Source organism: Phlebotomus papatasi, chromosome 3 (genome assembly GCF_024763615.1).
Source record: "Phlebotomus papatasi isolate M1 chromosome 3, Ppap_2.1, whole genome shotgun sequence".
Classification (NCBI taxonomy): Eukaryota; Metazoa; Arthropoda; class Insecta; order Diptera; family Psychodidae; genus Phlebotomus; species Phlebotomus papatasi.
This window is the reverse complement of record NC_077224.1, coordinates 31,854,869-31,926,957: the sequence shown is the minus strand read 5'-3', so window position 1 is coordinate 31,926,957 and position 72,089 is coordinate 31,854,869. Positions and strand designations below refer to the sequence as shown.

At 33.0% G+C, this 72,089-nt stretch overlaps 3 protein-coding genes across 3 annotated transcripts; 1 reads left to right on the top strand and 2 right to left on the bottom strand.

Moving 5' to 3' along the window:
• Positions 1-29,201: 29,201 nt before the first annotated feature.
• LOC129805293 (DNA-directed RNA polymerase II subunit RPB9) lies at positions 29,202-38,372 on the bottom strand. Its single transcript, XM_055853115.1, has 3 exons — positions 38,190-38,372; positions 37,996-38,124; positions 29,202-29,605 (listed from the first exon to the last, which is right to left on the bottom strand). Exons 1-3 carry the CDS (start codon positions 38,252-38,254, stop codon positions 29,416-29,418), a joined length of 384 nt encoding a protein of 127 aa, XP_055709090.1. The 5' UTR covers positions 38,255-38,372; the 3' UTR covers positions 29,202-29,415.
• Positions 38,373-38,510: 138 nt separating this feature from the next.
• On the top strand, positions 38,511-47,126 carry LOC129805273 (ran GTPase-activating protein). The gene is made up of 3 exons (XM_055853075.1): positions 38,511-38,904; positions 38,968-39,608; positions 45,923-47,126. Exons 1-3 carry the CDS (start codon positions 38,799-38,801, stop codon positions 46,871-46,873), a joined length of 1,698 nt encoding a protein of 565 aa, XP_055709050.1. The 5' UTR covers positions 38,511-38,798; the 3' UTR covers positions 46,874-47,126.
• Positions 47,127-49,594: 2,468 nt separating this feature from the next.
• LOC129805272 (E3 SUMO-protein ligase ZBED1-like) lies at positions 49,595-56,554 on the bottom strand. Its single transcript, XM_055853074.1, has 6 exons — positions 56,335-56,554; positions 53,597-54,462; positions 53,036-53,173; positions 50,916-51,102; positions 50,022-50,265; positions 49,595-49,966 (listed from the first exon to the last, which is right to left on the bottom strand). The coding sequence occupies exons 1-6, from the start codon at positions 56,493-56,495 to the stop codon at positions 49,601-49,603; spliced, it is 1,962 nt and encodes a 653-aa protein (XP_055709049.1). The 5' UTR covers positions 56,496-56,554; the 3' UTR covers positions 49,595-49,600.
• Positions 56,555-72,089: the final 15,535 nt, after the last annotated feature.

Here is a 72,089-nt window from a genome sequence, read left to right as displayed (position 1 = left end):
ATGTCAAAAATTTGGATTTATAAGTTTTAATAAGAATTGTTATAATGGCCAAGTGCCTCAATCGCGATGATTTTTCATTATTATGTTATTTTGTATATTAAAAAATGTTTTTCGGTACACAAAAACACTTTTTTCAAAAAAAAAAGTTAAATTATTTGTTAAAAAAAATGTAATAAAACCTCTAAAATTAATTGTATTAATCCTGTTTATATCATTGACTTAGACTCTATAACTTTATAAACCACGCAATATTGTTTATTTAAGTTTTAACTGATCAAGCATAAGCGATAAGAACAGTAAAACTAATGACAGTTTCAATTAACAGACAACCTCGGGGTCCTAATTTTTTGTAGAATTTTAGGAAGCTAAAGTTTCGAACTTTTAGGCGTCACGCTGTTTGTCCATCTGTCCGGCCGTTATCACGCCTAGAAGCGAATCGGTTAGAGGTAGAGACTACGGAACTTTCGTAGGACCCCCATAAGTCGACCCTTGGACCATTAACATGCCCCACACTTCTCTCCACCCCGTGTTTTTTTTTTGGATTGCTCGAAAACAACGTCGTACGATGTTTTCATTTTTGGATATGTTTTAGAGATTATCCAGGCGAATATTTCGTAAACAAATACCGTTGAAACATTCCTAATACAGTAGACTCTCGCTAATTCGGCTCTTTTAAGATCGGGAGGCTACTTTTTAATTCGGGTAGCGGTTACATTTGAAAAAAGTTTGCTGTCATTTTTCAAGTTTGATTATGATTATCAAATGAATCAAATATATGCTTAAATTTAGTTTTGATGTGATTTTGCATTATTGAGAGATTTTCATGCAATTTACGTTATATATGAGTGTGTAAACTCAATATCTATATGCACATGAATAAAAAATCGTTGCATTTCAAAAAGTTTGTCGCCCGAATTTTTGTCTAATTTTTGTTTTTGTTTCGGTCCCATATCCCCGAATTTGAGAGAGTCTACTGTAACTGCTTTTCAAGGCCAAAGGTTATAAAGGCTCTAAAGAGCGTGTTTCTGACCCGTATGGTATCATATTTGATGTTGTTAGAAAGGTCTTGGAATTCCTGACAAGCTTGAGCTAATTTCAATCGGTAACTAACCGATAACTAACTTTAATACGATATTGAATTATATTACGACTAAAGTATTTAGGGCAATGTTCTGAGTAGTTTATAAATCGATTAAAATCGTTGCATTTCAAAAAGTTTGTCGCCCGAATTTTTGTCTAATTTTTGTTTTTGTTTCGGTCCCATATCCCCGAATTTGAGAGAGTCTACTGTAACTGCTTTTCAAGGCCAAAGGTTATAAAGGCTCTAAAGAGCGTGTTTCTGACCCGTATGGTATCATATTTGATGTTGTTAGAAAGGTCTTGGAATTCCTGACAAGCTTGAGCTAATTTCAATCGGTAACTAACCGATAACTAACTTTAATACGATATTGAATTATATTACGACTAAAGTATTTAGGGCAATGTTCTGAGTAGTTTATAAATCGATTAAAATCGGTTATGAACTGGTTATGAAACGATAAGTAATTTTTGTCTGAAAATTAAAATCTTTTACTTTTAAAACTATTTTCGGGGATATTTTGAGTGATTTATGAATCGATTTAAAACAGTTGTGAACCGGTAAACAGTAAACGATTCGTAAATACTTATGAGATACAGCTAACCTAAATCACGAATTCGAGCACTTCGCAGTCTGGGATATTTTTCCACCTCTTTTCTACTGACCAAGCGTGTATTTTTCCTGTCAAAAAAAATTAATTTTTTACTAAACATAAATTAACCATTCACTGTTAATTTTTAACTGAAAAATTTAATTTTTTACAGAATATTTTGTAATTTAAAGCTTCTGGCACGCCTTTTGAATCAGGAGAATTTCGAGAAAACAAAATTTACATTACCTTCTTCCTTAAATATTTCACATCAGCCTATCCTACTCTTTCACACTCTTCTTCTTCTTTTAAACATCACATCAAATTCAATTTAGTACAATCTAACTTACGGTATGAAAGAATAGAATAAATATGCAAAATATTTGAGCAGGAGCGTGATATGAATTTCGACTAGGGGAAACCGGGGCACCACCAAGCACGGGGTAGCACCAAACACTGCATTTTTTTTTAATCAGATATTCGACTTCCGAGGACAAGACCTATAGTCCTATAGACCTGTAGACCTATAGTAATGGTTGAGATAGTCCAAGTAGTTTAGAAGTAAAAATTAGTGTTTGGTGCTACCCCGTGTTTGGTGGTGCCCCAATTTCCCCTACATAAAATTTTCCAAATCTAAAAGATGTGCAAAAATCATTACTGTCTAAAACCATTTTTTACTGGCCAAATTTGATTATTTTTACCCCATTCTATTTCCACCATTTAAATTTCTCCAATAACTAATATATAATATTAAAGCAGTGGTAAAGGTATTCCATTTCAATATCAGCCAATATAAAACTTTATTGGACTTAACATTGTTTCACACAATTCAGCTGAATTAATAGATAATTTCTTGTATGCTTCGAAATTCATTCGCGAGAATGCGCGGGGTCTTTTGGCATTGAGCATTGGTGTGTGTACGATGAAGAGTATGCAAAAGGGAATATGCACTTGAGATCATGATAGTATTTGAGTAAGCAGTTTTTAGAGTAAATCGCGCAATCGCGACGGAAAGTGTGGGTAGTAAAAAGGAGGAAGCACATCTCATCGTGATCGTGAATGGCATTCTCTGCCCAGAAAGCTCTTCGATGTCAAAATGCACCGTGGTCAAGATCATCTATTTCTGGGTGCACGCAAGAATGTCCCGGAAGAGTGCACACAGTGCACGATTCATCCCGAGATGGGAATACCATTTCACAGCATTTAATGCCAATTACTATGAATCTCTATTGCATAATCTTCCCCTAGTTCTTTGTCTTCATAACCTTGTGCTTCAATTTCCCCTTTTACGGTTCCAAACAAACACAGAAAGAGAGAAGACGACAAGGCGCATTAACTCTCTCAAGTGCATTCTCTTTCTCATTAAAAGCAGACGCGAAAGAGTCGGAGAAACTTCATTTTCTGCAATTTCCCCATATTTTGCAAAAAAAAAAAAAGACGTTGAAGAAAGTGGAGAAAGCGGCAAATGCACATTTTTGCTCAAAATGCTCTCTCATAGTTGAGACGCACACCTCAACCTTGAGAGAGGCCCACTATAGTGTTTTTCATTTGATTGCCGGTGAAAATCATTATTGCAATGGAGGCGGCGGGTGATTCTTACTTACGAAGCTTTCGGCCCATATATGATTATTATTTAATTAAATAATATGATTGTAATAAAAGTTATCTTATGCGCAAATAAACTTTGAACAAATCTACTCTTACTGGCAATAAAAAAAAATTATTTATTATAAGTAATTATAAGTTTTTATTCAATCAGTTGTTCGATGATTAACAGCACTAATCATTACGAGTTCTCAATTTATCAAATCTTAAGTCTAATTTCATTTTAACAATAATTTCAAAACTTTACCTTTAACCTACAATGGTCACATTAGAATAGGGGAATGTAGGCATGGTTCGCACAGAGTGAACCTTCAAACGATGTGAATTTCCTCTTTGTTTGCAAAGAGCTGACCTATACCATTTCTCATCTCGTTTCATGAGCTTAATAATGATCTACCTTTATGGCTTAGAAATGACGAACTAGCTCTTTGCAAACAAAGAGAAAATTTGCGTTGTTTTAAGGTTCACTCTATACGAACCATGCCAACATTCCCCTAATCGGAAATAATTTACAGAAACTGAAGAATTTTTAATATAAAATTGTGGATGTGTGCAAGTATTTTCACAAGACAATCATATGTTCTTTCCATTAATATCTCCTATCCTACTAACCTTCAAGCCTTTAAAAACGATTGGAATATGTTATCCATTAGTCATTTCCACATGCCTCTAATTATTCTTTTTTTTACTATATAGAATTTAATGAAAACCTCAAGCTATTTCTGAAGTGTTGAAGAATTGCCTAGTCTGAAAACGTTAAAAATTTTTGGGGAAAAAAATTAAACTTAATTTATTGTTTAAATACTGCATCATTCACTTCTTTTCAACCGCTTATCCCTGTCGGGGTTGCGGGTCTATGACACCCAGGTTAACAGCTCACGCCTATAGATCCTTCGCTACTTCCGTACTATTTAAAAAAAAACTTTCCGACGAGTATTTGAAAGCTCATTTACCGGTGGCACTGGGATAGATTAAGGGTTTAATCTAATTTTTCTTAAAATCCATATTATACAAATTGATCTAATTTTTCACTGCTGTATTCTAAGCTGAGATGTTACTAAAAATTCCGTTTTCAATAGCACCATATCTCTGGCTTTATTCGACTGAATTTGATGATCTATAGCTGAAATTTTAAAGGTACATAGTATGAAGGACCGACTTGAGAATTTAACAAAAACAATAGATTTCAGCCCAGAATAAAAGCTTTTCTCCCAGAGCTTCTTCAGTGGTGTCAGCTTTCCAGGGCTTTGTGTTTCTTGTAAACTTGAAGTGCTTTCAAATTCAATTTGAATCCGAAGCTGAAGAAAGAGATTGTTATGATTTTGAGCCAAATAGGGCTGATGAGTAAGTGATAACATGTGAGTCGTTAGAGATGGAATCCGGTCAATTTCAGTCTAGTAAAGTTCAGGATAGATTGAGGTGGAGTGAATATACATAGATTCAACCCATTTTTGAAAAGGTCTCGATCTCAAATTTAATCGAAATTTCTTAAGCCCAACTAAAACATACTAAAATTTAAAACCGATACATGCCATAGGGGCTGAGTTATTGAGAAAACAAAATTTTGGTGGTTTTCCAAAATGGTGTGAAGAGGGGTGGGGGAACCGCTTGTTGATATCTCTTTCCGTTCACTCTCCAGAAGTGCTTACATGACGACGTACGGAACGGGACGTGTCAGTATGTCTAAGAAAATCGTTCGCATATAATATTTGTAATCTAGAGATATTACCAAAAGTATATTTACAAAATTTGGGCCGGGCCTAACGAGGTTTGGTTTACCTCAAACCAGAGAAGCTTATATTATAAGCAATCTAGGTCAATCTTGGCTAAAATATCTTGTAAAATAATTCTACGTCATTAACTTATGATGGGACAGATACGTTTTAAGATACGTTTTTTCCCAAAGCTTTTATCACTGGCTCAAAGCCTTCCTGAGAGGTCAAATGTGTTCTTTTCTTGCTTAGTCTTGAGGTCTGCTGGGTTCATAGGGAATACAATCTGGTGCACTGCACTTTTATTAGTTAATTAAATTAGTTAATTAGTTAAAGAACAGCCGGCCGGGAACGTAACTTAGCCACCCATATATTCGTGATCAGGAAGTGGCGAAACACATTTTGGCAAAGTTCGGGCCAGATCGAACGACATGAAATTTTTGTAGGATTATAGTAGATGAAATTGTTAAGAATCCCATCTACTTAAATTACTCATTGGAAAACCAACAATGTAGAAATTCGCTTGGAAAAAGGTTTTTTTTAGATGTTTCCATTTCAGATTCACTTGAATAAAATCTAGGGAATTTTTCAAAGAAAAATATATGTTTATGTCAAACTATAAAATAGTAATAGATAATAGTGTAAGTGTGCCCCAAATTCCGGCCAGCTTGCAATTCCGGCTACCTTTTTTGTTCCTCGGATTTCCATGATTTTCTAGTTTTTACATACTCTGGAGATTATACAATGCAAAAGAATAATAAAACGAGATGAAAACTTTGAAAGAATAACAAAACTTTGATAAACGAGATGACGTGAAAAAGACATTGGAAGAATTCCCGAAGGGCAAGGAACTATGAGAATGGAAGTGGCCGAAATAGGGCACCAAAGCTATGTCTACATTTTTATTCATTTTAAAATATATTAAGAACGATTTAAAGTAAATAAAGACGATAAACTGTCTATAAGGTTCTAAGCAACACTCCTAAAGCAGAAGGAATGAAAAAAATCAATTTCTATTATAGATATTACATTTCAAACTTGAGACTTTGGCGCTTACATGCAACTATGCCGAAATTTGGCACACATACCCTATCAGTAATTACAATATGAACATATCATTTTGCATCCATGGATTTCTATGAAAACAGCAGTATAAATGATTATTCACGTAGGGGAGGGTGGGGCAGTTCCAGGTAGCCGATGCTTTCTAAGATTTATTTACCAAACGTTTATGAATTGTATTCGAGTTAACTAATTTCAGCAAATTTCTGTTGATGATATTCTATTTGAGAACATACGGCACATTTATCATATCGCATCGTGGATATTTTAAAGGTGTTTAAGGCATTTCTCTTTTATTCATCGAGCTTTCACATAATCTGAAAGAAGTTTTTATATACTTTTCTGATCCGGTTTTACCTTAACTTTTTCCTCTGTTTTGGGACTCTGGGTACCCCAGAAGAAAAGAATATTTGAACTATTCAGAATTATCTAAAAAATTATTCTTTGTGATTTCAAAATAGAAGGGCATCCGAAACACCTTTCAAAAGCGTTACTTCCGAAGTACAGTACTGTCTCTCTATATGCACACTCTCTATATGCACAGCTTTTGTGTCGGTTGCATTCAAAATCAATTTGTTTACATTTTGACATAGTAATAAAGAAATATTATTTTCTTGGTAACTAATTTTTCTTGTTTTTAATTTTCTTAATTTTATTTTTTCTGTCTCATATTATACTTTTAAATAACACGGGAAATTCTAGAACAATAAAAAATGATAATTTATTAAAAGAAAGAAAAAAAACCGTTGGGAATTTCAAAAAAAGTTGTGCATATTCAGAGAGAGAACTGTCAAGAAAAGTACCCAAACTGTGCATATAAAGAGACAGCACTGTAGCAGATTTTTTTTTAAACATAACAAAGTCTGTTCCAATTCATCCATTTTTTTAGAACTAATTACAAAAACCACAAAGACTTTTTAAAGTGAAAAAAAAATCACCATAAATATTTTACTGAGGACCTAAATATTTGAAAATAATAATAATAATAATGCGGCACAACATTCCATGAAGGAACTAGGCCTTCCCACAAGGGTATTTCTAGATATTTAATATAAAATATTTTATATTAAATATTTTATTAGATTTAAATATTTGAAAATAGTAAGATTGAATAAAACTTCTTTGATGGATATTTTATAGTCCAGAGAGTGTTAAGAGAATTGTTCTGAAGATTTCTCGCAATTATAGATTTCTTCATTTCTTGTTTTTATATTATCCCTTTTCAAGATTTTCCTATTAACATTAGTAAAAGAGTAACATCTTTGAATATACCGCTCTTGACAACTCGTAATGATAGTTTATATTAAACAAGAAAACATTTCTTTAGAAAATATTAGAAATGATATTCATGGATTAAACTATGCAATAAGTTCGTTTTGTGAAATATCTGACAAAAATTCCATAAAATTTTAAGTATTTTAGTAACTTTTTCGAAGATTAAAAGTGGTAGGGGAAGTGCTTATAATTTTGGACAGTCTGCATATAAGCATCGATATCCCAAGTTTGAAGTGCGATATTTTCAATACTAATTGACTTTTTTTGTTACCCTCTTTTCAGAAGGATTGTTTAGAAACTTGGCAAGCTATTTATCATCTCATTTTTACTAAAATTAGTTTTAATACGTTTAAAAATGAATTGATATGTAGAGGTGAATTTGACTCTTATTTTGGACAACTTGGTTATTAATTTTTACAACTTGTCTGTAAATTTGGACAGATAATCCGCCTCAACAGGATGCCCATTGTTCTTCATTTTATGAACCAATCTTACCAAGTCCTCTTCCTGTTCATGTAAGGGAAACGTAGAATGTCACAGAAGCCCAGAAACTTTCCATATCGTTCATTAAAGTGAGTTGACTTCGATACTCCAAGTACGTGCGGATTCGCTCATTCCCTGACCTTTCCGGGAGCCTTTCAAGGCATTTCTCGCTACATCTCTTTCGTAGAGATGATGCTCCTTTGTTTCTCCAGGCATTTGTCCAACCTAGTCATCACAAAAGCTAAAACTTCACGAAATTTCGTGAGAAAAACACCTGTCCAAAATAAGAATCATCACCTCACTGCTGAATGTCTTAAAAAATTTCCCATTTTTCACACGAAAAATATAATTCACAAGGCAAATCTCACTTCAGGTCAAATGTACAAATCATCAGTAACGTGAATCAACACAATATTCAATGAATATTCAATAATAGCACTCAAAAACAGCGAACAAACTTTGTTAGTACTTCACCAAAACTAAATAAGACTGAAGTAAGCCACGAAGTTCTGTCATATTTCTCGTAAGCAATTGCTCACACTGAATTTTCAACAAAGCAATTTCAACTCAAATCATATTCAAAATTTAACGTATTTAGTGTCAAAATCTTCCAAAAAGAACAAATATTTAGATAGAATTCATTTTTCATCAAATATTGGAATAAAAATCCATCATTTTAATCAATTTATTTTTAGTGTCCAATGTTATCTTCAAAGTGTCCAAAATAAGAAACTGGACAAAATTATGAGCACTTACCCTACATTGCGCTAAGCAGAACACGTTTTCCAACAATATTTTAAAGTCCTTTCCTTTTCTCATTTTTTTCTTTTTACATTAATATTTAACCGCAAACAAGTGTATTATTGTAGTTTAAAAATGAAACTGACGCTATTAATAAAAAGCAAGAGTTGTACTAAATTTGAATATTTCGAGCTTGCCCCAATATTATAACAAATAAGTTAAATGTTTGACTTAAAATAGTTATCATAATTTAAAAAAAAAACTAAAATTAAATTTTTGAGTGCTTTTATCACAAAACACCCAAATCCTGAAAATGCCACTAAAATATCCATGGTGCGATATAATAGTTTATTAACCCATATTTTGTATTATCAAATATATTTGAAATTGCCCCACCTTCCTCTAACCTAATTTTGCAGTAGTTAATTTTACTAAATTGATCTATATAATTCCCTCCAAATATAAATATTTGTATAAATGACAAGAACATAAATTGATCTTTTGATTTGAAAATACATTTTCTGGCAAACATGTGAAAATCGGTACAAATTTTCTGTTCACGTGGTTTAAAAATTGGCAGTTCCTTCAACTCACAATAATTCGGTCACAGTAAGAAAATTGCGAAATATCATGATGACACTCGCAAATTCATTTCGCGAATGAAATGTGAATTCATCATTGAGATCTTTCATATGGATTTTAATGTAGTAGAGACAAAAAGATCCGTTTGTGTTGAAATTTTTATTTATATCGCACAAGATAAACTGGGGTATTTAGTGAGATTTGCAAGGAAAAAAAAGAGCTATGTGCCAAATACATTAAGAAAAATCTCAAACATACACAATTTTGCGTGCAAAATATACAACTTTTTCCTATAGTGACTGGATATTGGGCTTGTGTTGAAATATTTGCGAATTAATGAAGCAAATGAGGAAGTCAAGAGACTCTCTTTCTCTCAAATATATTCAATTCAAATTGTTTTTGTGTATAGCACCTTTCAATATTTTCTTATGATCTTTTTTTTCTCTTTTCTCTTCACAGGTTAAACTCATCCGACGATGATTGATGAAATGTCTTAGATTGTTACCTCAGATGACAATTGGTGATATATATATATATACGACTTTCCCACGCAAAATATGTCCAAGGTGTTGAGGTAAAGTGTGTGTTTTCATTTGCAGAAACCCGTAGATCCGAACTTGTGCTCTTGGTTAAATCTGCCCAAGAACGGATATACGGGAATCTGTCGATGTAAATCCTTCCCGGATTATCACCCACACTTCAGTATTTTTTAGCAATCATAAAATAAAAAAAAATCGAGCTCTAACACAGCACTTTCATGTTACATCTATGCGCGATTAGACTTGATAATTTAATCCACTTGGCTATTTCAAGGTTAATATTTCGCGAATTGTTTCCCGGTCAAAGTTCTTTAAATTTTATATATTCTTCACACATAAAAATCTAACACATAAACTTGAACTTTTCGCATGATAATTCCGGTAACTCTTTTCCACTTTCAACTCCTTCTCTTATCTATAATTTCAAGTAAAAAAAAAATATAAAAATTAAATTTTCAATCAACAAAATGCAAAAACAAAACTGCTAATCCGAGAGATGATAAATCTACTGGTTTAGTAGAAAAAGAAAAATTATTTAAGTGCATGAATATTTCAATTGAATTTTTAACATTTAAAATTCCCTTGACACACTTTGAATAAGATTTATGTCATTGCATAGACTTCGTTGAGGGAGCATCCGGACAATTTATCAAGACAGTACAGATTATCATAATTTTAACTTGAAAATTTATATTTTTATACATGTCGATTGGAATTGACAAAATCGTTTAAATAACAGTGAATTATTATAATAAAATTATTATATTTGAACAATAATGTTTAAAAATAACTTCCATTAGAAAAGTCAATTAAAAGTTAAATATTCTTATTATTTGTTTAGTGAAATTCTCAATATTCTCACGAACCATCATTTAAACTTATCTCACAGGTTTAAAAAAAAAATAAGAATGAATTCAAAAAACAATTTATTTTCTTCAGTGAAATAGTTATAAAATGGTAATTATTCAGAGGCAATAAAAGAAAATTGTAATTAATTATGGTAAGTTTTGAAGAAAGAAATTCATTTTTCTTCCAATAGTTCTAGGTGACTATAAATAATAATCATTTTAGTAAATAATTTTACGGACACAGATTTAAAAGGAGTAATAAAAAGACCATAATTTACTAAATACTCGATTCCGCGACTTAAATTATGTCGAGTCAAAAGTACACTTATTGGCGCTTTATCATGTCAGCAATTATTGGCGCTCTATTTGTCCCATTTGGAATGTGAAATTCGAAGATCTATCTTTATAGGAAAGGCTAGATTAATGAAAAAACGTCAAATTATTTCATATTATTTTAAATTCATTAAATACATTGAATTAATATCAATATATTCATGAAATTGTCAATAGATGGTCCCTGGCGAACCTGATGGTCCTTCGACCTTACTTCAAAATTTAGTTTCCTATTGTTTTTTTATTTAAATAAAGTTCTGTATCGGCCCAAATCATTTCAGCATTTCTCAACTATTTTCTTTACTTGTATATGTACCGGATTACAAAGGATTAGTATCAATTTATAAATCACTTAAAAGATTTCCCAAATGTCAATTTAATTCAATTTTATGTAAAATTCAATCATCAGTTTATTACTGATTTATTACTGCTTCTCAATGGTTGAGACTTATTAATCAGGTATTGCAAGACCTTTCTAAGATCCGAAATTTCCTCAAATCAGTTACGTAAAGTTCGTTGAGACAAATTAAAAACATAACAAATGTGAAGTACAACTTGTATTCAAAATGTCTAAAAAATACATAATTTTTCATAGTTCCAATTACAATTATTTTCCATTTGTTAAGACTTGTCTATATTGACCAAATATTATATATCTTTACTGTAAATAGTATAAAACTTTTCGAATATTTCGTCTGACTTTACTAAATCGTAATATTGAACATTTCCTCTACAACGTAGAAATGATTAACATAATCTTAAAGAGCTATTCAACTTAGCGATTTTCTTCGAAGAAGTTTATTTTGAAGAACATGTGTACAATTTTAAGTTAAACTTTTTTTATAACAAAAACATATAATATATGATTTTCCTAATAAAATTTCTGTTATCACACTTTTTCCGCTACAAAGATTTTTGGTTTCGATCTATTCGATGTACTGACATCTGTTCTACTTAGAAATTTCTATGTTGAAAAATTGTCATACAATAGGTATGCTAAGGACTACTTAGGATCATTGCCCTTTTCACGTTGAGGTAGTAGGTTGTATAGTACTATGCAATTGAAATTGGCTATACAATCTGCTAACTTTCCGTGCGATGGCATCAATCAGTCACCCTCTTGAGCGTGAGAAATTCAAGAAGCTTTCATGAAATTCGTGAATCAGCAGAAGGAGAAAAGTGTTTGATAGAATTTTACGTCAGCTGTTTTGAGGTACTTCCTCCTTTTCTCTTTCTTTTCTCTCCCTCTCTCTTTCTTTTTTTTTTGCAGATTTTTTGCCAATGCTGTGTATTAGGAAAGTGGTCAATGATAGTGAGACATCGTTATCCAGTTGAAAATCAACTGCTTCAAAGCTTTCGTTCAGTCAATGGACAGCGAGCAGAACAACGTGATTGTGTTTCGCAGAAAAATCTAAAAAAAAAGTGATTTTAAAGTCTTTACTACCTATATAGGTATATAGTTCAGTGATTTTGGTGATACACGATCGTTTTTGAAGAGTTTTCTTGGAGGAAAATTCTTCGACAAACAAGAAAAATATATAATTCTGTGGAAATTGTATGAGTATCGTTGGTATGTACGCTTATATTAATTAATCTTTATTCAATCCTAAAGTATTTATTTTATTCTCACCAACGACAAAATTTGCAAAAATCAACCAGAGTGAGAATGTGTTAATTTACCCACTATTTCCGTGTTATTTATATATGTGAGCCGTCTTGAAAGTCTTTTTCAAATTTACAATTTTGTGTTAGTATTCTCCAAAAACTCAACTTTTATTTGTGATCACCAAAAAAATTATCTAAAAATATTTAAAATATCAGTATATGAAAGTTACTTTGTGCAAACTATATAAGTTCTTGTCTACGGACTAAGTTTGCAAGAAGGGATGGTTTTCCGTTTATCTTCATGGATCTTTCCGACTTTCTCCATCAAAGACATTCCGACCAAAAAGTGCAGAATTCGTCATTAGCGTCTTTCCATCAGTAATAAATAATCCCGAGCTAAAAGTACACCCGCCTGAGACAAATTTAAAAATAACGGTATGTGTACATAGATATAAATTTTAAGTGCACGTTTAAAAATCGACCATTTATATATATTTATTTATATTTATATATATATATATATTGACTTTATGTGTACCAACCAACTCAAGTATCTCAAACTTGGCGCGAATTTCGTTCAATGAACTCCAACGAAGAGGTAATCCCATGAGTGTAAGAGAGAAAATCAGTAGTGAGAGGATCAGAGAATCACAAAATATATTCGCAAATACAGCATGGAACTATTTATTTCGCAAAATCGTGGCGGTATTAGTGTTAGGAAGAATTGGTGGATCGTTTTTTCGCAAATGGCTCTGTCTCTCTATATGATTTTTGTGGTATTTCACGTCAGTAAAAAAAAAAGACAAACCAATATATAAAGGCGATATATAGCGAATTATAGCGGTGTTTGTGCAAAAATCTCCGGATCATTGGAATGGGTATTAATGGCTTTGAGTCGAAAAAGGAGATGATACTGAGCCGACAGTGGCGTCCGACTCAGAGAGATCATTTTCACAAAAGATTGCTGGAGATTGGGACCATTCTAATAATATAATTCTTGAAGAAACAGCATTAAGTATCTGATTTCTTAATCTTCTGAAAGGCTCAAATTAATTATATAATATGAATTCTATAATTTTGAAATAATTACTGAGAATGAAGTAAAATAACAGAAACTGAGAAAATCAGAATTTTTAAAGAAGCATTATTGACTAAAAATGTATAGATTGCTGATTGTGTATTAAGGAAAATTTGTTTTCGCTGTTGTTTTCAAATGTGTAGTATAGGGTAGATGTAGATTTTTAAGTTTTCCAACTAGCATTGGACAGATAGACTCAGAATAGCTCTTTGTGTCTCCCATTTTCTAAAATTCCATTGTCCATCTGATCTGTGTAGGTAGGGTGTAGTTTTGAAATTTCTGAAGTTTTTATAATCCTAAGTGAATTTGACCTATTGACCTTTTCAGGAAATGTGAAGTGGACTAGCTATTAAATTCCAATATGCCAAAAAGCCAAACATCCGGAATGCGTCGAACTTCCAAAAACAAAAATTCCAAAAAGACAAAACCGTAAAACCTAAAATCTCTTCAAGTCATAAATAAATGTATATTATTCTTATTGTAAATTAATCCGAAAATACCTAGATGGTTAATAAATTTCTTAATTTTCCTTTTGTCAAAATATTTGACTTTTATTAGTTATTTTCAATTTATGATTTCTGTTTTATTTAGGGGAAAGCCAGCATTGAGACGCCATGGATTATTCTTTGATTATTCAAATGAATTTAACAAAAACGCTGATCGATTTATTTTACTAAAGTCTATAGTGAGTATACTAAGCACTATACAAAAATTCAAAATAATTTTCCCATATATATTATTATAAATATACATACAATTCTGGATTTCGACCTTTTCGGAATTTTGGCTTTACGGGGTCTTGTTTTTCTTTGGATTTTTGCGTTCGAGATTTCGGCTTTCAAAATATTAAATGGGATCCATTAAAATATATATTGCCATAGAACATAGGATACAATCGATTGATAAGACATTTTGTGAAGCTTCAAAGCCCTCCCAATAACCTATATAATTCGGCTTATAAAATTGTCGAATTTTCGATAAAAATTTAATTTACCACTTTTCTATACAGACTATAATTTACCCAGGGTTAGGATTCTGTAAGTGAAGTGATCAGTTCACTTGAATTTTGAATTGATCTATTGTCAGGTTTTGTTAAAACAAATGAAATATAATATTTTTTATTTATTTTTTGATGCATTTTCAAAGTTATTCTAACATTTTTTTTTTGGTTAAATAAAACATCATACTAGTTTTTCCATTTTGGTGAATCATTCACTTTCTTGATGAATCTCGATTTCTGTTACATAATCCCTACCCAGGTGTATTAACAATTACCATTTTTCCCCTTGCGACCATTGCCGTCTTAGAAAGTCTCATCCCTGGTTTACAGGACGCTTCTCAATTCTAAGATTACTTAGAACCTGGACTGAGCACTAAGAAATGTTGGAAGCCAAACCTATAAGACTGTTCGACTCTGATACTAACAACAAATCATCTGTTCAATCCAATATCGGCAAGAATATCGGTTAAGAAATACATCCCTTACAAGAGTTTCGTTTTTTTTTGGAAACACACGGTAAAATGGTATTAATCTCAATTTAACGAAAAAATTCTTCTAAATTCGCCAATTTTTCTATATGGATGTTTTGAAAAGAATCCAAACAAGATTACAAACGTCTAACTTTCTCTTTTACGCAATATTATGCTTGAATCGTGAATTTATTTTGTTTGAATTACTAAATTACTAATTACTAAATTAGTGAATTAATTTCTCAATCAAGCTGGTAAATTTTTGGATGTTTATGAAAGGTCTTGGTATCCTTATCAAATCAAACGGTTGTAATCTTGTTGGATCTTTATCGAAAGTCCAATTGCTTTTATCTAAATCTGTTAGTAAATATATGAGCTATAATGTAGTTTGTTATCTACTCATCATTTTTATTAGAATTCTGTGGAATGTATAGTTAGATTTGCGGAAAACATAATTAAGGGACTTAATAAGCACATTCTTCAACCTTTTCAACATTTGACCTTGAAAAATTATTAGAAGGCGTAACTTAATACCTTTAATGCCGTATCCGTATATAGAAAAAAATCCAACCAAAAATTTGGACCTGTTTTCGGGATAACCTAATGAAAATTTGTTTATCATAAATGTTTTCTAAACTTTTCAGATTAGAATTATGTGCATTTTCATAAGTTGAGGATAAACGAATACACAACTTTTCGAGCACTAAAATGGCTTTAAATATATATTAGGACAAACCTTGAAAATTAATTTTAAACCTAGAATCAATGTACTAGACACACAACCGAAATACGGCTTAACGCAATTATAATAAAAATAATAATTAGACTACATTTCCTTCAGTTTCTCATTAAGTCGTTTCTGGGCAAAAGCTGTGTATCTAGGGCATAGGGCTTTCATCATATCTAAAGTGGATTTTAGCCTTAAAGTCTATCTCGACTGAACTTCCCATATTTCTGAATAAGAGAGATTTTTAGAGAAATCTTGATTAAAGGTCATTGATCTCAGTTTTTGAAAGATTATTCCAATTGATTTGCTTAGAAATTAAAGATATTTGGTAATGGGGTTAGATCTCTAATCTGAAGACCAAATAAAGTCTAACCACATAATTTAATTGGTATAATATTTAAGTAGATGAGATTTTTGGAAAAAAAAAGAATTTGGCTTGTGTATGAGTGTCAATTAATCTATCAGATTTTCAAGACTCAATTCAATTATGCATTGTTTGAACTAAAGGAATTCTACCACACTCAACCCTATTAGACTGAGTGTCTGGTCTGAAGACGCGCTCAAATCCGAAGTTCGGTGAGTCCGCGAAGTCTTGTTTATATAGGTTTTGATTTAAATAAGCAATAATAATGATGGTATATTTATTATTCAAAATTGGTAGAGTTAAATAATAAATAATCATATTTATTATTTTATTAGTTATAGCACAGGACACAATATATAGGACTACACAGGAAATTAAATTTGAGCAATACTTAATTTAGACCTTTAAAAGCAGTAAAATTATCATTCAAGTTTTAGGAAAGGAAAAAAAAGAATTTTCATTTTACCTGCAACCATCTTAGTTGTTAATTATAAAAAATGATAGGCTTTCTATAGATTTAGGTTATTTTTAGAGAGCAAAACTTAATTTTTTATTGGTTATTTGTTTTTGGTTCAAAATTTAGTATTTACAAAATTATGAGAATATATAACCCGCTAAGCAGTATTTCAAGCAACTCAAAAATGTCTTTGTTTTTGTACTGAAACTTATTTTTATCCATCGATATATACCTATACTGTACAGCAAGATATAAAATTCTTATAATTAACTTGAAATGTTCCAATTTCCTCCAATAGGGATTGAACATTGAAGTAATTAAAATGCCTATATGTCAATAAAACAACATATCAATTTTATTGGTGAATTGAACCGATATTTTAAATATAAAAGCGTAATCTTCTGTTTTGCGCAAAGTGATAAAAATATGCAATTCACAAATGTATATATATATGTGCTTTATGTCTCAATAATCAATGAAAAGATCAGGTGACATAAAATATTAATGATTCTGTCGAATAATTAGTACAAACGGCTAGTAACACCAATTACTTGTCTTTTTAGATTGCATAAGGGCGCTTTTGAAAATCGAGGCTTTCCCTTTTAGAGTTACAGACATTTTCTCACCAATATGATATTTTGCTCTTATTCCTAATTATACACTAATTTTCAAACTCTTTAGAAATTTACAAAGCTCAATATTTACGATTTTGACATTTTAATGTATTTATCGAAATTTAATAAATTTTCCGATATTTGCAATTAAAATTGAGAATATCATTTTTTCATCAATAAATTAGTAGATTAGTTATTAAAAAACTAAAATTGACTAGTGCAGTGTATAATTCAATATGGCCAATAAAATAAATCAATTTTGGTTATTAAATAATATTAACAGAGTGATCACACAGCCCTTTATATCGAACCGAAAATGCCATGCTTCATATTCTTTTTGCAAATTCTTTCGACATTTACAATTTATGATTTCCGTTTTATTTACATACTGACCAAATTCCATCTTTACTCAACATCTTTATTTTTGTTTTTTAACTACTTGTGCAATTAGTATGAAGCAAAGGGGTACATTTACATGTTTATGAAAAGAGATGGAAGTTTTGCATGTTATTATCCTCATATTCTTATTGGGAAATATATACCCATTTTATTCAAAAGTACCAAAATGGTTAAACAAAACATTTGGTCAGAAAAGAAATGTTTGGTCCGTTTGGGCGGTAATCTACCAAATATTATGAAAGGACTTCTTCTCGCAACACAAATAGTTCTGATCTTGATATGAAAAAAGTATTCTATAAATCTATTGATTAATTCTAAACACCTAAATAAAAAAATATTTTATGGTAATTTATTTACTAGATTCTTTGCCGTTATTAAACACCTAAATAGGGTTTCTGCAATTTTTAATCATATTTTCATTACTTAATCATAATTACTTTAAACGGAATATGTAAAAAAAACTGCTCCAAATTTAACAGGTCAAATGCACTTTATAATGATTTATTTGTCTAAAAGATAAATTATGCGCAAATTATATATTTTGATTATACATTGTTTATTTTTCGATGTGTTTGTGAATGAAAATTCACAGTCGATGAGGATGAGGTGTAGGTGTGTAAATGTTTGGGATGTCTTTCAACCCTCAAACTCGTGCCGAAAATGCAGAGCAGAGGGTTGGTTGATATCGATTTAAAGCTCTCCCAGCCAACGTCGAGAAACAACCTACCTCAATCTCGACGTGGCGTATTTATTGCACTTTTACATTCCGACGTCGTCGTTCGTTTTGGGCATTTCATTGATTTTCTCTCTTGTTAGTTTTTCGGGAAAAGCGAAAAGAACGTGTAGACTAACTCAACATTTCCTCACATGAGGATGAAATTCTTTTATCTGCTCAGCAGACTGTAGTGATTTCTTAGGACAATCTAAGAGCGAGGAGGAGCTCACCTTACACCTACAAAGTTCAAAAAAATAACGACTAAAGACAGTAACTTGGTAAATTCGCCGCATTCGTAACTAAATATAATTTAAAGAACTTTTTCACTATGATGCAAAACTATTTTTGGGATATGGCATTTATAGAGATATGAATTTATTTTAGAAGTTTAATTTTCGTGCGTTTGATGCTTTTCAGAACCCTTACAAAATGAATTATTACAAATTAAATTAAAAAAACGGTCGTCTTACGGCCAGTGTTTCGTAGGATTGCTTCCTTCTTCTTAAATCTACAAAATAATTAAAATTTGGGTTTTATCCCTTAAAAACAATTTACAATTTTTTTGAAATAACAAAGAGTTAATCAAGTCAACTCATATCCGATCATATTTTATGAACACCACCAAATTATGATTTTTGATACACCATAGTAATTTCTTTTTTGTCTTTGAAAATCTATTAGGGTTGAGAATAAATTAGAAATAAATTTATCACCCCCCGTTCTAAAGTTCATAAAATCAGTTTAAAATTTCGGAGGACCTATAAATGAACCGCGAAATGGTGATCTCATTACAGAAATGTCACAAAGATCATGAGTAGTAACTCAAAACTTATATAAGATGTAATAACACAATTTAAAAAAAATTAAATAAAGTGGATGGATTTTGACAGAGCAAGACCTCTAGAATAAAATGATTTTTGTTAAAAAGCGGAATTGTTAGGAATTTTTTTTATTAGGGGAAAGTGCCCATCCTTTGCACGGTCCCAAGCTTTATAATGACTAAATTTTTCCTATGTTTTTGAATAAATATGATTGTGCAATATATTTTAAAAACAGGACACTTTTCCTTTGTTTTTTAAAATATTGGTTCGATAAGTCATATTTATTGAAAAACATAGAAAAAATTTAGTCATTGTAAAGCTTGGGACCGTGCAAAGCATGGGCACTTTCCCCTATAGCCCTACTTTAAATTTATTCTATTTTCTCATATAAAATCGACAAAATTGCAATATAAGGACCACTTTGGCGTAATATTTCAAGGTACTAACCGTCATGAAAAACGTAGTATAGGGTTTAATATTTAGCACATACATATTCCCTATTTTTGAAAATGTTTTAGACTTATTATGCAATATAAGGATTTTCAAAAATATGACTTTTTTTCAAAACCTAAAGTAATAAATCTAAAATGTTTTCAAAAATAGTAATTTGTGCTAAATATATATTAAAGTTGCGTTTATGACAAAAAAAAGGATTCTTTTTTGAAAACTCGAAAAAAATTTTAAAATGCCAATTTCAAAAATTTCGATAGTTTGACTTTTGGTTAGTATTTTTGTGGTACTGAAAAAAGAGCTTTAATTTTTTAGTTTAACTAGCTCAAAAATTTTTTTTCTTTGAAAAATATTTTTTTTAAGTAGTTAAACTCAAAAATGGAAGCTTTTTTTAAAAAAAAATATTAGTAATCAATGTTACTGATCATCATCAATGAAAAAATCAGAATTTTTGAAATTGGGTATGTCGAGAAATAATTTTTTTCTAATTTAAAAAAAAATCAAAAGGCGGTTATAAAAAAAATATATCATTCAAAATTGAACACATTGTCTTAAAAAAGAGTCAGAAAAAATCTTAACCCGTTTCTGAGATAGAGTTACTTTATGCATTTTAACACTTCTAAATTTTAAAAACAAATGAATCTATGAATTTTCCCCCTGCCTGTCTTTCCGTGGATTGCCCTTATGTCTCAATTTTATTAAGTGATTCTTTGCGTTCCAGATAAAGCGAAATCTATTCAAATTGCTAAGTTTTAAATAAAAAAGGCTACCATTAGAAGCAGGTTTTGAAGTGGGTTATTCTTCCCTGCTTCCTGAAACGTTAATACATACAATAAATTCATTTAGATATTGTTCAATTTAAAGAACATTTTCCCTTGACCTTGATCATTTTTAGTCAATTTTATTATTGTCAGTGTAAATTTTCAATTTTTAAAGTTTTATTAATAGGTTTTCGTAAGATGCAGGATTAATTCGTGCAATCGGATAAATTATGGGCTTTTTTATTCTTATTCCGAGATTGTATTAAAATTAAATGTCAATAAAAATGTCCATTACAGTAAATATACAAATCATAAAGCGTGCCACTGCTAATCTTATCAGCAGTTTACATGAACTAATGAAAATGATAATCGTAATTAAAATCTTCTTGCAAATTAAATTATAGAATTATTAGTTGAAGGAATTCTAGCTAAATATGAGAAAAAGATGTCAATACAAAAACAACAAGAATAATTTAAATACCCAAAAACATTTTTTATAAGAATTTCTCTTATTGTAATTACAAGCTTTAAAATTGATTCATTAATGTTTTTTTTTAATTCACGTGAAAAAGAAGTTTTTATATTAAAAATCCAATAAAGTCATAATTGATCCAACAAACACACATAGTTTATAAAATCTAATTTCACAATTTTTTTTAACAAGAAAACTTACAAGCTTATCTTCCTCAAAGTACTGAAATGTAAACAAAATAATCAATTTGCTATTATAAATTCTTGATAAATTTATATATATTTGATAACATTCCTTGGGTAGCAAAATTTATTCTATTTTCATAATGCTGAAAATATTAAAATGTTTGACTAATTCCCACAGCATTATTAGCTAGCCTAGCAAATGAATATGGCTTTCATTTCTAAACTTCTTCTAAACTTCTGATAATTCAAGCTTATTAGTATAAAGTTAGACTTAGATTATCTAAAGTGTATTTTTTGTAAAATTAAAAAAAAAACTGTTCAATCTTAAACAAAATTTTCAAAATATCTTGAAATTCCCTTTGTTAATTCCGCATTTCCTCTGATTTTAAATCCTCATCGGCGTTCAAATCAACGGAAGTCGTTTGCAACTGCTGATTCCCTGAGACCCTAACTTGTGACTATTTATTAGAGTTTCACAAGTTTTGTTCTCCGGTATTGGCGGCAAACTTTCAGCAAGATGCGTGCGAGGATGGCGCAAAAGAAGTGCGTGTCAGTGTTGGGGATCTTTTTTGCCAATCAAAAAAAAGCGACATTTGCGTACAAATGGCCAATTTCGCGTAATAAATTCTCAATCTTTATTTGTGTCCACTCGGCAATTTTTTTCTGCCCAGAAATCAGCAACAGTCGAAAAGCCAGAAAAGTGACGATTACAATAAATTGGACATTATAACGGCCGATGGGTGAGGCAAGGAGTCAACAGGGTTCTTGATCTCAACGACACATAGACACCACAGACGGACTCATGGTCAGACGCACTGAGATTTTTGCAAATGAGTCTATGCGTGAGAAATAAACACCCAAATAAAGAACACAATCCATCCCATATTTCCGAGGTTATTCCACTCAGTCCTGCTCAATAGATGAGAGTCCCAGAGTGCATCTCACCCCACTATTAATTGCTCAAGATTTCTTCGGGTGCCACTTGGGCATCAAACGAGTGCAATATTCTAATGCATTTGATGCCCGACGGTTCTCAAACTTTTCGTTCCCTATTTCATGTTTATTTGTTATTGTTTTTTTTTATCAAGTAAAAAAACTTTTATTTATTTTAATTATTTTGATAATAATTTAATTTTATCTATCAAGAGATTAAATATTGATATAGGGTAAGTGTGCAAAATTCCGGCCAGCTTGCAATTTCGGCCACTGTTTTTGTTCCTCAAATTTCCATGAACTTTTAGATTTTACGTACTCTAGAGATTATACAATGCAAAAGAATAACAAAAAATGTAGCTTCCACAAACGAGATGACGTGAAAAAGATATTGGAAGAATTCCCGAAGGGCAAGGAACTATGAGAATGAAGATAGCCGAAATATGGCACCAAAGCTATGTCTACATTTTTTATTCATTTTAAAATGTATTAAGAATGATTTTAGAGTAAATAAAGACGATAAACTCTTTGCAAGGTTCCAAGCAACACTCTTACAAAAGAAAGAATAAAAAAATCAATTTGTATTTAAAATATTACATTTCAAACTTTAGACTCTGACGCTTGCATACAACTATGCCGAAATTTGGCACACTCACATCATCAGTAGTACAATATAGTTAATTAATATTCTTTTCTAATTAATTTAATCATCATATATTACATCATTTTATCAGATCTAGATGTAAGACTAATTTTTATTTATGCGTCAAAATAATCCTAAATCCTGAGTCCTTGCTTTAAAAAAGAATTTTCTTAAAAATTCTGTTGATATGGTGGAGATACTTTTTAGTCTTTCGACCCCTTCTAGTGGTATATGAATCTATATTCGAACCATGTGAGAACAAAAACTAAGAATTATAGTAACATGTCTCTCTACTTATCACAAAAAAAATTTGAAAATTCGAATTCATATAAGAAGGGTTTCGGCTACAACAAATAGACCACACTTCTAAATTTTTTGATAATAAACAACGAAAAGAACTTATAATAAATATTTTGTTAAGGATTTGTAAAAGGAAAAAAATTATCATCCTTTTACCATAAGTAGTAACATATCAGTACTCTGCTTTACCGGTCATTCAGCCAAGTATTTTATGATTCAGTTATCATGCCCTGAAGCTGATATTGCTTAAGATATCGATTTTGATTACTTTGAAAAGCTAGATACTAATAGATTAAGTTTAGACCTTGCGGAACGCGATTTTTTGCCCAAATACAGCAATAAATGGTAATAAACTGTGATTGGAGTCCGGATTTGGTAGTCCTACCACTGGATCACGCCTAGATACGTAGTCTAATCTGTGATATGGCTTACGTCAGGTTTTGCAGCCATTTTGTTGGACAAAAATCCGTTATTGATACACTTTTTCATATAAGAGCGTATTTTACTCAAAAACACGGAAACACGGAAAAAATCCGGAAGTGTTCATGCAAAATGCATTAATAACAGCCGGAAGTCATTATATTAAGTTCCTTTTTACGTACATAGATCATAAAATAAAATTTTAAAACAAAAAGTAGCTTTTAGGTACAAGTGACAACATTGTACCAATGCATTCTTTTTTTTAAAGCTCTACAAAAATATTAGTCCTTCTCCTAAAGAAATCTAATCAAGCACAATTTGTAGCTTTATAATAAAGCTCTCTAAAAAAAAAGTTTCAGTCAATATATAAATTAGATCTTGAGATAATAAATCCTTTATAGAGAATTTTGAAACATATTGGTACAATTTTGTCCGGCTAGAGCCCGGCGCACAGAGGGTTTCGGCGGCGGCGCCAGAAGTTTTAAAATTGCTCAGCGGCGGCTGTTGAAGCAGTTGGCGGCGGCGCGCCAAGCGCGCCGATTTTTTTCTTCATTTTATTAACAAAATATACGTTAAATTCTTAACTAATTCACAATTTTAATTCTTAATTCTTATAATACTTCGCGTTCTTAGATAAGGCTCAAACTCTCTTAAATTATATCTCGCGATACCTTAATAACTGATATATCAGTAACTAAAAACATTCATACCGCTGAAATTTTAAATTAAAGAGATAAAGTAAACGAGTTATCTTGCGTTTTTTTCTCGAAGTATATAATAAGGATCAAGAATTAAAGGGTTAAGAGAAATACTAAATAATTTGTTTAAAATATAAGGTATAAAATATTTTGGCATTTTTGTGTATGTTAATTGGAATACTAAAGTTTTCTGTCGAAATTTTAAATTAATCTGCAGAACTGAATTACATTATAATTTTTTTAAAAAGAAGTTAAAAGTTTGTGAAATGTTCCAAGAAACAAATGGAACAAAACATATATACGCCAATTCTATTTATATAAAAAAAATCGTTCGGATAAAAATTAAGTGACATGTTAGGTATTTCAGAGGCTAGTGAAATCAAATTTATTTCAATCGGTTATGAAATATACTTTATGCTGCAGTGTTTCTAGCTTTTGAACTTGAAGAATCTCGTTATTATTTATATTAATGATGGATCTAATCCTAATGCCCAACGCACAATAACTTTTGTTTTGTAAACATGTTTTATATATTTCAATGAGAGTGAGTGAGATATAGATCTAGTCACCTCGCTCATTCTCATGTGAAATTTTGAAAACATGTTTACAAACAAAACTTATTGTGCGCTGGCCATAATTGCATATCCAAAAATAAAAAAATACAAAATCGTACGATGATTTTTTTAGATAATCCCTAAAAGAATTTTGAAGAAGCAAGGGAGATATGTAGGAACAATTTAAGTTGTTCAAGTACATCTATTCGAAATCATTTGATTTATAACACTGGTAGTGACAAGACAGACAATATGATTTCGCTCAGTCATTGTCGATATTTCAAATATAATAAGGACCACGGAGTGTGAAAGCGTCAAAAGATTTTTAGTAACGTGAACTTTTAATCCAAATTAATCTTCTTCAAATTATCATGTACAAAAATCGTTTTATGTATTAAGTAAGGATCCAAGGCAGAGCGGCTTTCTGTTATAATATCCCCTCCGCTATTGAAGCTTCTCTCAGCCGGTGCACAGGTGAGTGGTATATGCATGATAGTCCTTGTAGCCGATCTCAATATTGGAAACATTTTTCCATTGACCCTCCACCAATTAAGGGGATCCTCAGTGTTATCATTTATAAATTGAAATGAATTAAATTCATTTTGGATTCTTGCAATTAGTGGAGGTCGATGAGAACTATGCTTTTTAATTAAATCCATCCTGCTAAAGGATGAAGTGCCCTCTTTGGATGTTGTTGGCGTTAACTGTTGCTCCTGTCAGGAAATAAAACAGTTGCACATTTTAAGAATAAAATCCTAGCTAAATATATAAAATCAAAAATACTTTGTAATTTCTGTTGACAATAAATCTTTGAAAAGTAGTCGAAATATTCAAGTAAAGATTTTAGTAATATCTTTTCTAGTTTGTGAATTTGACCTGTATATTGGTAGTGCCATTCCATACTACTTTCAAGTCTACTAAGTTGTTGAAAATTTTTGTAAATGGAGTTCATGAATTTTTTGTACTTTTGCTAATATTGGAAAAAAAAAAATTACACATTTGGACTCTCACCAGCGACAATTAATGTGAATCATATTAAAATTTTAATGTGTAAGTGTGATAACACAGTAAGAAATTGTCAAGGATGAAATAAAATTGAAGATATCTGACAATGAAATATTAAATTTACAAATATTTACATAAAAACGTCCTCCGCAATGAAAGTACGAATTTACCAGTATATCAAAAATTGTGTAATATTTACTGTCCGACTCCAATCAATCAAATATCATATTTTTAAAATTGTTCTTTCGTAAGAATATCAGAAAAATATTGAAGATTAAATTAATAAATATATTGATTAATAATAATAACGTAGAAAAATACAGAAAAATATGAATAATGTGAAATGATAGGCGATTTACAGCGCCGCATTAGATTGAGATTGAATTGTCCCAAAATAGGACCTTTCTGTTTAGATTTCTGTTTTGCATTGAGACTAAATTGTCCCAAAATCTGATTTTAGAACAATTCAATTTCAATCCAATGCGGTGGCGGTTTAATTAACCCCATTGACGGAGTTGAACTTTAATTCTAAAGGTTCTAAGGTTTACTTTAAGTTTAGGTTGAACTTTAATTCTAAAGTTTTGCCTTAAATGTTCTTAAAAACAATCAAATTTCTTTGAGATAAATTAAAAATGTGGTGCTATGAAAAATGAATCTTGTAGTTAAGTGATCGATCAAATTATATTAAAATTTAAAAATATAATGTTTTCTTATAGATCTATATAAAAACTATCTTGAGAAATTGGGGAGGAATAATTTAATTCCGAATAATAGAGAGATTGAGAAAATGAAAGAGCTTCTAAACATTCTGGAAGTTTTCGTAAAGGCAACAAATCTGCTGGAAGGATCGGAGTATCCAACAATTAATTTGGGGCTCCTGGTTTACGAGGAAATTCGCACAAGGTTAGAAGATATTATTGATATTATTTATTATTATTAATCGTGTCGAGGCGTAAAAAAATGAGTAATTTTTAATATAATTAAATATGTTTTATTGATCGGTTTTACCAGGTTTTACATTTTCTGTTTAATTTTACTAAATAGCTTGGAGAATTTCTCAAACTCAAAAATTTGCGACCTTATTAAAAAAAATTTGGAGAAGCGCTTTAAAATAACACAGGACATGGTACTCGCATCCCTTCTGGACCCCAGCATCCAGCACATTAATGTCATTGATACGTGGTTGGAGTCCGCCGGCTTAACCAAATCCGAATTTTTGCTGTCAAAAGTCTCTTTGACAGAGGATACCGCAGAACCAAGTGTGAGTGCTTGTATTTACAAATTTTAATTTTTCGTAATTGTTAAAAAAAAAAACAAATTTATCACTCGAAGTTATAAACATAAAGTAATTTAAATAAACTTAAATTCAAGCATTACTTATTACTACATAGAATAATAAATATAGAGATTGTAAGAGTTTACGCTTTTACACAAACATTTCATATTCTTAAACGACGCATTTATAGAACTTAATATCCTAAAATTAAACGAAGAATTCAAGATTTTCCATACTTAATGAAATGGTACTTTTGAAAAAAATCTTTATCTCTCCGTAGAATATTGTTCAAATTTCGCCATAATAAAAAAAATATAAACCCCATTAATATAGATAAGAAATGCGAACTTCCATAATCATGAAATTAGTGACTCGTCCTGATTAACTTTGAGAGTAGATATGATTCTTTAAAAATTATTTTTAAAAAAAAGTATAATTTTCTGTATATTTTCCAATATTAGCAAAAGTACAAAAAATTCATGAACTCCATTTACAAAAATTTTCAACAACTTAGTAGACTTGAAAGTAGTATGGAATGGCACTACCAATATACAGGTCAAATTCACAAACTAGAAAAGATATTACTAAAATCTTTACTTGAATATTTCGACTACTTTTCAAAGATTTATTGTCAACAGAAATTACAAAGTATTTTTGATTTTATATATTTAGCTAGGATTTTATTCTTAAAATGTGCAACTGTTTTATTTCCTGACAGGAGCAACAGTTAACGCCAACAACATCCAAAGAGGGCACTTCATCCTTTAGCAGGATGGATTTAATTAAAAAGCATAGTTCTCATCGACCTCCACTAATTGCAAGAATCCAAAATGAATTTAATTCATTTCAATTTATAAATGATAACATTGAGGATCCTCTTAATTGGTGGAGGGTCAATGGAAAAATGTTCCCAGTGATGAGGAGACTGGTCAGGGACATTTTCTGTGTACCGTTGACTTCTGCACCTTCTGAGAGGAATTTTTCAAGTGCCGGGGCTGTTGTTACAGCCAAACGCTCAAGCTTGAGTCCGTCCTCGGTTGAAAAAATTTTATTTATTCACGATAATTATGAAACTTTATTTGTATAAGTGAAATATATTTTTGTGTAAAAAAAGAATTAATTGCCGTATTTTTTTCATAATGATAGATGAGACTGGGGAAAAAATCACAAAACGAAAATTTGAAAGTTCAATATCTTCCAAGGTGAAAGAGATTGAGGCTTCAAATGTTTATCTTAAATAGCTTTCATGAATTTTCTTAAACGTGGAAAGTTTTATAGGATTCGAGCAAGCTAAAGTAAAGTATCCTCGACTCGACCACCCTGGATTCCTCAAGTCGACCGATGGAAATATTTATTCAATTTATTTACATTTACAATAATATTTAGCGAATGGTTTTCAATCATAGGATCAATTATTTCTTAAATAATTCAAATCAGTGAAAATATCATAGAAATTGACCATAAAACCCCGAAAAAAATCATAAAAAGACGGAGCGTTAAAGTATTTCTTTAAAAAAATCACAATTTTTCATCAAATTATGTCATACTTTTTGATATTCTTTAGTTTTTTCTTAAGGAATTATTTCAATTATTACCCCAACAGATTACTTGAGAATTCAAATTTTGAGCCTAATAGCATGTTGAGGATTTTGTCTTTATTTCTGTGCAAAAATTTTAGTTCCATGACTAAGTTAAAGATTAATTTACCCCAGCAGTTTTTAGAAACTCCACAAAATCATCTCATTGAAAATTGCTCGAAAATAACATTTTTTAGATAGAGGAAAATGATCTTCAGCAAAGTTCTATAGCGTTAAATTTTCTATAAGAATTTTCTAATTACATATCTCTCGGGTTTGCATAAAATGCACAAACACAAAACAAAATAATCTGAAAAACAAAAATTTATGTAAAACAAAAAAAAATCTGAAAAACAAAAAAAACAAAAATTTATGTAAAAAAATAAAGTTTCAGTGTGGCGCCTATTGGCGCTGCGCCGAAGTTTTCTTGGCGGCGCGCTCGGCGGCGCGCCTCAAAAATTTTTAGGCGGCGGCGGCTAAGAAAAAAGTTTGGCGGCGCGCTAAAAACGGCTAACAGTCGGCGCGCGCCGGGCTCCATCCGGCACTGTACTTATTGAATTTTTCAATTTATAAAAAACCATTAAATTTTTTTATAATATTCTATTTATAAAACTTATTAGAAAAACTTATAAAAAAAACAAATATAAATAAATAGTTCACCTGAATTGCACACAATTTGAGAATCACTGCCTAGACAACCGCACAGAGAAGACACTAGAACACTTGGCACAATTCGATACGGGGTGCAACATTGCAATAGACAAACCACTCTCTTTGTATTTGCGAGGGGGCTGCGAAAAAGGGGATAGTGAATAGAAGAATTATTTGCATACTAGTTGCATTATTTCTCATTATATTTCTCTTCTCAACAGATTTACAGAATTCAGCCAAAGAATAGAGATCTGCATTAGAAGATGATCGTGTTAACAATAGAATAGGCAAAGAATAAATTTTTGCAACTTGAATTTCTTGTTTCGCGACATGTTTTCACTTCCATCCCGAGAATGACCAAGAGATTGTGCGGTGAAATTTAATTGCTGATCTCTACTCTGTCCATCGATGGGTGCAATTTTGATTTGTGCACACATAATACAGCCTCATTTCTTCTTCAGCGCGTCGGGTCTGTGCTTGAAAGAAAACAGCTTCAGAATGACTGCACTTGGGACAAGCATGATCCTCTGTACGGGGCAACGTGGGATCCGAGATCACGTCCGGAACGATGTGTGTGAGCTCACTGTGGAAGGAGAAGGAGGAGGAGACAAAGAGCAATTAGTGAGGTTGACCATGAGGACGAACTGTTTCAGAACTCAGAAATTATTCATGAGAATGTTGCAGATAATGGTTCTAAAGGTATCTCCTCTTTCTCTTTCTCTCTAGAGATTATAAAGGAAACATCATCTCGACATGGATTTTAGTATTCCGGCAGTGTTTCTTCCTGCACCATTGATAAATAATAAATCTATATATACTTTTACGACCGTACCTGTACTTCGTCATAGTTTCAAAAGCATTATTTCTGAATAGAATCGTTAAAATGGCAGGAAAAGTCTTATTACTCGCAGCATTATTGTAATTATTTTGTGTCCATATTTAAAATGTAAATATGAAAAAAAAACAAAATGCATATATCACAAGAGCTTTTAAATAATTTTGTAAAATTTTTAATTTTTGATTTTGCAAAGAATATAAATAAATATTTTGATATAAATATATTTTAATATAAATATAATAAGTATTTTGTCAGTTTTTTTTAATGAATTTATCAGCTTAAAAATGAGATGACAAAGAGCCTTCTAGCTTTACGGAATGCTGAAACTCGTAACTGCTGAAATACTACAATAAAGTCGTTCAGCGTCGCAAATCATGGGGATAAAAAAAGAAGAGTTTGTCTAATATGATCGGAAGCAGCCAATATTACAGATAATTCAAAGTGAATGTCTTCTAAAATAAAAATTTGTGATACTTAAAAAAAATGCAGTAAATTCATGTATAATTATTTTTTCAGTTAATTTCAAAAGTCTCAAATTTCTTGCCATAGAGGAAGAAAAATAGCTTCTAATGATCTCCTATCGTCTACTTTTATTTTTGGGAATGACCGTACCGAAAAAGTTTGAACAAGTTTTTTGAAAATTTAAGAAAGATTTATTTTCTTAATTTATGAAATTTGTAATTATTAATAATTATCATACTTATTGGCCCCGAGAGATTTTTCCTTATTCTAGTCTAGAAATACGAAAAAAGTTGCAAATTCGAAAATTCACGATTTTTGACCAAAAATATCTAAGCTCAGGAATTAATTGAAAACTTGCAAAAAATCTTCTAGATTTGGACATCCTTATAGTTTGTGAATATCCACAAGAATCGGATTTTTATCGATTCTAAATAGTCCAAAAAAAAAATCTTTTTTCCATGGGTACCCAGAATCCCAGAAGAAACGAAAGAGTTAAATCGATTCAAAGGGATAGACCGGTATTCGTGCGGAAGAAAACCGTTCATCCCAGAATAAAAATCCTTTCCTTCCTAGAGCTTTCGGTACTATTAGTTATCGGTTCATAACAGATTGGAACCGATTCAGATTTGCCAAAAAATCTAAAACCATTCCAATGATCCCAAATCCCTTTCGGCTGAATAGTTCGCTCTCTAGAGCCTTTTTAAACTCTGACATTGGCACAAAATATTTGAATATAAAAGCTAGTGATAAGCCTATATCTGCTTATTTTAGGTGAGATTCTTAACGTGAGCAAACTCGGATTGCATGCAAATTCGATTTGGAACTAAACATGAGAGATATTATACAGCAATTAGGAATCAAATTTCTGAAAAATTGCAAACTTTTTATTAAAATCAAAATAATCTAGGATGTAAATGACCTGACAGAAAGAAGATAGTGGAATATAGACTAGAATCTTCTCTATAATTTTGCCCCAAAACTTGATATCGGTTACTCGGTAGCAGAGATAATTCAATTTATTTGTTATGAAACACGTTTTTTGACCACAGCGGGTATTTTGTCCATGTAATGAACTACACCAATATCAAAGAATGATTGAATTATGTAAGAATATCCTTTTAAACCTTTATTTTAATTAACGTAGTGGAGTAAAAGCGGTCATATCAGCACCTGCGTACTTTGGTAGCATTATTGTGAAAAAAATAATTCCTTTACACTAAATCGACAAAATTGAATATAATCTGGCATAATCTGAGCAAAAAATAATAATGATTGGACGAAATATAAATATAAATGTCCTCTACAATTATACCGAAATATTCATCAAAATTAGTTGAGCAAGGGTCTCGAGATAATTGAGTTTTATGTAATATAAAAATTGGTTTTTCGACTATGACACCCCTAGCGTTGGTCCTACGAAGCTGAAATGTTGTAGCGCTTTGCGAGACCTTTAATTATAGAACCCTTACTTTTCAAAATCGGTTAAATAGAACCGGAGATATGGCATTTTGAATTTCGTGAACTTTAACCCCTCATATCTCCGGCTCTATTTTAACCACAACGTTTAACCACATTTTGTAAACTTCATAGGCTAGACTACACACCCTAAAATTTGATTAACTTGCACAATGGCGTTTTTGCAAAAAAAAAATAGTTTAAATTTTCACGCTATCGCAGCGCCACTTGTGATGATTTTCGGAACTTCCATCTGTAAGTGCTCATCGAGACGCACAAATAAAAAAAATAAGCCAAAATGTTAATTAGAACCGGAGATACACTCAGTCCCGGGATTATCCACATCTTCGGGAGCGAAAAAAAACGCATTGAAAAAATTTGCATAGGGGGAGGTGGGGCTACTTTGAGTTGTGAGGCTAGATTGTTGTAGGGGAGACCGGGGTACTTTTAGCCAGGAAATGAGGCTTTTTTTTCGCGCATGATTTGTGAAAAAATGATGAGGTTTGTCTAATTTTTTTATGTTTCATCAGTAGCATTAGGTTATTGGCTATATGAAACAGTGTAGTTCAAAGCTCTAAAATCCTTGACTTTTTCTAGAGAGGATAATGAAAAAAGTATGACACATTGGCTACACGTGCCCCGGTCTGGCAAGATATATCCATTTTTGGGGTACTAATTGCCACCAGTTTTCCAGATAAAATTTTAAACTGGAGATACCAAATAGTGTTTCACTTGATACACTGAAGCCCACTGATGCTAAATATGTCATTTAAGATTAATGAAAAAGGCTTTAGCCGACTTTTTTATGACATTCTTGCAATTGCGGCAAAATTGATGCAAACATCCTGAAAAAATCTATTTCTCAAGTTGCTCATACAAATAGCAATATTGCATGGAATATCAATAGTACTTTTTCATCTAACAATTATCCATATATTACTGAAAAATCATCAATAGTTTTATCCCGCCGTGGAAGAGTGACTACATCTGCCCCGAGGCTGTTTCAGTGTGTATCATCTTATACAAAAAAGTAGATAATTATTGTCCAAGTGAAAAATATCTCTAAATTACCTTTATTAAACCAGAAACAAAGTAAAACTATGAGATTTTGAGTAACAACTTAGAAAACCAAATGCTGGGCCAAAAACTGTAACATCAAAACTACAATTTTATACCAATTTTATAAAAATGCTTCTAAATTCTAGGATAACACAATCAGAGTTATAAATTAAGAATCTCACCTAATATTTCTGGGAATATGAACTGTGAATATGTGTTCCTGCTTTCATGAAAAAATACTTTGCTCAATGTACATTTTAAGGGAAACGAGAAAAATCCACTGGCTAATTGTACCCCGGTCTCCCCTACGACTTTTTCGGTTATATCTAAATGAAGCTGGTTCTTACAATTATTTTATTTAGATCCACAATTATTTTGTCCATCCAAATTACACCATGTTAAAACCCAGTTTCATTTAAAAATATGCGAAAAAATCGTACAACCATGTACACCCACAGCTCAAAATAGCCCCACCTCTCCCTACCCGCAGGCGATTTCTTTTGAATGAATCGGCCGTATAATAAATTTCGCGCGGAGTAAAAGTATTCAGAGCAAAAAGAGAAATGCATTAACAAACAGTAGGGGAGACTGGGGCAAAAAGTCACAAAACGGATATTTTATTTTTTTACAAGCTACCCGAGCACCTCCAAAATTTCGTATTAGCACAGTTTTATAGGAAATTTACCGCTCTACAACTTTGTGAAAGTAATTTTCCTCTATTTTGTAAGGAAATACGTTTATCGAGCCAATTTCAAAAAGCTAATTTTGTGACTATATTCTTAAAAATGCTGGGGCAAATAGTACCAGACATTGGGTATTATCATATTTTGATTCGCTGCATTACGGGCTTCCGTAAATTTGAAAAAATACCTAGAGGACATATTTTCATAGAAAATTTATTCATCTACCTACACCTTTGAAAAACACCGTTTTCTCTACGAGAAAAGTGAGAAAACGAGAAAAGCGCTTTTCAAACTATTTTAGAAAAAAACACACAAAAGACTGTAAATCGTTTGACCAATGCAATCAACAAGCGGCGAGACATCAGAAATTGCTTCGCTTTTTGTTACTTTTTGCTCTATAGGGGAAAGGCTCATAATTTTGTCCAGTTTCTTATTTTGGACACTTTGAGGATAAAATTGGACACTAAAAATAAATTGATTAAAATTTTGGATTTTTATTCCAATATTTGATGAATAATGAATTCTATCTAAATATTTGTTCTTTTTGGAAGATTTTAACACTAAATACGTTAAATTTTGAATATGATTTGAGTTGAAATTGCTTTGTTGAAAATTCAGTATGAGCAATTGTTTACGAGAAATATGACAGAACTTCGTGTTTGCTTCAGTCTTATTTAGCTTTGGTGAAGCACTAACAATGTTTCTTCGCTTTTTTCAGTGATATTATTGAATATTTAGTGAATATTCTATTGATTGACGTTAGTGGTGATTTGTACATTTGACCTGAAGTGAGATTTGCCTTGCAAATTAGATTTTTCGTGTGAAAAATCGGAAATTTTTAAGACATTTACCAGTGAGGTGATACTCCTTATTTTGGACAGGTGTTTTTCTCACGAAATTTTGTGAAGTTTTAGCTTTTGTGATGACTAGGTTGGACAAATGCCTGGAGAAACAAAGGAGCATCATCTCCACGAAAGAAGTGTAGCGAGAAATGCCTTGAAAGGCCCCAGGAAAGGCCAGGGAATGAGCGAATCCGCACGTACTTGGAGTATCGCAGTCAACTTACTTTAATGAATGATATGGAAAGTTTCCGGGCTTCTTGTAACATTCAACGTTTCCACATGAACAGGAAGAGGACTTGGTAAGATTGGTTCATGAAATGAAGAACAATGGGCATCCTGTTGAGGCGGATTAGCTGTCCAAATTTACAGCCCAGTTGTCCAAATTAATAACCAAGTTGTCCAAAATAAGAGTCAAATTCACCTCTACATATCAATTCATTTTTAAATTAAATTAAATTAGTATTAAAACTAATTTTAATAAAAACAAAGAAAATAATTCCTTGGCAAGTTTCAAAACAACCCTTCTGAAAAGAGAGTAACAAAAAAAGTCAATTAGTATTGAAAATATCGCATTTCAAACTTGGAACATCGATGCTTATAAGCAGACTGGTCAAAATTATGAGCCCTTACCCTACCTTTTGTTACTTTTTACCCCAAGTGGCCATTTTTAATAAAAGGATTTCTGGAGAAAAGAATCTTTGTGAAATTCTATAATATAGAGCGGATTCGTATTCAAAAAATCCAAATTATTTAGAAAATATTCACCAGTGCATCAATTTTGGAAAATAAGTAGGTAATAATTGTTATCTTCTGCAAGGAAAATATTTCAAAAATAGGGCTAAAAATTTCGATATTTTTTATTTTTTAAATTCCTTGATCGAATTCTAAGAAAGACATTGAAGAAGGTCTATGGAGGCTATCTATAGAAAAAAATTTGAGCCGCTATCTTTTTTACCTTGAAAAATATTGAATTTTGAATTTTTCGATTTGTGACTTTTTGCCCCAGTCTCCCCTACTCTTTGGCTAGAGTTCTTCCAATACACTGTTAGAACATTTAAATTTTTTACCCTAATAAAAGAAATTAAAGTTTTAATCTGAAAAATAAGCATAGTATCTTCAAATTTCCCGCGTCACAAAATAGTGTATATTCAGGCGTATTTCAAAAATGATTTCATAAATTGACTCCCAAAAGTAGGCAAACTTGCATAATTGTATGTGCATAATCTCGACAGGTGCAGCATAATCCCGAAGTGCATAATGCCGGGACTGGGTGTAGTTTGCTCAATTTTCGAATTTTGAACCCCTTATAGCTCGAGTCACGGGGGTCAAAAGGCCTTAAGTTTGATACTGATCGAAAGCTCTAAGGCCCAGCTATAAACCACAAGTCGATATATTTGTTATTTCGGGAGTTATTTAGCTTGAAAAGCCAAACGATCGGCCAGGCGGACAGACGACTAAGGAAGTTTTATATATTTGTGATCAGGAAGTGGCAAAACACATTTTGACAAAGTTTGTGTCCGATCGGAGGACATGAAATTTTGATAGGATAATGGCAGGTGAGATTGTTAAGAATTTCACCTAATATAAAACTTTTCCAAACTGTTTTCACTTCTAAAATTAGCAGAGAGATCTTTTATAAAATTTCTGCGTCACGCTCTTTGTCCATTCGGATGTTGCCAGTTTTAGAAGTCAAACGGTAAGAGATAGAGACTTGGAACTTGGGACATTTGGGGTACCCACTCCTCATAGGTCGACCCAAAAAGCTTTAAGGTGTCCCTCATTTTCCTTCCACCCCTCGCCTTCCCCTACAAAACCATGTTTTTTGGGATTGCTCGAAAACTCGTCGTACGATTTTTTTTTCATTTTTGGATATGTTTTAGCTACCCAAGCGGACAATTCACCATGTGTGAAAATACCGTTAAATCATTCCTAATAACGGTTTTTCAGGGTCAAAAGTTAAAAATGCTCTAGAGAGCACATTTCTCAACCGAGTGGTATCATGTCAGAGCTAGTTGGAAGGGTCTTGGAATTTCCGATAAAAAACTGAAATGGTTGCAATCGATTTTTAATTGATAACGACCTGGTTAATAACCGAGAACTAATTTTTATTCGAAATTTAAATAACTACTCTCCTGAGATGTATTCTGGACAATGTTTTGAGTGATTTATAAATCGGTTCAAATCGGTTGTGAACCGGTAATTAACTGATTACGAAGCGATAAGTAATTTTCGTCCGAAAATTAATTATATTAGTTTTAAAATTATCCCGGGAGATCTTGAGTGATTTATACATTAAGTCGGTTTAAATCTGTTAAGAACCAAAAAAAAACAGTTCGAGCACTTCGCAAAGTCTGGGACGCTTTGCCACTTCTTTTAACTCTTTCGCGTCATTAGGGTCATATATGACCCGGGGAAAAAACAATTTTTTTTTTGACTATTTACATTAATTGAAATCTATCGGTTTGTGCACGACATCATAATAGAAGGATGTAAGATTCTTGGCTAATTTTCTCAGGACTCCAGATATTCAGGAAAAGAAAATATTTGAGATCAAAAATCACGAATTTCGAACTTTGTGAAATGACTTTTCTCTTTCAAAATTTTTTATATTAATTTATTTTTTTCAGCAAAAAGTTCTTTAGAAACACAAAATAGAATATCCAAAGATTGTATATTGCATATTTTGACTACTCTCAATTTTCCAGAAAAGCGTGTAGAATTTTCCGGGTCATATATGACCCTATTGTCCCCAAGGGTAACAGTGTTTTCGTCCCAAACCTATAGCGAAATGTAGTTGGGACATTGTTTTTCTTTGTGAAATACAGGTGGGACATCTTACTCCTGGACATTTCATCTTATATCTGATGAATTATAATATATTTTGCAATATTTTAGAGTATTCTGCAAGCGTCTCATATTGTGCAATTGTATTGTGTGTGAATAAATATGTGGATAAGTTTATTTTTGCCAAATACCACTCAAAATATTGTCACAGAGACTGTTCAAGGGATTACCAGGAAGACTCCTTGAACACCAGGAGTACAGTGTTCATCAAGACAATACAGTTTGCCATGATTTTTTCCAAATTAATAACTTCAAGCAAAAAAACTCTTAAAAAGCCCGTGATATGGATTTTGAAAATGGTATGTACACTTCCTTTGAGGACAATAGGGTCATATATGACCCGGGGTTTTTCCGAGTTGTCACGCAATGGAAATTTTTTTTCCTCTCTGAACTATTATATTTGATCATAAAGCATTAGGAAAACTCAATTTTACATGAATTCATCTGCTGAATAAAAGTGGGACGCGAAAGAGTTAAATCATATTTATACCAATACCTACAAATGAGCCTAGTCTAGTCCCACCTTAGCGTAAGATTGGACCAGCTCCTATGTATTTTTGCCCATCGTCCTTTAAAAATAAACTTAACGTTCTTCTAAAAGAAATAGCTCCCCTTGCCATTAATGTAATATTTTAGTATTGCCATGCGGGTACAATGATTCTCATAATTTGTATCGAAAACTAATTTATGAGATCCTAAATTTGCCTTCAATACTTAATGCAATATCAACGCTAGTAAATGGAATATTCCAAAAGAACAGAAAAGGTTTCCGGAAATGAATATTACTTACTCAATTTCGTGCATAATCTTGTTCACGTAGATACAATTGGAATCCGCCACTTGCTTGTAGTCACAATTGCGGCATGCATAGAGGAGTATCTTGTTATCTTTATCCTCTTTGGGGTACAACATATTATTGCTAGAAAAGAAATGTCCGGAGATTAAACAAATGCAAGGAAAATTAATTTTATGTATTCACATTACCATTCTTGGCAGAAACGAATTCCCACAAATCCTGGGCCATCATCATGGGCATCGTAACCAGACATTTCTAAAATTTCACCAAATAGTTTTTGCAAAACAAGTTTTTTTTGAGAAAAAACTACCAAAATTCACGAGAAAGCTAAACAAAAATAAACAAACACAAGGTTATGTGACTGCTGTGACGGCTGTGACTGTCGTCAATAAACCATAAAACCTGCAGAGCCATCTTCAAGAAATCCTAAAAATATTTATAGCGTGAAAATGGGTGAAAGAAAAGGCCTATTTAATGAAATTAAAATTTTAAAACTTTCCATGTTTATTGTATGAATATATTCATCTTTTATAGGTTTTCAAAAAGAACCTTTTGCATATCGAGTTTGATAAAAAAAAAAGATTCTGAATGTTAATAAAAAAAACATATAAAATACGTTACTTTTCAAAGAGGAATCTCTTCTTCGAAAACAGCCAGGTGTTGCAAAAATTTCGAAATAAATTTATATAGCATCCCGCGAACGTTCGGCTTTTTCAAACATAACCTCAGTGGAGCGTCTGGCTTTTTGCATTTTTATTTGGCGTGTTCTATTAATTTTGCAAAATAACAATTGTACTATGGCAGAAATAAATCTCAACTCACTTTCAGCAGCTCTAGACAATGTGTCTGGTAGTGGAGTGTCGTTTGAGGATAAAACCAAGAACTGGGGAACCAAAGATGAAGGTATTTCAATAAACTTCTTTTTGTTTATTGCCTGGTGACTAAGTTTTTTGGGGGCATTTCCAGTTAAGGAACTTACGGATGCTATTGACAAGTGCCAGAAATTGGAGTACTTAAACTTGGCTGGGAACACATTGGGCGTCGAAGCTGCCCAGGAAGTGGGAAAAGCACTGAAGAAACATTCGGAATTCCAAAGGGCTCTTTGGAAGGATTCCTTCACAGGGCGCTTGAAAACAGAGATTCCCATCGCTTTGGCGGCCATGGGTCGTGGTATCATTGATGCAGGAGCCCATCTTACTGTTTTCGATTGCAGTGACAATGCTCTGGGACCCAATGGCATGAAGGGACTTGTGGAGTTATTTAGCAGTGCAGCTTGTTTTTCACTCCAAGAACTGAAGCTGAACAATTGTGGCCTGGGAATCGATGGCGGAAAGATGCTGGCGAAAGCACTGACTGAATGTCACAAGGCCAGTGTAAAGGCAAATTCGCCTCTCAGGCTTAAAGTCTTCGTTGCGGGAAGAAATCGACTTGAGAACAAGGGAGCCGAAGCTTTGGCTGGATTTTTCGCTCAAGTCAAGAGTCTGGAGGAGATCACAATGCCCCAAAATGGAATCTACCATGAAGGCATTACAGCCCTATCTGCTGCTCTCCGGGAGAATACCAGAATGCAGGTCCTAAATCTCAATGACAACACCATTGGACTCAAGGTTAGTAAATTTGTCCACTGAATTTATTCATCAAACATTAGGGGAGCCTGGGGCAATGTGGTAAGCCGAAAATTGACAAATTAAATATTTTCCAAGATCGAGACTTTAAATTTTTAGCATTAGATTTTTGAAACATTAATAACCAATTTTTCTAATATTATTATACTATTTTTATTCTAATATTATTCTTAATAATATTCTAATATTCTTATTATTATCCTAATATTCTTATTATTATTCTATTCTTCCGTCCGGCTGGACGGACCCGAAATTGCCGGCTAATGATAATTCAAAACATATACCCAGTGAATTTTAGCTGGATCTGAGCACTTTGAGAAAATAGGAGGATTGAAATATCCGAAATATATCCTAATAGGGGAAGGTTTTGCACCTTCATAATTTTGCAGCTTCGTAAAAGTTGATTTTTTTCCAAGTTACTAAATTAATTACATCCATGGACATACAATCTAAAAGCTAGTCCTACATCTCACATTTCCTGACAAACTTGGAAGCCTAGGCCTTTTTTCCTAGGTCCAAAAGGCAAAAATAAAAAATGGGCCTAAAATCGTAATTCTGATGTGTAATATTTTATGCATTTTTGCACATTGCAAGTGTCTTTTCGAAAAAGCAACTATTCCAGGTTATATAGGGGGTTTATTAGGGTTAATATTTACCGTGAAAATCTTTTGTTTAAAGGGGGTCGTTTTTGTATGTGGAGCAAAATTCATAAAAATTACCACCCTTGGAGCTCAGGAAAATTGAATTTTGCAGCTTCGTAAAAATATCTGTCAAAATTACTAACCACCGAATTTGAGAATTCCTCACTGTTTTGGCTCACACTGTGTACGCCGCTCGGGATATTTGACTCATCAGAGATTCCACTGAATAAATTCACAAGAAAATTGGGATATTAAACAATTTTCAGTAAAATCTCGAAGGAAAACACACACTTCCCCATCAAAATGAGACTTCATCAGATGTTTTATTTCACTTCTGTCAAATTAAACATTAAACCTGAATCTGCTTATGGTAGGTGTGATTCTTTCATTGCCCATGTGGTAATGAAAGTGGTAAATTAATGTGGTAAATTAATCACTGGTAATTCTAAGAATCACTGATGTTTAAAAAAAATGTTCTGTAAGACAGATTCGAGACGTTAGAGAAAACACAAGGATTACAATAAGTGTGATTACTACTTTCTGATTTGTGCAGTGATGAAACTAGACTGTTTATGGTAGATGTGATTCTTTAATTGCCACTTCGATGTATTTTGAGTATTTCTCATTCAATTTTTCTTGTTTTAAAGTGGAACTTCCTACATTTCACTTTAAATAGGTGGCTAGTCATTTTTGAAATCAGTTACGTCCAAAATATGTTCTGTAAGACCCATTGGAGGTATTAGAGAAAATCTGAGGATTACATTAGGTGTGATTATGAGAGAATCATACCTAACCGAACTCTTAACTGACTGTCAGAATGCAGGGAAAAATGGTTTTCCGAGTGTCAAAAAACATGTGTTAGAAAAAGAAGCTTAAAATAGATTTTTTAATGCGTGATACCTCCTACGAATGGTGAAAACAAGTAGATGAAAGTTCCATCTAAGTAGTGATGCCCAAATTTTTGTGTCCGGTATAATGTTTTCGGGGAAAATGAGGCCTACAGAGGTGGAAAAAAGTACTACGAAGCTAAGCTAACCAGGGCACCTTCGTAAAAAATGCCGCTACATTTTCATTTTTCTGTAGAGGAATTTTGTGAGGCAGAATTATGAACCCAATAAGTAAGAGATTTTTTTGGTGTAGTGATATAATTGATTCGGTGTGTGTGGCATTCAATAAAAAATCTTAAATCTTGGACTCCTTTTCTAATACGAACCTTCAAAAACTTCCCCTATATCCGAAAATCATGCCAAAAATGGATAAATGTTGAGAACAGTTAGAAAAACCTAATTTTTGATGTCTTTCAGCAGATCAGCCAGGGCCAATTTTCGGCACAGTTAAAAAAAAACATGTTTTTAGAGGGAATAGAAAGGATGGGGGGGGGGAGTTATTTGGGTAAGCTAGTTCGATAGAGAATGTTGACTTATGGGGGGTCACTGAAGACCGCAAGTCAATATCACTCACCGGACTGGGGGTCACCGAAGACCGGAACTTGATATCCCTTACCGTTTAAGCTCTAGGAGGACGGTGACAATTTGAAAAAAAAATGGGGATGGAGGGGGTGGTGGGAAATTAAAATCATACCCAACTAGCAAATTAGCTGCCTTATAGAACCAAATACTTGAAATGATCTTATAATGATCTTCTGAACAGCTGACAGCGGAATTATAGGATAGAGATATAAAAGTCTCATAAGAAGCATAATACAATTCTACGAAACTCTTTTTATAAGATAATATTTCTCAAGAAAATATCTTCTATAATATTTTACTTACATCAAGCTCAAAGTATGTGTTAATAAGAACAAAAGCATTAAGAACTATTTTCTTGTGAATCTTATTTCAAGGTGTGCTACAAGTTCTTTTTATAAACTTTGTTTCAGTACAATCCTTTTCACGTGAAAATACTAGTTATTTTCTTAATGAAAATCAAAGTAGTCCTATTTTATCGATTTGCTCAATATTTTCTAGAGCCTTCTGTTATTTTTCTGCAATTTTTATTTCTTAATTTATGAATAAAAATGGAAGACAGATTAATTACGCTGTGAGTTTTCTATTAGGATAGAAGAGAGCAATGAGTACAATATGGAAGAATACTAAAAACTGTTATAAGATTCTCATATTTGCTCTGCATAGTGTCTTATAGAAGACTCTTAGACTTCGAATACACTAACACTTTTTTCTACGTGAAAAATATCATGATTTCCACAAAAAATTAAACTAATCCACTTTTATCAGTTTGTAACATTTTTTTTGTCCTTCAGTGGCACTTGCACCTTTTTAATTTATAAAAAAAAAATACCATGGGAGCGTCCAAAAAGTATTTTCTCCTTCATTTTGGCTTGTACCGTTCTCAAAATACGATACTCTGCTTTTCTTAAAAACCGCTTGTAGTACTCCCGAATGAGTCTCAGTGACTCTTATATGTAAAAGTGGCGCACTACTAAGATGCTCAGGAAGTTCTTTGAGCACTACTGACAAAAAATGTGAGGCATTCTTTGAGAAGATGCTGTAAAACTTAGTAATTTCTTTATTTCTTGATTATACACTCGTTATCACTATACCATAACACGTTTTCACCTTAAAACATTAGCAGAATTTAGCAAATCTACTCTTATTGAATGTATTTATATGAAAAATGCTTTGCAATCCAAACGTTGCACGCAAAATGTCAACAACTTCCACTGATTTCCCCTCATTTCCCCTTAAATTTGACCTGGATCTATTGAAGACTTGTAGCATGCTCATAACAGTCTTTAAAATTTACAAATAATCGGAAAATTCAGTCGAGACGAAGTTTGGAGGCGTTTCTTCATATACCGATATAACAGGAACAAAATGGATTTACGTGGGTTCGCGTCGCGGCACAGCTACAGGGACCATCTTTGTATCTCTGGAATGGCGGTAATGGTGAACTAACAAATTCCTAAACATGATAAATTACATTAAAAAATTATAATTACATAAAATAGAATTAGATAAATATGTACAAAAGCGAAAAAAAAATTTTGTGATTCTTTTAATTATTCTGATTATGGTCTTATAACAGGTTCATACCCGTTTATAATGTTAAATTTAGAGTATTGTATAAGCATTCTCTCAGATGCTATATAGATGTTTTATAAGACTGTCTCATAGAACTCTTTAGTTTCCTTTCACAGCAATGCTTATAGAGTCACTTGAGCCCATTAATGGTGCGCCACTTTTATATATAAAGGTCTCAATGACTATTTTAAGTAGTCTACAAGCGTTATTTAAGCAAATCGTTCTTTGAGACTTTCTGATAAGCCATGATTCGGAAATTCTATAAGACTATATTGAGAAAAAATTGTTTCTTGGGTAATAATGTTCCTTGGGTCAACTTATGAGGGGATCCTTCGACAATCCGAAGTTCGTATCTCTTACTGTTTCTCCTCTAGATTGGTAACAATTTAATAATAATATTAATAATAATGCTGACACAACATTCCATGAAGGAACAAGGCCTTCCCGCAAGGGGATTTCTAGGCATGCATTATTATTTTTTCTTGTACGGGATGAGGTTGTTAGTCCCATGCCACGTGAAATCAAGTGCAGTGAAGCTCACTGGATATAATCCGAACACCTTTAACGTCAGAAAAATTCCTGGTGACCTAAAGGAGATTCGAACCCGGGGCATTTGCATCATAGAACGAGTGCTCCTACCACTTGACCCATTGAGTGGCCATGGTAATACACGGTTCTTAAATTACTTGTGTCTTAATTAAATTACTTGGCATTTGTTCCTACTTCGAATACAATTCACTAAACCAAATGCTGTTATATTTTGGAGCTACTCCGAGCAAAAACAGCACATTTTAATAGGCAAATGCATATACAATAGAATGTTTTTGCTTTTTGTCCCTTAGGTAGAGCCTTAGTGGTTCTAAATTTAGAAAGATCTCTAGTTTATAATATATCGGATAACTGCTTGTAATTTGGGACAGTTTGTAATTTGGACACTATGGGAGCATCTAAACGGGGGGATTTTATTTCGAAACCACCATTTTGAAAAAAAAAGTTCCCCACTGAGCTTTAGTAGATCGGTGCATTTTTGCCTATCTTTTGGCGCTTAAAATCTCCCTCTTCGAAAGTTCCATTCTTTATTTTCGAATATTTTGACATTTCAAGCAGTTCTAAATATTTTTTGTGTTTTTCAAGAGATGTTTTTCCCGTGAACTATTTTCAAAGTTATCAAGAGTCGAAAAGCTAGTGAAATAGGGACATCGATCACTCTTCAGAATGTATCGTTTAATCTTCATTAAAATATGGTCGAATTGTTAAATAGACATCCTTGTATAGTTATGAAATTTGTCAGCTGAAAAGTGAACTTAGAGACCCTTACGTATATGAATAAAGTTGATTAATACGAAAATAAAAACTTACGATATTTTTCGTTGTTCGTCACCAGGCTAAATATTAACTTTACCACTCTTTAACAAATTCTTTGATTGTAAAACACTGTGTAATTGACGTTCGAAACGTTTCGAAATAAAATAGAAAGTTTTCCAGACTATCTATTTTAGTTAGAGCACACTTGGAGAATTTATAACAGAGTGTGGAGAAAATTTATCTCAGAAATGAACCGCTAGGGGAGATTTCCCGAGACTCACCGGTGCATAGCACAGTGGGGTGCATTTCGAAATCCCCTCGTATAGAAGACGCCTATGAGGATGAAGTGAATACTACAAATAAATTGATTATAATTCTGAATTTTTCTTTCAATATTTAATGAATAATAATATTTTCTATTTAAATATTTTTTTTTAAAGTTTGTAATACTAAATTCGTTCAATTTTCAATATGTTTTGCAATAAAATGCCCGGGAAAATAAATATGAAGAGGGCTTGATGGGTTGAATTCTTGAAATCCTTGAAATGGACAACAGTGGACAACCTATTGAGGCATGTTAGGTGTCCAAAATTACAAATAAGGTGTCTAAAATTACAAAGTGTTCAAAATTGTAAGCAAGGTGTTCAAAATAACAAATAAAATGTCCAAAATTGCAAACAAAATATCCAAAATTACAAACAAAGGTGTCTAAAATAACAGTCAAATTCATGTCTAGGGTAAGTGTGCCAAATTTCGGCATAGTTGCATGCAAGCGTCAAAGTCTCAAGTTTGAAATGTAATATTTTTTAATAAAAATTGATTTTTTTTCATTCCCTCTTTTTAAGGAGTGTTGCTTAGAACCTTGTAAACCATTTATCGTCTTTATTTACTCTAAAATCATTCTTAATACATTTTTAATATGAATAAAAATGTAGACATAGCTTTGGTGCCCTATTTCGGCCACCTTCATTCTCATAGTTTTTTGCCTTTAGGGAATTCTTTCAATGTCTTTTTCACTCACGTCATCTCGTTTGTCGAAGCTACATTTTTTACATAGAAAACGGTGGCCGGAATTGCAAGCTGACCGGAATTTGGCCCATTTACCCTACATGTTTTTTTTGTCATTTTTAAAAGTATTTAGAAAAAGCAAAGGATAAACTTGAAAATATTGCACTTCAAATTTTGGACAGTGGTGCTTATATGAACGCTGTCCCAAATTACAAGCACTTCCCCTATATCTTATTTCACGAATAAAACCAATTTTTCCTTAATATTTAGGGCCTTTTTTTTGTTAACTATTGCTTTTTAGGGTGCTGATGCCCTTGCTGATGCCATCAGTAATATGCAACAACTCAGAGAAATTAACTTTGGTGATTGCTTGCTTAAGACACGTGGAGCCACGTTGCTGAGTGAAGTTCTTAGTGATGAGCACGAAGCTCTGGAGATTCTTAATCTCACAAATAATGAAATTGGGCCAAATGGTGGCCTTTCTTTGGCATCAGCCATGGCCAATAAAATTAATCTTCAGAGTTTGTTGTTAGATGGAAATCAATTTGGACAGGAGTGTAGGGAGATGATCATGGAAGAGCTTAGACTATTCAACCTGGAACATACTTTGGGTTCACTGGAGGAGGATGATTCTGAGGGTGAGGAGGAATATGACGAAGGAGAAGATGAAATGGAGGAAGAGGAAATTGACACGGAAGATTTGGAATATATTGAAGACGACGATGAATGTGCAGAAGACGATGAAGAGACTGATGATGCAGTTGAAGATGCTGAGCAAGAGATTATGCCAAATCGAAATGTTTTGAGATCTGAAGTAACGCCTGTTGAAGCATTTTGTCGTGCTGAACAGCCGACTTTGGCGATGTTTGAGGAAATTGATGCTAAAGATAGAACTGCGGCTTTCCGGAACTATTTGAATGGGCTACCCGGTGAATTCTACTTGGTTTACCTTGTCTTTGCCATTCTCAAATGTTCAGCCCTGAGTCTGCAGTCCAAGGAAGCCCTTGCAGTGTCTGATGACCTCTTTGCTGATGCTCTCAAATATGCTCAGGATAAATCTCAGGTGAATTCCGTGAGGAATTTCTTTCTGATCCAATTGTGTCTTCTACGCTGTGAAGACAAGTCCTTCAAACCAACCTATGATCCCAAGGCATGCCGAAGTGCTCTTGAAAGTGCCATGCAGAGAGACTTTTTCCCATCAGATCTCAGAGGTACTTTCCAATGTTTCCTTGATCAATTCAAACTTGATTAATTACCATGCAGCTGTTCCTTAAAAAAAAAAGTTTATTAAGGATACGCATGTTTTAATAAAACTACATTACTGGAATCGTAACTTAATTTAAATGCAAAATTATATGGCCGAAATTATAATTTATAGTCGAGGCTAAAAATTGTAATTTGTAGGCCTTTCTTTTTAATTTTTAATACAGACATTTTTGTAATTAAAATTACGGTAACTTATGTAGATTCAATGAAAGTAAAATAATTGTTCATTCTGCTCACAAGACTTTTTTTTCATGTTGAGTCTTGTTGGAATGTCCACTCCCTCTCAGCGAATTGAATTTCTGTTAGGGTAAGTGTGCCAAATTTCGGCATAGTTGCATGTAAGCGCCAAAGTCTCAAGTTTGAAATGTAATATTTTTAATACAAATAGAATTTATTTGTTACTTTTTTGTAAGGAGTGTTCCTTGAAAAATTGTAGACAGTCTACTGTCTTTATTTTCTCTAAATTCATTCTTAATACCAGGGAAGTGACATTAGCACTGAAAAATGCGACCAGTTTTAGTGTACATTTTTGCCTGTTTTCGTACATATTTCACGAGATATCTCCAAAACTACGTAGGTTGCCAAATTGGGGTTTTCGGTTGCTTTTTCGTTATTAAATTGGCTTTTATTTGGCATTTATATTTTTTGTTATTCATTCTACAATGACAGAAAACAGCTAATAAACCCAAAAGCTTTTTCGGCACGCTAGAAACATATGGGAAACATAGGAAATGTCATGCCCCTGCTTAATACATTCTAAAATGAATAAAAATGTTGACATAACATTAGTGGACTATTTCAGCCACTTTCATTTTCATAGTTCCTTGCCCTTCCGGAATTCTTCAAATATCTTTCTCAAATAATCTTGTTCTTCTAATCGACATTTTATTTTTCGCATGGTATTATTTCTAGAGTAAGCAAAAACTAAAAATTCATTGAAATTCTAAGAACAAAAAATGTGGCCGAAATTACAAGCTGGCCGGAATTTGGCACACTTACCCTAAATGCTGAAAACTCTGAAACTTCATTAATATTATCCTACAGCATTTATTTAATAACTTTTTTATTTGGTGGATTTTCAAAATTTAGGAGATTTTTCAAAATCTCAAGACTGATCTAAATTTTAAATATGCTGAATGTAGGGGAAAGGCTCATAATTTTGCCCAGTTTCTTATTTTGGACACTGAGGATAAAATTGGACACTAAATTTATTGAATATTGTGTTGATTCACGTTAGTAGTGATTTGTACATTTGACCTGAAGTGAGATTTGCCTTGCAAATTAGATTTTTCGTGTGAAAAATGGGAAATTTTTAAGACATTAACAGAATGGGAAGAGAAATGCCTTGAAAGGCCCCAGGAAAGGCCAGGGAATGAGCGAATCCGCACGTACTTGGAGTACCGAAGTCAACTTACTTTAATGAATGATATGGAAAGTTTCCGGGCTTCTTGTAACATTCAACGTTTCCACATGAACAGGAAGAGGACTTGGTAAGATTGGTTCATGAAATGAAGAACAATGAGCATCCTGTTGAGGCGGATTAGCTATCCAAATTTACAGCTAACTTGTCCAAATAAATACCAAGCTGTCCAAAATAAGAGTCAAATTCACCTCTACATATCAATTCATTTTTAAATGTATTAAAACTAATTGTAGTAAAAATAAGATGATATATAGCTTGATAAGTTTCTACACAACCCTTCTGAAAATAGAGTAACAAAAAAAGTCAATTAGTATTGAAAATATCGCACTTCAAACTTGGAACATCGATGCTTATAAGCAGACTGTCCAAAATTATGAGCCCTTACCCTTTATACTTAAGATTTCTTAATCTTAATCACTTTAATTTTATCTGTTTTATTAAAAGTGGTCTTTAAACTAAAAATTTGAACCAAGAACGAATCATATAAAAACAAGTGGCAAAGCGTCCCAGGCTTTGTGAAGTGCTCGAACTCGTGACTTAGTTGCTATACCTTAAATTTATTTCCACATCATTTACCGTTTACCGGTTCTCAATCGATTTGGACCGATTCATAAACTACTCAAAACATTGATCGAAATATACCTCAGAAGTAATATTAGATGAGATCATATATTCTGTCAGTAGAAGAGGTAAAAAGTTTGGAGTGGTATATCTCAGCTCCTGATGAACATAATTGGATGAGTGAACTATTGTTGGAAAGCTTGGTTCATTAGCTTTCAGAATCTGGTATAGACATGTGCGCCGAGATATTTTCGGCGGCGGCGGCCAACACTTGAAAATTGTCGGCGGCTGGCTGCGCGCCGGCGCGCCAGCTGAAGCAATCGGCTGCGGCTCAGCTAGGCGCGCCAGACTTTTTTCCGTAATATTTCTCGATTGCAAGCCACATAAATTATCGATTTACCGTGTTGTTGAAAAGAGTTGAAGAGGGTTTCAAAAAATCATTAACCTTTTAATTAATTAATTGACCAAATCGGGTGAAAATTAGGCTTTATTAAATTTAGAATAGATTTGAGCAATTTACTACTTTGAAATCGGTTTTGGAATCGCACCTTCAGATAACTTTTTCACAGAGCTCTTTTTTGGCAAAAAATTGTTGATTTTCACTCAGTAAAAAAACATCTCGTCATTAAAGTTAAATGTAAAATTTTTTTTTCGACTCATTTTAATATAAGTATTGAAAAGTGGAGGAGCACTGGCGAGGAGAAGTGGTAATCACACATGATTTCGGCCTCAATTCACTATTTTGTATTTTTGTAGAGTTTTATAATTATCATGAATGAGCAGGATCTTTGAGGCCGTAGATGGGCTCAAACGTGACCTTTTTTGCGTAATGACCCCACCCGCTGAAGAAAAATTTCTTTCGCTTGGCGCGGAAGTAAGAGGAATGCAAAACACATTCCTAACTTTTTCAGATAAAACTGGGAATACGCTGCGCTTTGCACTCCACCATTCTAATGGGTCTTCCACTCTGTCCTTTACGCATTTAAATGATGCATATTCTTCTCTGAGGGTCGTACACGCTGGATTGTTCTGAGGCAGGTGTTTGTTAGCTAGAGCCAATCTTATGCTCTTAGAATCCACATTTTCGTGTAGAGGCTAAAATTAAACAAAATTAGTAAAACTTCAGAGAAAGATATCTTATTATATTTACCAAATCAGGTTCTTTTCCATTTTCATCATTGATCTTCGAAAATAAAAAGTCACTTCTGCTCTCGAAATTATTTTCCTTTAACCACTCTTCTATTGCAGGCAAGTGTTGTAGGGTCGGATCAAGAAGCGCACCCAGAAGCATTTCTTCGGTGACTTTGTACCTTTTTTCGAGGTGATTCTTTAGAATTTCACACATTGTTGCTTGGATCTCTGATTTGGTTGACTTTTTTTGCAGATCAACCAAGCTAAAAATATATTAATTGTGGTAATATAGTAAGTCAATAAAAAAGCCTACTAAGTACCATCAGCAAAAAAATGTAAGTACAATGCCCACTTTCTTATTCGGATGACATTTTAGCGGTTATATTTAAAATGCAAGTTTTTATTAAATAAGTGAAGTATAATAATTAAGAGCTTTTTTTTAAATATCTTTTAAATAAGATTTCTTTAAAATTTTTATTTTCGTCGTACACAAATATTAAAAAGAAAACTTGTATTATAATATTTATTTTTGAGCCGTTGATTAAATATCATTAGAATAACGAAGCTGACATCTGTCATTTTGTTTCCCAAATAAGAAAGCGGGCACTGTAATTTTAAAAGTAAGGATTACTTTAATATTTTGACCAAAATGTCAATAGGGGTTCAAGCACTTTTAAGACCACCAGTCATTTTAGAACAGAACTAAACAGTAGTAAAACAGAATGATGTAACATTTTATAGGAATATTAATCGAATAGCAGACACTGTTTTTCGAAAAAAAAAATCTTTCCAAGTTAAAAAAAATGCATTCTACGGTAGTCAGGGAGTTTCTATTTAGATAATTTTCATTTTCTGAATCAGATGTACCAATGGAGTATAATATGAATTAAAGGAATACATAAATTTGGCATACCTGTTTTGAATCTCCTTATAAACCAAGAGACCCAAGTTTATAGTTGAGTAATTAGAACCTTCAAGAAGTTTCGTTGCATTGGCGAATATTTCCAAGACGGGGATTACCTCTTTCAGAATGGTGAGATCATTGTCAGCAAGTAAAAGATCAAATCTTTTAATCTTCATTATAGCTTCCTGGTACAAATCTAAGATATAATAATACGATATTTTTTAAATAAACATTTGAAAGAACATAACATTATTTCTATTTAGACTTCAAACAAGCTTTTTAAATAGACTTTTAAAATTCTAAGTAATTCATTGACATAATTTGTGATAGTTCATAATGTGATTCTTTTTTAAAACCAAAAAAATATTCGCACTAAAATATTAATAACTGAATCAAAGTTTCTCTGAATTACTTTGTATTTTATATATTTAATTTTAAAATACAGTAGACTCTCGCTAATTCAGCTCTTTTAAGATCGGACTACTTTTTAATTCGGGCAGCAGTTAAATTTGAAAAAAAAAGTTTGTAGACATAAATAGATAAAAAGTGTGTAGTCATGATGTGATTTTGCATTATTAAGGGGTTTTTATAAAATTTGACGCCCGAATTTCTCTCTAATTCGGGTGACATTTCGGTCCCAAATGCCCGAATTTGAGAGAGTCGAGTCTACTGTAATGAATTTTTTTTTATTTTGTCCAAACTACCAACACGTGAAGCAGTAACTATTATAATGAAACAGACATGCAGTTAAAAAAATGCGTTAATGGAATATGCATTACTTAAAACACACATCCTATGAATTTTAATGAAAGTGAATCTTACCCAGAAAACAGTTAGGGGAAAGTCGTCTGCTTTCAAACGAAAAATGGAGATCCAAATTTAAGATTTTTTTCTGAAGAATCCACAAAATGGATTTTATTTTCTACTACACCAAAAAATTCTCTTGTTCATTCGGCGTATATGATTACTTCATTCAGCACTTGCAAGTCCTCAGTTTTTCCTTCTGAGGAAATTAAAAAAGTGATGTCGATTTGTATGAAGGCAGCTGGCATAGTCTGCCTTTAAACGCGAGGCAGCTGCCTTTAAATGTTTTTTTTTCACTGAGAATATTGAATCAATAAAACTAAATGGGCTATAAATGATTAGGTTGAAGCCTAACGCACTCACTAAAATCATCACTGCAGTCAAAAGACATTAAACAATAACGTTTCTTCACATTTTTCTGAAGCACTGTTTTGCACATGAAAATTTGGAAGAAAAAGCCATTGAAGTTGAAAATTGTCAACTTGAAACATCCCGACCGGAGCAAGATAGCAGGTTATAGGTATTTGTATGACGTTCGTCAGAGAAAAGTAGGAGTTCGATTTCACATGTTTTGATGTACGGAAAGATAGGATTTAAAGGCACACGACATTAGCATTTAAAGGCTGCTGCAGGGTGATATTTGCAAATTTTTGCCACCTACAAAAATTGTGTCATCTGAACCAAAATGTTTTAACAGAAATATTAAGCCTGATTAACCTTCTATGTGTCACAATGGAAGATTTATTTGTAAAATGATTTTTACTATGAAAAATCACATGATTTGTGGAACATCAAAATTACAGTTTAGAGCTCATTTTCATTTTTTTTGATCTAGCATCTAGGAAATAGGAGCTAGGCTCTCCATTTTTTGATGATTTGTGAGGATGATGGATAGCTACCTAATAGTTAATAGAATATAATTTATGCTTTTGAGAACAACGAAAAAATCGCAATATTTGAAGGCTGCTGCATTTAAAGGCAGACGACTTTCCCCTACTAAGTTTTTATGATAAACAAAAAAAAAACAAAAATGCAATAGAAAGTTGAAAGCATTATATAATTTGCCAATACCGACACTATATCAATGTTATTCTTAAATTTAATTTACCTGTATGACTGCAAAAGACTATGAAATTGACTTCGTATTTATCCTCTGTAATATTGAGACACAAAAGAAGTCAGTGACAGATTTTTCCAACACGGGATAGAACAACAGTATAACATATAAACATGATTGCATTATAATAAATATCCCAATCCCGATACGATTAATAATAATAACAATGGCATAAAAAAAGAACTTTAAAAAATATATTATGTCTCACCTTGGCTTTTAACGTAGCTATCAATCATTAAGAGCATGGAACTCCACCTAGTCTCGCACATTTTTTTGAGACTTGTGTAGGACCCCAATGTTTCCCACTCAAATGTGAAAAATTGTTCTGCTGAATCTTCTTCATCTCCTAAAAAAGTTTTATAGAATATTTTCTTTAGATATTAACAACTTTTGGTGATTTTTTTAATGATCAGATCAAAATGAAATTTTCAGGGCTCTATACATATGTCTTGAGAAAGTCAAAAGTATTCTTCAATTCAAATTTAAATAAGGGCGACAATTTTTCTGAAGACGTTCCGCGTGACCACGGCCAACAGTGAAAGTTATCAATCAATAAAACAGTCAATTCTTCTAATAAATTTACATGGCTATGCAAAAAAATAAGCAGCAGAAATATTTATTTTGCAAGTGTGTGTACTTCACTAGAGAATCTATTTAATTAGCTACCCTGAAAATATCAAGTCAAGTTAGTCAAAATTTCAAGTCGTATAGTTTGAAAAAAAATGTTTATAGCTTGACAAATATTGAAAAAATTTCAGCTAAAACTTACCGATCTTCGCGCAGTTCTCCAAAAAATGTTCCCACATCTTCTCATTTTCCTTTGCCTTGAACATTTTTTCAAGTTCTGGTTTCTTTGAGGACAGAGCTCTATATATTCCCTTCAATGTTGAAACAATTTCTTTCAGCCGAACGATTCTTTGGTCTTCCATCAGATCCTTCATGACCAACCTATGTAGGGCATGAGCTATGCAAGGTTGTCTTTGATAGCCTAAGAGGCGTGTTGCTTTAATAACATTCGAGCCACCGTCAGTGACGAAAATGAGATTTTTTCCGAGTAAATTAAAGTCCATCAGGACTTTTTCAATCTCTTTCGATAGATTCTCCCCTGTATGAGAACCGTGAATACTTTGCGTTGAAAGTGTTACATTTATAAGTTGCATATCTGCAGCGATGAAATGAAGAGTCATCGTAATATAAGATACTTTCTTGTATCCATCCGTCCACATATCTGTGGTGATGCTTCCAGTTTCTCCCATTTTACATTCAATCAATGCTTTAAGATCAGAGTAGCAGCGGCTGTAAATGTCATCCAAGCATTGGCGGGAAATTGTTGATCTCGATGGGAAATCACTTCTATCTTTCACTCCTCCTATCTTTATGACAAAATCCTGGAAGGCTTCGTCGGTGACAAAAGAGAAGGAAGTTAACGTTCTGCATACAAGGAGGGCTAATTCCCTTCCAATACGATATTTATCAGCAATCGTTTTATTAGCATTATGTACTGTGGTCGTTTGAGGTTTCACTAGCACCTCATCAATTTTTTTCTGATTCTTTGGAGGTATATTTTTTATGTTGATGCCATGTACATTTTCCAAATGCCTGTACAAATTACTTGACGAGGTTTGTTTCCCATATCTGCAATATACAAATGATTGTTTTCTTATTATTAGGATTACCTTACATTGAAATTATCAATAAACATTATTTATTTAAATAGAGTAACAGAATAACTGCCTAAGAAAAGAATTTATCATGAATTTATTATGATAAGAATTTATTTACAAAAGATCCAAAATTGTCAACTTTGCGTATGCCTGCCTTGTCATGTGTAGGGGGAGGCTTTGATCGTTCGCACATACGCTACCTTCAGACACTTCATATTTCTCCCATATTCCTTTATGAATCTCACATATGGCTATATATTGTAATAGCTAACCTTAAATCCCATCTTTCCTGAAAAAATTGAGAGTCTAATCCTTTTTTCCTAGTTTCAGGAAACAAAAAATAAAAACAGGTCCAAAACTGTAATTTTGCTGTGCAATATTTCATACGATTGTGCAGAATTAATATCACTTTTCTGAAAAACTACTATCACAAAGGGTAGAAGGGTTATTAGGAATCAGATTTATGTAAAAATCTTTTAGGCTGAACAGGCACTTTTTGTGGGTGGAACAAAATTCACAAACTTGACTCAGATTCATCGATCGCATATAGAAGACTGCTTCTTTCAGATATTTTCCAGGAAACTTCATTTTAGATACGATCCCTCATATTCACATCTATTGTAATCTACCGATTTGATCCACCACTAAAAAGGAAAACTTAAAAATCGTAAAGTTGATAAACAAGAAGTAATTTGACTCAAATAGGCTGCAGTTGAGTAATTATTAAGCAATTTTGCATTTCTTTGATATAAAAATATTTTTCAAGCTTGCACAAACTGAATGTGCAATGAAAGAATCACATCTGCAATAAGCTCATACAGTTTACAACTGGTTTTTTGACAATCTTTGACATAACCTCACTATTGTGTTGTTTTGCATGACAAAGAAAAGAAATTGTCCGTGAGAAGCTGTTTTGTGAAAATTTTAGCTTGTTCACCTGCTGAAGCTCAATATCTGTGCTAAATCCCGATTCCTGCAGCTGCAGGAACAGAGAAATCTTCAATGATGCGCATTCAAACGTTTTTGTGCATATCCGGCTCCGTGGAGGAATGGTGGAATCTTGTGTGGTCTTCTCGCTTGCAGAGTTTTAGTCAATTTTTAGCTTTAAAAACTTATTGATTCGTGTAAATTTGGTGATATTTGGACTTTTTAAGAAAGTATTCATCAGATTTAACCGTTTCGGGAGTGAAATTCTCGTAGAACCAATCAAAAAAATGGTTTTTAATGTCAATAAAACATCTCTCAGAAAAGTTCCAAAAAAGTGATATTAAAATGTTTTATTCTATATAAAAATGGTTTAATCAAGTAGATTAGAGTTCCCTTTAAACAATGATGTGCAACTTTTAGTGTCCGGTGCAAAATTTACGGTGAAAATGGGGTGTTCAATGATGGCGTGAATCGTGTGCGATAATAGAAACTTGATTCATCTATCGGATAAATCGCCATTAAATTTTCATTTTCCTCTAGAGGAAAATCTAAGGATTTCCTGGAATTTTGTTTGGTGGGATTATAAACCTTATAAGTAAGACATTTTTTTGGCATAGTTGGAGAATCCATACAGTTTGCATGGTAGTCAGAAAAAATCACTGAACTTGAACATCATTTTTGTATGCGAAAGTTCAAAGCCTCCCCCTAAATGCAATAGATATATGAATGTGTCTTGCGTGTCTTGCAAGGTTTAACAGATGCTTGCAAAAAGAATCTTCGATTTGGACTTTCTTCTTATTTGCAGTTATGCACAAGAAGTATTTGTTTCTCAAATAAATTGAATAAATAAGAAGAAAGTACAGAAAAAACATCTTCCGGGAGAGAAAAGGGTTTAATATAAGAAAAAAGAACTTACGTTTTGGTTATCTTGTCCTTCCAACAGAGGCTGCAAAAAATCTTTTCTGGTTCGATAACTTTATTCTCACTTTTATTTTCCATACGCCCAAAATAATATTTGGGCTTATCTTCTGATCCAGATGTTTTAATTATGAACTTTTCTTTCACCTGTTCATCCATTTTTGTAGGTTGCACGCAGATGAAAAAATGACTTTCTTCCACAAAAATATTGCGCCAAATAAATCACTGACAGCTCTTCCAATAGTATTGGGGATTTTTTTTATACAAATTTTGTTCCGTTAACGCTCTGTCGCTTAACAGTAATTCAAAAGCAGTATTACAAAAATTGCATTTACTGCGACAAAAAAGTGTTTAGGGGAAAGTGGGGCACCTTTGAAAGTGAGGCTCCTTTGAAATTGGGATTTTTCTCCAATTTTAAAAAGGAATTGAGCCTCATTCTGATCATAGTTCAATTTAGTTTCTTAATTGGTTTCTTAAGCTCAATTATATCATAATAAAGTCTAGTTCCATTTCAAAATAGGAGAAAAAAAGCCAATTTCAAAGGTACTCCGTTTCAAAGGTGCCTTACTTCCCCCTATATATTGAAAATTACTTTGTTGCGGTGATGATGGGATCCCTAATCTGACTTTAAATGTCCAAGATTATGAAATAAGGACAGAAGACAAACAATGTGTAATTTCATACACATTCAAGATATACAAGCCAATGACATTTTCAACTGATCTGTGAATTATTAGTCAAAAAGCACAACTACAGTTCGAGCACAACTTCAGTTTTGTCAATGTTTAATTTTAAAAATTCTTAATGTTTTTCTAAAAATATATATCGTTTTATAGTAATCATAGACAGCCACCCATATAAACAATTAGAATAATTACTACTCGAACTCAAAGAGAGAGCAGTTGTATAATTGACTTTTTTTTCAACTTGTCACTGTTCTGGAGCTTAAACGGTAAAAGATATCAACTTCCGGTCTTCGATGACCCCTCCTCAAATGACATTATCTCATGCCCAACCTCTTTACTTTTCCCCCTCCCCTTTGTTTTAGAGCTGGTCCAGGTGAACATTTCGCCTAAACATACCTATGACCGGAAAATTCGCCATTTTGAATTATTGAAAGTCAAAAGTCAATCACTTTGAAAGTCTCATTTTTCAATCGATTTGGTTAAATTTGGATTTTTTGGAAAAGTACTACAATTTCGAACCAGACTGCATTGATCTTCATCGGTAATGAACCGATTAAGTACCGATTTTTTGTTTTAAAATGCTTTTGTGATTTATGACTCTAGTAGATCAGCGATACCAAATCAATTTATCAATAAAACAGATTTATTTGCCAATTTCTCTATTGACTACCGCAAAACAGATAGTCGGCGATTTCTTCTACAGTGTTCAAATAGAGACAAATATGCTAAATTTGAAATTAACCAACACAGCACATAAAAGGTCTAAGAAAGTTATCTAAATTTTTACTTACCACTGCAATTTGCACCGGACAACTGGGCACTTAAAGAAAAAAAATCAAATATAAACAAAATTCGCCGCGGCGCGCTAAAAAGCTACTGGCGGCGGCGGCTGGCGGCGCGCAATTAATATTTTCGGCGGCGGCGGCTAAGAAAAACACTCGGCGGCTGGCGCCAAGCGGCTAAAATCGGCTTGGCGCACATCTCTAATCTGGTATACGTAATTGGCTATGGGTAAATCATGGTCATCCAGAACCATTTATGTCGAAGAAGACACTTTTTGCAGCGTCATTTTTGACCATCTACTGCTGGGATCAGGAGTGACCCACAATTCTCGCACTTGGACTGTTCGTTAGAGGAACTCAAAGGGTATAATTTGTGGAAGAAACTTTTTTTTTGGACATCTTACTTTTTTTTATTCATCGACTTTTGCAAGAATTTTAACATTTTACACGCAAGGACAAAATTACAAAAATCCTAAAAGAGTGGTTTCTGGAGGGGAAGGATAGACGTGGGGATGAAATTTATGTGATATTTGGATTCCTTGCATCAACTTATGGGGGAGTACTTAGAACATTCCAAGTCGATATCTTCATTAGTTTGTCCAGAAAATGAGATAGAAGGATTTCTGTCATTTTTTTCTATGCGTGTAAAATGTTAAAATTCTTGCAAAAGTCGATGAATAAAAAAAAGTAAGATGTCCAAAAAAAAAGTTTCTTCTACAAATTATACCCTTTGAGTTCCTCTAACGAACAGTCCAAGTGCGAGAATTGTGGGTCACTCCTGGTCCCAGAAGTAGATGGCCAAAAAAGACGTTGCAAAAAGTGTCTTCTTCGACATAAATGGTTCTGGATGACCATGATTTACCCATAGCCAATTACGTATACCAGATTCTGAAAGCTAATGAACCAAGCTTTCCAACAATAGTTCACTCATCCAATTATGTTCATCAGGAGCTGAGATATACCACTCCAAACTTTTTACCTCTTCTACTGACAGAATATATGATCTCATCTAATATAATTGAATTTCGGATAAAAACCATAGCTATTCTTATCAGAAATTCCAAAACCTTTTCAACGAGCCCAACATGATACCGTTCGGGTGCAGAGCCCGGCGCGCGCCGACTTTTAGCCGTTTTTAGCGCGCCGCCCAGCTTTTTTCTTAGCCGCCGCCGCCGAGAAATTTTGCGGCGCGCCGCCGAGCGCGCCGATGAAAAGTTTTTGGCGCGGCGCCGTTAGGCGCCGAAAAAAACTTTTTGCATTCCAATACAACTTTTTTTATATGTCAATTTCTGCGATTGTTAAATAGGAAATGGGGCAACTTTGAAACTGTCCTAAGGATGTATGGGTCCCATCCGTCTCTACCGCAACCCACTGTACACCGACCCTTACTATATCCAAATGGACCGGACTCTATCTTTAAAGTTTATTAACCTATTTCAATGATTTTTTGTTCGCCTTTTCCACTCGGACTATTTAAATTCACAATAAAAAATGACCAGTGATATAAGCCCAGATAAGCTTATGGTAGCTGAGATTCTTTACAGGCGACCTCAAAATGCGTGTTTGAGTTGAATTTTGGGGGTAAAGAATCGCGTCGAGCCAATTTTATTCATTTCGACCGACGAAAACCGTTTACTTGACGCGATTCTTTAGCCCCGAAATTCAACTCACAATCGAATTTTCACGCATACCAAGTTGCAAACACTCCGAGTTGCACGCATGTCACCTGTAAAGAATCTTAGCTACCACAAGCTTATCTGGGTTTCTCACTGTTTTTTTGTTGACCCTGTTTTCATATATACTCAAATTCCGTTATCGTTTTCTTTTGAAACCTATGCTCCACAATTTGTTTTTGTCACCAAAAAACTAACTCTTTTCCATAAATTTCTCACGATGCTTTTTTTTAGTTTTTTTTTATAATTCTTTTAATTTTATATTTTTTTTTATTTTTTAAGCGCTCTCTAAAATCGTGTGTAAAATACGCACAGCGCTAGCAAAAAACATACCTAGAATCGTTTGCAAAATACGCACAGGGCAAGCATAAAACGCTATCCAAAATCGTGTTTAAAACACGCACAATACGATCATAAATTGGTTAATAATACGTTTAAAAATACGCACAGCTCAATCATAAAAAGGCTAAGAACGAGCTTAAAATCACGCACAGATTAATCATAAAACAACTAAGAGTGCTCTTAAAATCGCGCACAGCTCAATCGTAAATCGGTTAAGAATGCGCTTAAAATCACGCCCAGCTCAATCGTAAAACGGCTAAGATTGCGCTTAAAATCACGCACAGATTAATCGAAAGACGGATAAGAATGCGCTTAAAATCACGCTCAGCTCAATCGAAAAACGATTAAGACTGCGCTTAAAATCACGCACAGCTCAATCATGGAACGGTTTTAAGCGTAATCTTAACCTTTGTTATTGAGATGTGCGTGATTTTAAGCGAATTTTTAACCATTTTACGATTCAGCTGTGCGTGATTTTAACCGATTTACGATTGAGCTGTGCGTGATTTTAAGCACATTCGTAACCGTTTTATGATTGATCTGTGCGTGATTTTAAGCGCATTCTTAGTCGTTTTATGATTGAGCTGTGCGTGATTTTAAGCGTTTTTTTCGTTTTACGATTCAGCTGTGAGTGATTTTAAGCGAATTTTTATCCGTTTTATGATTGAGTAGCGCGTGTTTTTAAGCGGAATATCAACCGTTTTGTGCTTAAGCTGTGCGTATGTTTAAGCGCAATATTAACCGTTTTATGTCTGAGCTATGCATGTTTTTAGGCACAATAACCGTTTTATGCTCAAGCTGTGCGTGTTAAGCGGAATGTCACCCGTTTTGTACTTCATTTGTGCGTGTTTTTAAGCGGAATATCAACCGTTTTGTGATTAAGCTGTTTGTGTTTTTAAGCGCTAACCGTTTTATGATTAACCCTATAAGGACGATTGGAACACCGGTGTCCCATAAAGAAAATAATTTTTTCTGACTACCCAAAGTTATTTTTTTCTTATGTCTGTACATAATTGTAAAGTAGAAGATTTAAGGAATCTACAATATTTTTTGAAAGTCTCTAGCTATTTGATATGTAGTAAATATTTAAGCTCAAAAATGGTGAATTTTTAAATTCTCAAATTCATAATTGATTTTATTTATTTTTTATACTTACAATTTTTTTTAAGCAAAACCCTTTCGCTACTAAAAACTACAATACTCATATGTAATATTTTTCATTAAAGCGAAAAATATAATTCATTGGTATTGTCAGAAAAATTACTTAAATTTTTGGGCTTTTTTTGTCCCTATCGTCCATAGAAGCACAAAATACACCGAATCAGACTCTGTTGGACTTTCCAAGGTTAGATGTAAGACTAATCATTGATTATATTTCCCAGTTTAATTTTTATTGTTGATTTTCAGTCCGTAGAAAGTATCTCGTTGTTAAAGGGTTAAGCTGTTTGTGTTTTTAAGCGGAATAATAAACGTTTTATGCTTAAACTATGCGTGATTTTTAAGCGCATCATTATCCGTTTTGTGCTTAAGCTGTGCGTGATTTTACGCGAAGTATCTGCCCGCTCATGCTTGATGTAAGCATGTTCTCAGCACAATTTTGCCCGTTTGATGCTTGAGCTGTGCGTGTTTTCAGCACCATTTTATTTAACAAATAGAGATGAAACCTAAAAAATAGATAAATTTCATAACTAAAAATAGCAACAGACCTTCTAAAAAGTGAAAAATTTTTATGCATATTATATCGTACTCCATACAATATTTATATGGTTTGGAATTGAATTGAAAATAAATGTTATTATCATAATAATCATACTCGTTCACTTAAAAAGTACAGTTTCATTTCATTTACAAAACATAATCTGTGCAATGCATTTCGCAAGATATATATCAACCAGTCATTACCATTCAATTTAATACAGTAAATTTTTATATGTTCCACGAAAATTTAATAAATTTCATGAAAATTTCATAAATTTAATGGAAAAACATAAAAAACGTATCTGACAATGACAACAATCGTGAGAGTAGTTTTCGAGATATCCCTAAAAAACATATTTTTTAGGTCACCCTCTAACGCAAATACGGTCAGGCAACGGTCTTTTTTTGAAAACAGCTTGGGCCAATTCTCGAGTGACACTGGCGGCGCTCGTGAAGTACACTGAAAAAAATCGAGAGAAATTGCGCGCAGTGGACATAACCTCACTTCGATATTTTGTTGTTTTTATTTTAATTACGAGAAAAATCGTTTTTATAGAAGTCAAAGTGAAGAAATATTGGTGCGGAAGTGAGTTTCGTGTGTCCCAGATGCCTACAGAGAATCTCTGTCACAACTAATAATTGCGAATGCGAGAAAAGTGCTGTAACTGGGCTAGAGGCAGGAGGCAGGATGACTTCGAGAAATCTCCAGCTAAATGGAAGTTGCCAGGAATTAACACGGGCCACTTTACTCGGATGAGTAGATTGGAGCTATATATTGAGAATTAGCTGCAGAAAACTTGGGAAATCTTTATTAAATCATCGAACTAGTCTGGCCTGTGAACATCTAAGTGTGGTCTGTTATGTTTATTGCGAATTTCATCAGGCTGGATTTTCCGAAATGACGGTCAGGATGCTGTGCCATCAAGAGAAATAAACGACTCGGACAAATTTTTATGTGACTGATGGCTGAATAAGTGGTGAAATTTGCCTGAGATCAACAAATCTGCCGGTAAATATTAGACTACAGAATTTTCATAATATTCTTGACATGCATTTTAATCTATTACATTTTGAAACTCAGGATTGCCAGAATCTCCTAGTGTCTGGTCAGGCATTTCTCCACCATTGGTTTTTGGACAACTATAATCAGATGATATCAACATGAACTATCTCTTCGAGGAATTTATGCTGGGCGAACACAAAGATGCTGATATCACGTTTTCTGGATTTTTAATTGTTTGGGGCGAGATAAGACGGATTTAATAGCTGGGATGTAAACTAGATAACAAGAAGTTGCTGATTGCTGATACAGATTTTCCTGGAATCACTTGAGATCGAGGAATTATTTCAAGACATTTTGATCAGGATCAAGAGAAGGATGTAAGAAGCTTCAAGCAATAAATTTTTGTAAAAAATATCACGCTCTTTTAAACTGAATTAGGTTGGATTTTGTTCTGAATAGAATTGCTGTGGAAACAAATTTTATTGTTAACTAATTTTGCTGTTCACATTCAAATGCAAAGTTTAATGTTTAAAACTAAAACCCTTTATTGAAGTTCAGAATGCCTGTTCAAATTGAATGGCGAATTTTTAGGTGAAAAAGACTCGGATTTAGACATAGATTCTTTTCCTGCTTTATTATAAATATAACTTTTGTATTGGAGCCTGTCGTTTCCTTACTCAGAGACCTGAGAACATAGCCAACAGCTCCGAAATGTAGTAATTGTAAGGCAAAACCTTTTTGGTCAGTAAAAAATTCAAATTGGTCAGTAAAAAATAAAATATTGGTCAGTAAAAAATCAAATTCGGTCAGTAAAAAATCAAATTCGGTCAGTAAAAAAATAAAATATGGTCAGTAAAAAACTTTAAAAAATCAGTAAAAAATTAAATATGGTCAGTAAAAAACTTTTAAAAATTCGGAAAAAATTAAATTTGGTTAGTAAAAAGTCAAATTTGGTCAGTAAATTTTTTATAGTCAGTAAAATGTGAAATTTAATCAGTGGAAAATTAAATATGATCAGTGAATAATAATTTAGTCAATAAAAAACTAAAAGGAAATCAATAAAAGTTAGAACTTTGCATATCCGGATAAAAAGTATTACACATTTCGTATTGCGGAAACTTCGTATTTTAGTACATTTCGTATTTTACCATTTTGTATTTCCTAAATTTTGGACAAAAATTAAACAGGTGCTACTGATAACTTTCCAAAGCACAGAAAATTTCCCTTTGCCTCAAAACAGGCGGTACAAATTACTTCCCAAAGCACGAAAAATTTCCCTTTGCCTCAACAGACGATACAGATAACTTCCCGAAGCACAGAAAATTTGATTTTTTACTTTATTTTTTACTGACCATTTTTTATATTTTACTGATCAAATTTCATTTCTTACTGATCAATTTTGATTTTTCACTAACCAAATTTGATTTTTTACTGACCAAATTTGACTTTTACCGACCAAATTTGACTTTCCTCTGACTGAATTTGTTTTTTTACTGACCAAATTTTATTTTTTAATGACCAAATTTTATTTTTAACTGACCACATTTGATTTTTTACTGACCAAATTTAATTTTTTACTGACCAAATTTAAGTTTTTACTCAACAAATTTTATTTTTTACTGACCAAAAAATCGCAGGCTATTTGTAATAATAAAGAAGAATCTAGGTTCAATTCAGTGTCTTTTTATCTGAATCTCTACTGCCGAGCATTAAATATCAAAACTTTAATTTCTTTAAAAAGTATTTTAATCAGTTTTTAATTTTGTATTATTTACAAAAATAAATTAAAAAACAAACATTCAATTCAAAAGAAATAAATTAAAAATGGATCGTAATATTTACCTTTTATTTCGATTTAGATTCGTTTTCATAAAATAGGAAGATTAAAAAATGGAATTACAGTTTTTAGACAAATTTATTTTCCATACGTATTTATAATCTTAGGAGTAAAACAAAAAAATGAATACAATGTTTTTATTTTAACTGCTCGAACTCCAAGAGAGAGAGAGAAGTTTCCACAATCGACTTTTTTTCAACTTTTCACCATCCTAAATAGCAGAGGGGAAGTCTTGCAGGTTTCGCACACACTTCGTATTTTTCTCATATGCCTTTAATTAATCTGACATTTGGGATTATATCTTAATAACTAGTCTTAAGCCTCACGTATCCTAAGAAATTGAGACCTTACCTCCATTCCCCTTATTTTAGGAAGCAAAAATCAAAGACTGAGGGCCAATTTTTGAAATTCTCACTCGCACCCGCAAGCTCTTTGGTGGCCGAGGGAAATTGACTCGCACACCCCGCAGATTATTGTGTACGTGCAACGAGTAGTTTATGTTATAAAGAAGTCGTTACAGAAAGATTTGAATCTGCGGGGTGTGCGAGTCAATTTCTCTCGGCCACTAAAGAGCTCGCGGGTGCGAGTGAGAGTTTGAAAAATTAGCCCTCTGGTCCCAGTGTTCGCACGGCGTCGCGAGACATCGCAAAGACTTCTAAGATATGTTGCAAACGTCGTGTCTTATTATGCGACATATCTTTCTTCGCATTTAAATAATTTCATTGAATTGTTCATCAGTTCAAGAACACATCATGTTAAATTTCTTTTCCAAAACAATATGTTTTGATCCTGAAGATCATGAGCGTCATAAAATTGTTCAAGGGGTGCGTCATTTTAAAACAAAAGTGCTCTGTTATATTAAATCTTTTTCTATATTGCAATTTAACAATTTTAAGCTTCATGTACACACCGAACCAGCTCTGTAAGTCAAACAAAAGATTTTCTCACTTCCAAAAAATTTTAGAAATTTATTACTTTAAAATAAAAGTGTTTTTCCAGCCAATTTATACTGTATTTTTACTCCTTCAATTTCAGTGCTTAAAATTAGCTCAAATATACCTTAAATATTTTATGAGTTTATTACCATGTTTCTATAACTTCAGATGAAGGTATACGGATTTATCATTTCAAAACAAAAGTACTCGCTAATACCAACATTTTTAATTGTGAAATTTTATGGTTTCGAACATCGCTCATTCACCTAGAAATTTTCCAATATAACAATTGGAATAAAGTCTATCAAGTAGAAAAAATATGTGAGGATTCACACTCCTCCAGCTTAAATCAGTTAAGATTGTGTATAAAACATATACAGCGCAAGCATGAAACGCTCTAATAAATATCTCCCCTTAAAACACACACAACCTAATCACAGAATGGTTCAGATCGCGCTTGAAACACATAGCACAATCGCGAAACGGTTAAGATTGCGCTTAAAAACACGCACAATTTAATCGTAAAACGTTTAAGATTGTGCTTAAAAATACGCACAGCTCAATCATAAAACGGTTGAGATTATACGCTTAAAATCACGCACAGCTCAATAATAAAACGGTTAAGATTGCGCCTAAAATCGCGCACAGCTTAATCGTAAAACGCTTTAGATTGCGCTTTATAATACGCACAACCCAATCATAAAACGGTTGAGATTACGTTTAAAATCACGCACAGTTCAATGACAAAACGGTTAAGATTGCGCCTAAAATCGCGCGGCTTAACCGTAAAACGCTTAAGATTGTGCTTAAAAATACGCACAATTGAATGATAAAACGCTTAAGATTGCGCCTAAAAATACACACAGCTCAATTACAAAACGTTTGTGATTGCGCCTAAAATCACGCACAGCTTAATCGTAAAACGGTTAAGATTGAGCCTAAAATCGCGAACAGCTCAATAGTGTTACGCTTAAGATTGCGTTTAAAAATACGCACAACTCAATGATAAAACGGTTAAGATTGCGCCTAAACTCGTGCATAGCTTAATCGTAAAACGCTTAAGATTGCGCTTAAAAATACGCACAGCTCAACGATAAAACGGTTCTGATAGCGCTTAAAATCATGCACAGCTAAATGATAAAACGGTTAAGATTGCTCTTACAAATACGCACAGTTTAATCATAAAACGGTTGGGGTAGCGCTTAAAATCACGCACAGCTCAATCATAAAACGGTTAGAATTGCCCCTAAAATCGCTCACAGCTTAATCGTAAAACAGTTAAGATTGTGCTTAAATATACGCACAGCTTAATCATAAAACGATTAAGGTTGCGCTTAAAAACAGGCACAGCTTTATCATAAAACGGTTAAGATTGCGTTCAACCTTCTTATCATTGACGTGTGCGTATTAGGTGAGATTCTTAACAATCTCACCTACTATAATCCTAACAAAATTTCATGTCCTCCGATCGCGCTCAAACTTGGCCAAAATGTGTTTCGCCACTTCCTGATCACGAATATATGGGGGGCTAAGTTACGTTCCCGGCCGGCCGGCCGGCCGCTCTTTGGAGCTTAATAGCTCCTAAACTAAAAAAGATATCGACTTGCGGTTTTCGGCAAAGGTTATATATCGCATGAAAATTGCAACTTGGTGCATTGACCCCCCACCCCCCACCCCTCCTTCCGCCATTTTGAAGACCCCCCTTTTTTTGTTTTCTTAATGGCTCTGCCCCTATGGCATCGATCGGGCTCAAATTTTAGTATGTTATAGCTGGGCCTTAGAGCTTTCCATCAATACCAAACTTAAGGTCCCCCGACCCCCCTGACCCGAGCTATAAGGGTCCAAAAAAAATTTCTTAAAATGGCCATAACTCCGGTTCTAATTATCAGAATTTAAAAAATGAGGGCTTTTTGGAAAGCTCTCGTGAAATGCCACTTCCTCTTCTAACATCGCAAGTTCATAAAACCACCGCTAGGGGCGCTATTATTAAAAAGAAAATTTTTAAATCTTAAAAGTTAAATAACTCAAAAATTCCTTATGCAATCGGGCTGAAATTTTAGTATGTTGTAGCCGTTGATTATACCTATCAAACAAAAAAAACCTTAAGTCGATCCATAACCCCTGACCCGAGCTATAAGGGGTCAAAGTTCGAACATTGACCGGCCTCTATCTCCGGTTCTAATTAACATATCGACATAAATTTTACCTTTTTGGTTTCGTCTCGATGAGCACTTTCAGATGGAAGTTCAAAAAGTCACCACAGGTGGCGCTGCGATAGCGTCAAAATTCATCGAAATTCAAAATCATTTTTCTCAAAAACGGCATTGTGCAAGTTAATGAAATTTTAGTATGTTGTAGTCCAGTCTAGGACGTTTCCAAAATGGTGCGTATGCGCGCTGTGGTTTCAATAGAACCGGAGATATGAGGGGTCAAAGTTCACGAAATTCAAAAAATCATATCTCCGGTTCTATGTGACAGATTTTGATGAATGAGGGCTTAAACGAAAGATCTCACCAAATGCTACAACTTTCTAGAATATTTGAACTTCGTGGGACCAACACCAGGGGCGCCACAGTCGAAAAACCAATTTCAATATCACATAACCTAAATTATCTCGACTGTCGCTGAACCGATTTTGATGATTACTTCGACATAATTGTAGAGGATATTTGTCTCTACATTTCGTCCATACATCATTTTCCGCTCAGACTACGCTATCACTCCGATTTTGCCGTTTAAGTGTGAAAAAATTGATTTTTCCCATAATAACGCTTTAAAATCACTCAGATGCCAATTTGACTGCCTCTACTCCACCAAGACACTTAAAATAGGGTTTTAAATGGAAAGTCCCACAAAATACAACAATTCTTTGATATAGTTGAAGTTCAACAAATGACTACTTCGGGCACTCTGGATGAAAAAACGAGTTAAGAAACAAAAAACCTCGATTATCTTGGCTTCTGAGTAATCGATGAGATCATGTTCTATGGAAAAATTATAGAGAACATTCTGGTCTACATTTCACCCATATAACACTTTTCTGTCAGTTCATCCAAATCCTTGACATTTTGGTTCAAATACAAAACTTGTATAATTTCACGAATTTGATTCAAGATAACTGAATGGCGTCTCCCTACTTCAGCATCAAATCGAATTTGCATGCACTCCGAGTTAGCTCACGTTAAGAATCTCACCTACATAAGCCGGTTAGGATTATCTGTCCCTTTTTGACCGCAATCTAAAGCTTTTTACGATTAGGCTGTGCGTGATTTTAGGTGCAATCTTAATCATTTTATGATTGAGCTTTGCGTATTTTTAAACGCAATCTTAAACGTTTTACGATTAAGCTGTGCGTGATTTTAGGCGCAATCTTTACCGTTTTATTATTGACTTGTGCGTGATTTTAAGCGCAATCACAACCGTTTTATTATTGAGCTGCGCGAATTTTTAAGCGCAATCTTGAGCGTTTTACGATTAAGCTGTGCGCGATTTTAGGCGCAATCTTAACCGTTTTATCGCTGAGCTGTGCGTGATTTTAAGCGTAATCTCAACTGTTTTATGATTGGGCTGTACGTATTATTAAACACAATCTAAAGCGTTTTACGATTAAGCTGTGCGTTATTTTAGGCGCAATCTTAACTGTTATATGATGGAGCTGTGCGTAATTTTAAGCGCAATCTTAAGCGTTTCTAGTCCGGGGGATTCATTTATTGTGGAAATAAGCCCACGTTGTAATCCTGACCAAAACCCTGATCGAGTCTCAGTGAAAAATGGCAAGACTTGAGTGAGTTTTTTAAAAATTGTTATGTATTTAAAAATTGAAATAAAAACGGCTCCTTCTTTTTGCTCCCGTCACTGATGAAGGCTTGGAGACCGAGCCGAAAGCTCTGGAGATAGTTTGTGTGTTTTCCTGAGTGATTGTCTCTTCCTGACGACTTCCGAATTTCCCTATTATTGATTAAACGTTTTCTGATTGAGCTATGCGTGATTTCAGGCGCAATGTTAAACGTTTTATGATTGAGCTGTGCATGTCTTCAAGCGCAATCTTAACCGTTCTATTATTGAACTGTGCGTATTTTTAAGCACTATTTTTAAACGTTTTACTATTAAGTTGTGTGTATTTTTAAGCGCAATCTAAAGCGTTTTATGATTGAGCTGTGCGTATTTTTAAGCGCGTTTTACGATTAATCTGTGTGTATTTTTAAGCGGAATCTCAACTGTTTTATGATTGAGTTAAGCGTGATTTTACATATCTTTTCTACGTGATGTAGTTTATTATTATTGCTATTTTATATCAGAAAATTTTTAGGTGCATAAACGAAGCTCAAAACGATCAAATTTCAGAATTAGAAAATGTTGGTATTAGCGTGTATAAAAGTATGAAACGACCAATCCCTATACACGGGATCCCAGGATTATGCATTATGCATCCAGATAATTTTCATACCCACAGGAAATATGTTTTGATTAAGTCGATCATAGAACGCGAATTCTGCACGGAACGGAGTAAAGGTAGTCAAAATATAGTGGAATGCTCGATCAGCATTCAATATTGTATTTTGTGATGTATTATCTGTAAATACTGTTGGAGATATATTCAGACTTTTGGCAACCTCTCCGGCGATCAGTATTATTTCCCTCATTTTTTAAAGTTTGGTACAAGAACAGAAAGATTCAACTGTTCAAAGGAATACATTAATAATTTCTACTTTTTGACCTCAGTTCATTAATAAATTGTTAGTATATTTAAAAATTTTACCATAATAAAATAAATTAAAGGTTTTTCTTCCTTTAAATATCCTGCGTCATAAAATAGTATACATTAAGACGTTTTTAAAAAGTGGTAGGCAAACATGCATATTAGGGCGTTTCAACTAGGAAAAAATTTTTTGGCACTATTCTCACGGTGCTGTATTTGATGAGACAAGAAAGTTTTTCTTCGACGATCATATGATCAGACGCTGTTTAGAGGTGGCTGAACGACCCTTTCTGTAGAACAAATTTCTGATTTTACCGGATTTTACACTACAGAGAGGGTCGTCCAGCCACCTCTAAACGACGTCTGATCATATGGTCGTAGAAGAAAAACTTTCTTGTCCCATCAAATACAGCACCGTGAGAATAGTGCCAAAAAATTTTTTTCCTAGTTGAAACGCCCTAATGCATATTATAATGTGCGAAATCTAGTGTACCCTCTTCGGAAGTCCAGGATACCTTTTATTAAACTCAGAAAATTGATGAGGTGTATTTGAGCTAAGTTTTAAATAATGAAATTGAAACAGAAAAAAAATACAGCACAAATTGGATAACATAGGATTTTTATTTCGAGGTGATAAACTTCTAAGACCTCTTAAAAGTCAGTAAATCTCTTGCTTGACATAAAAAGTCAGTTAAAGGTGTGTATATATATTGTGAGAGATTTCTAACAAAACGAAGACGAAGACGAAGTGTCCTTAAAAAAAATGCATACACAATGATTGGTGAAAATTTTTGACGAAAAGATGGGTTTTTGATGAAATTTTGTCATATGCAAGCAATTTCCTCAAAAATCATATCCATATTCAAGGTAATATTTTGCATTAAAAAATTTTCAATGAAATTAACCGCTGCACATTGGAAAAAATTCAACACAGTAATTTTTGATAGAATTTTTGAAGGAAAGCCATCACAATTCGAGATTGTTTGCTTTTTACGAAAATTTGTTATTTCTTGCTGTAAAAAGAGAGAAAATTGTTTGTGGAAGTTCCTTGTGATAGTACTGGAAATTTCCTAAAAATGCGAAGGAAGAGTGTGTTTCTGGAACCTGCTGTTCCTAGTAGAATCCAAACCAGCTATGAAGGAACATTTCCTCTGATTTTTTTTCTGGAAGTTTATAGAAGTTAATGCATCTGTGTATTCTTAATGCTTAATGTGTTCTTCAGTACAATGTCTCTGTACTTCATAGATTACAATTCTGATGGAAAGGAGGGAATTCACGGGTTCTTTGGCATCTCTATTGACTTTCCGGATAAAAGACTTTGAACTGAAGAATCCCAGAAACTACCCGGAGCAGTGAATTTGTAATCAGGAGCTTCATCGCGAGTGAAACTATTGCTCAAAGTATCACAGATCGCATTGAACAGCTATATGTAAAAATTTCAGAACTTCAGGAAGATTGGAGGAAAGCTTGTGGATAGAGGTCTGGCTGTGGAGAAGGACTTGTGATCAGGAGCATCATCCTATCAGAATCCATCAAATTCCTCATTTTAATCCATGGAGCACAGAGCCATTGTACTGAAGAACACGTTAAGAATACACAGATGCATTAACTTTCAGTAATTTCCAGAGAAAAAATCAGAGGAAATTTTCCTTGAAAGCTAAGTTGGATTACATCAGTAACATCTCCAGAATAATAAGAAACAGTATCTTTCATGAAGAACAATTACAAGAGCAAGAGACTTGGAAATAATTTTAAGGCATTTTTCTTCAAAAATTCCTTCAAAAATAGGATTTTTTCCAGGGGAAACATCATCAATATATAGACATCTTAAGTGTGTACATGAAGCTTAGAATTGATGAATTTTAATATAGAATAATATAATAGAGTACTTTTATTTTAAAATGACTCACCCCTTGAACAGTCTCAGAGCCTCAGGATTCTCAGGATGAAAACATACTGTTTTAACCCTGGATTTTATTGTTTTTTTTTTTTATTATTTTAGTGTGTTCTGATCCATCCCACAACAAAGAAAAAAAAACAGAGAAATCTAATTTCATGCTTTCATCAGAAACTATAGAAATCCTACGCCTTGGTATTA

Bases quoted from the DNA above. Each gene is read 5' to 3' on its own strand.
- LOC129805293 (XM_055853115.1), bottom strand. From the start codon at position 38,254: ATGTCTGGTTACGATGCCCATGATGATGGCCCAGGATTTGTGGGAATT. The intron at 38,125-38,189 runs GTAATGTGAATA...TTTCTTTTCTAG, and splicing joins ATTCGTTTCTGCCAAGAATG to CAATAATATGTTGTACCCCA. The intron at 29,606-37,995 runs GTAAGTAATATT...CTCCTTCCACAG, and splicing joins AAGATTATGCACGAAATTGA to TGAGCTCACACACATCGTTC.
- LOC129805273 (XM_055853075.1), top strand. From the start codon at position 38,799: ATGGCAGAAATAAATCTCAACTCACTTTCAGCAGCTCTAGACAATGTG. The intron at 38,905-38,967 runs GTATTTCAATAA...GGGCATTTCCAG, and splicing joins CTGGGGAACCAAAGATGAAG to TTAAGGAACTTACGGATGCT. The intron at 39,609-45,922 runs GTTAGTAAATTT...ATTGCTTTTTAG, and splicing joins ACAACACCATTGGACTCAAG to GGTGCTGATGCCCTTGCTGA.
- LOC129805272 (XM_055853074.1), bottom strand. From the start codon at position 56,495: ATGGATGAACAGGTGAAAGAAAAGTTCATAATTAAAACATCTGGATCA. The intron at 51,103-53,035 runs GTGAGACATAAT...ATTATATCTTAG, and splicing joins TAGCTACGTTAAAAGCCAAG to ATTTGTACCAGGAAGCTATA. The intron at 50,266-50,915 runs GTATGCCAAATT...ATATATTTTTAG, and splicing joins TATAAGGAGATTCAAAACAG to CTTGGTTGATCTGCAAAAAA.